The sequence below is a fragment of the Brienomyrus brachyistius genome, unplaced genomic scaffold (assembly GCF_023856365.1).
Source record: "Brienomyrus brachyistius isolate T26 unplaced genomic scaffold, BBRACH_0.4 scaffold113, whole genome shotgun sequence".
NCBI classification, from domain to species: domain Eukaryota; kingdom Metazoa; phylum Chordata; class Actinopteri; order Osteoglossiformes; family Mormyridae; genus Brienomyrus; species Brienomyrus brachyistius.
In genome coordinates, this window is record NW_026042388.1 from 437,687 (window position 1) to 504,629 (window position 66,943).

The 66,943-nt window shown below is 38.5% G+C and overlaps 2 protein-coding genes across 3 annotated transcripts in view; both read left to right on the forward strand.

Moving 5' to 3' along the window:
* Positions 1 to 7,044, forward strand: part of LOC125727713 (adhesion G protein-coupled receptor F5-like) — an 81,766-nt gene extending 74,722 nt beyond the window's left edge. The window contains exons 16-26 of one of the 2 annotated variants that reach the window (XM_049004619.1): positions 170 to 315; positions 1,285 to 1,485; positions 1,921 to 2,151; positions 2,374 to 2,523; positions 2,712 to 2,887; positions 3,139 to 3,312; positions 3,978 to 5,306; positions 5,611 to 5,652; positions 5,759 to 5,818; positions 5,995 to 6,055; positions 6,325 to 7,044. In XM_049004619.1, the coding sequence (XP_048860576.1) occupies positions 170 to 315; positions 1,285 to 1,485; positions 1,921 to 2,151; positions 2,374 to 2,523; positions 2,712 to 2,887; positions 3,139 to 3,312; positions 3,978 to 5,306; positions 5,611 to 5,652; positions 5,759 to 5,818; positions 5,995 to 6,055; positions 6,325 to 6,413 (2,659 nt within the window). In that variant the 3' untranslated portion in view covers positions 6,414 to 7,044. The remainder of the gene's footprint in view (positions 1 to 169; positions 316 to 1,284; positions 1,486 to 1,920; positions 2,152 to 2,373; positions 2,524 to 2,711; positions 2,888 to 3,138; positions 3,313 to 3,977; positions 5,307 to 5,610; positions 5,653 to 5,758; positions 5,819 to 5,994; positions 6,056 to 6,324) is intronic. The other variant, XM_049004618.1, reaches the window with a different exon arrangement.
* A 24,408-nt stretch (positions 7,045 to 31,452) lies between these two features.
* LOC125727711 (uncharacterized) lies at positions 31,453 to 43,478 on the forward strand. The gene is made up of 10 exons (XM_049004613.1): positions 31,453 to 31,546; positions 35,331 to 35,483; positions 35,722 to 35,736; positions 36,708 to 36,872; positions 37,301 to 37,453; positions 37,692 to 37,856; positions 38,285 to 38,437; positions 38,676 to 38,840; positions 40,253 to 40,290; positions 43,245 to 43,478. The coding sequence occupies exons 1-10, from the start codon at positions 31,453 to 31,455 to the stop codon at positions 43,476 to 43,478; spliced, it is 1,335 nt and encodes a 444-aa protein (XP_048860570.1).
* Positions 43,479 to 66,943: the final 23,465 nt, after the last annotated feature.

A 66,943-nucleotide genomic window follows, 5' to 3' on the forward strand; every position in this document is an offset into this window, starting at 1 on the left:
TAGTGGTAATAGTGTAGTAGTAGTGGTGGTGGTGCAGTAATGAAAATATTGTAGTAGCAATTAATTTTTTTGAATGCACTTTTGCAAACACATATTTCCTTTTAAATCCCAGAACACATTACTCAATATTTCTGTAATTAAGATTATGCTTCTGTGTTGTGGTTGTCAGGAGTGGCAGTGTGATTACAGACTTTGTAATGGCGACAAACAGTGTGAATTCCACTGAGATTGCAACACTGGACAGTAACATTGCAGCTGATCTTCAGGCCCTGGGTTACAATACTGATCCACGTTCTTTCAGTGGAGTTATTTATGGTAAGATAAAAATCACTGGCGCTAAATGGTTTCTCCCTGCAAAATGATATACAGGATTTATCTGATGTGCACTTGAAGAAATCACAGCCATGAGGACTAAGGTGAAGAATTATCTGCAAGCTTTAGTCACTCTTTTTCCATAGCTATTGGTGGTGATCTGGGCCAGTGCTGCCCAGTCTTGCTCGTGGAGATCTACCACCCTGCAGAGTTTAGGCACATTGCTAATTTAACACCTAATACAGATTATCAGGTCCTTCAGTAAAACCTCAGTACTGGAGCCATCGTAGCTTCAACATAGCTGGCTTTAGTACAGAGATGCTACTGAAACCCCCGATTATCTGTGTCAGCTGTGTGTCATTAGCACTGCGCCTAAGTTCTGCACGGTGGAAGATCTCCAGGAGCAGGAATTAGCAGCCTGGTTCTATTGTAGGTATTAGTTATACCTTAATGTCAAAAAATATTTCCAACAACGTAAATAAATCATGAATCTGATTCGTAATCTGGGATGATCTGCTTCATTCATTCACTGAAGTTACAATTGCTTTATATATTCAACTATAGGAATAATGTACTTTCACTATGTGCAAGATTAGGAATCTCCTCTCCCTCCCTTTGTATGAATTGTCTAAGATAACGCAGCATTTATTTGATTATTTTAATAATACAGTCAAAGTAAAAAGTATGTGAACCCCTTGGAATTTTGTGGTTTTCTGCATGAATTGGTTATAAAAAGTGTTGGGTACTGATAAACACAATGAGCTTAAGCCAATAACACACAAAAAGTTCTATTCTTTCGTGTCTTTATTATGCAAACATATCCAGCTTTCACAGTGGCAGTGTAAAAAGTAATAATAATAATAATAATAATAATAATAAATATGGAACTTAATTCAAGGCTAAATGAATTTGTTCTTGTGATGGTATATTAAATTTATGTATTTTTGTCTTTTTACATCTGACGTCTTTAAGCAAATGTGCCTTTTACAAAGAACTTTGATATTATATATCCTGGATACACCATTGAGTTGACGTGTGAGGTTCCAGAATCACTACAAACAGGAAATGGGTCGTGGTTTGTGAATGGTGTTCCTGTTTCAAATAATACAAAATACACAATCACCAATTCACCTCCCACACTAACTGTTAAGGACATGAGTATTGCTGACAATGGTAAGTAGAATATTCTTCTATTTATTTTCCCACTGCTTGTCCTGGTCAGGGCGCCATGAATATGCTGATTATGAAATGTTCAGAAATGGTGCGATGGTAATTATTGACTTTCTGACAGGAGGATGCAGTTATAACTGCAGCCTCGGAGTTAGTTTCCCAGAGTAGGTCTTAAAGCTATTGTAAATAGCAGTGTTACACTTTGCTTTTTATATTATGGCTATTATATTTAGTAATTATATTTGCTGTTTGTAAGGAAAGGTGTGTCTGGAAAAAGAATACTTTCATGCTAAATAATTATTGCTATACAGCAGTAAAAACAGAACAACATAATTTGTCATTATACTTTTTCCTGTCTGTCAACTTTTTTTATAGGGAGAAAAATGTCGATATATTTTAAAATTAATTAATGCTAATATTTTTCTCCCTAAAACCAAGGGTTGTACAACTTTACCTTGACAAATTATTTCTTGACATTCACCCATGAGGAAAACCTTTCAGTGACTGAAGACATTCCTCCCATAATCCAGCTAAACCAGTCATCCATTAATGCACAATGTGACAATGGAAATGTCCCACTGAGGTGCTGTGTTACGTACTACAACATCAATGCGATTATAACAGAATGGGTGGACAATTCCACTGGAAAAACTGTAAATAGTTCCATAGGTATTTTTTTTTATTTACTTGTATTTTGTATTGTGTCTAGTTTCACTACTCTGGTGTACTCTGTAAACACTGAATTCACATAGGTTTGAATATACCTTTTACCTGTTACATTACTGTAAGTTAAATAATGACAACGTAACAAAAACGTATATTGTCTTGAATATTGCAGCTGTGTAAATTTGGATTGATATTCGTTCATTTGTGATATTTTGTGTTTTTCAGAATCAAACGGCACAATGACTGAGAAATGCACCAGTGCTCGTGTTACTCCAGAATGTGGAGTAACAGTAACAAAAACATTCACATGCCGAGCAAAACTTGGGGGCACCGTTGCAGCTCAACAGGAAGTAAAAGTGACATTTTTCAGTGGAGGTGTGACGGTCTTATGTATTACAAGACAACCAGCCCTATTCAGAATTACAATTCCTTCCTTTTTCCGTTCATTAAAAACCAGCAAAGGAATATACTTTGTCACACATTATCTAATTGCAGTGGAAGCATGTGTTTGCTCTTCATAGCAGCTTAAAGCATTAATCCAACTTCACTTTTATTTATTCCAGCTCCTGATTGTAATGACACAACATATGGTGTCGGTACAAATGGAAGTGTGTCTATTCTTGGCTGTGCAGCTAATTTTATGGGCAACATGACTGCGGTTTGTGTAAAGCCAAATTGGACATTTCCGGAGGACAACTGTGTCTTCAGCCCAATAGTGACACTATTGCAGTATTCTCAGGTAGCACCGTTTGAATACTAATCGTCTGTCCACCCCCTTGTACTGCTCACTCAGTGTGGTTATATACTGATTATGTATAAATTGTGTCATTCTGAAGAATTACAATATGTTTCCACACATCATGCATAATGATAAAGTAATAAGGAGAACTCCAAAGTATTGTTACTTGATATGGATATTCATTTGAGAAAGGTTGTCCTATCTAAAATTCTTCTGTTCATTTTTTTTCTTACTTATTTCTCTGTTCACAGAAATTAGCTGAACTGGGTTCAGATCATGTGCCATTGTTTGTGCATGACCTTAACACAACCACTACCAGTTTTCAACTAGACATAGAACAGTCACCGGCTACAATTTCCACCATTGTGACCATACTGAACAACGTAGCAGATGTTTCAGGAAATACAAGCATAAGTATGATGGAAGTATGTTGAAATGCCTACATTTCTGACAGAATGAATTGGACTGATCTGGTTTGTAATTACTTAGAAGCAATTCAAGATAATTGCCACTTAACACGCTACTTGAAAATTGTGCTCTATGGTGTACAGTTTTTACGAAATTGTACTTCTTTAATACAAATTAGAGTTTTATTGATTAAATATACTGTTTATATTTCAGGCCAACAAAATAGAATTCTCAGGAAAACAGCAGTTGTTAAATGCTAAGAGCACAATATTAAAACACAATATAAATTACACTTAAAACAATGACTAGCTTTAGATTTGTTTCCAAATCTTCTTTAGAATCATGAATTTTGATTTCATATTATGTGTCATGCCCGGCTCGTCCGCTCCTCCTGTGTGCCACGCCCCCTGATTACCCACGTGTTTTCTCCCGATTGTACCCAGCTGTATCTAGTTTATTTGCTCAGTCCTGTGTATTTCAGTCCGTGTCTTACCCGAGTCCTTTGTCCGTCATTGATGTTGTCAATGTCTGTTTCCCGTCCTGCTCCGGTTTCCCCGAATAAACCCCCGTTTTCCCATATCCCGCTTGCCTGCCTGCTCCTTCCGCACGATCGCCGCCGCGCTCGCTTACCACGATCGTGACATGATGTAACAATGTTTACATTTCTCTTTACTCTTTGCAGGATATTTTGGAAACAGTATCGGTTTTAGTGTCAAATGACACGAGGAACTCATGGACTCAATTGAACGGCAATAACACAGATACAAGCTCTCTTCTCCTGGAGTCAGTAGAAAACTTTACAAAGAGTCTTTCAAGTGATTCTGTTAATATAACTAAACCAAACATTCAGTTAAACAAAACAACATTAACATTCCCTTTCAAGGAAAGCTTGAACTTGTCTCAGATATTAATCCCAAGTCAAGGTCTTCCCAACAACACAAGTATCACAACCGTCGTCTTTACGACTCTTGATTTTGTCTTACCTAACAGGACCAATGGAAAAATTACAAATAATTTTATCAATGGAATCGTCATGTTGGTTTATGTAAATCAAACCATTAAAAACGTTTCAATGACGTTTGATAAAAGAAACAAAACAAAGGGAAGCAACCAGTGTGTGTTTTGGAACTTCAAAGTTTTTAATGACATCGGGGGATGGGACTCAACTGGATGTCAACTGGATTCTGAAACGGATGACAATGTCACCTGTTCCTGTAACCATCTGACTTCCTTTTCGATATTAATGTCACCTTTCGTACCCAACTCCCCTTTTCTGGATTACATCACGTACATTGGAGTTGGCATATCAGTGGGGTGCCTGGTCTTATGCCTTATAATTGAAGCATCTGTGTGGAACATTGTCACTAAGAACAGTACGGCACACATGCGACACGTCGCTATAGTGAACATTGCTCTGTCTCTGCTGATTGCTGACATATGGTTCATCATTGGAGCGGCTGTGTCAGGCCAGAACACACCGAAGAATGCATGCAGTGCTGCAACCTTCTTCATTCACTTCTTTTATCTTGCCTTGTTCTTCTGGATGCTGATCTCGGCTCTCTTCCTCTTCTACCGTACCATGATGGTTTTCTCCCACATGTCAAAGCGCACTATGATGGCCATTTCCTTCACAGTGGGCTACGGGGCACCACTCATCATTGCCATAATCACCATTGCAGTCACTGCCCCCAAAAATGGCTACTTCGGGCAAGATGGCGTATGTTGGTTGAACTGGTACCAGACTAAAGCCCTCCTGGCATTTGTGATTCCAGCCTTGATCATTGTCTTTGTGAACCTGCTCATTCTAATTGTGATTCTGGTTAAATTACTGATGAGGGGAGTTGGTGAGAACCGTCAGTCTGAGGAGAAGAATGCTCTGGTGGTCATCGCAAGGTGTGTCGCTGTTTTGACTCCCATCTTTGGCATCACCTGGGGATTTGGCATAGGGACCATGGTGGAACCTACAAATCTTGGAATCCAGATTGTATTTACACTCTTCAATGCCTTTCAGGTATGTAGAAATATTTTATTTTTATATTTAATTTTTTTTTTAAAATAAATTATTAAATAAATTTAATTAAATTAAAATATTTTTATATTTTATATTTAATTCCTGTTCTTATTGTTTTATGACATTAAATTTTTATTTAAATGGTGTGAACTTTCCAAAAATCTGTAAAAATAAACAATACTGGAGTTCTAGAATTCTATTATGTTATTCGAATACCAGAACATACTTTTCAAATATTTTTCAGAATCATTCTTTCATATGCATCCTGTAAATACTAACAATTATTTTTAAAACTCCTTTTAAGGGCTGCTTCATTTTAGTGTTTGGGACGCTCATAGACAGCAGAGTAAGTGCTTATATTTCTGTACCTGTAATATTATTGGAAATTTTTATTTTATTATACATTGGCATGTATGACACACACATGATAGAGCCCTTTTCTTTATGGACAGATTCGATCAGCAATCGCTGGAAGATTTGCATTTTTGCCTTTGCTCTCAACCGGAACAAAGGTAATGGCATCATTGCTATTCACTTCATATAGCTAGAGGAGATATACTCAGAAAAAAATCAAGTGCTCTATTATGCTTTATTTAGAAATTGGATTACCGTAAGTAAATGTGACAAAAATTGCAATTTCAAGTATCAGAGAGAAGATAAATGATGTTTGCTATGTTCTGTCTAACAGAGCACAAATGCTGGTCCATCTTTGTCCTCTTTGGCTGACCGTATTAGACGAAGAGGAAAGAGTAAGTTAAATTGTTACATATTAATAATTTATTTATTAATGTTACTGAGATTAACTCCAAGAGCTGATTTGGATGCTTTGTATCTGTATGATAATGATATGGAAGATTTCCCTTCTTATATCCAGTTTATGTCAGAGTCTAATAAAAGAAAATCGCACAGTTTGAGTGGTTTCTAGAGGATGGCATATTCGTTATGTTAGTTGTCATAAGTAAATTTTAATCTCTGTGATTTGCAATGTGGAGTAAAACATCCAATGTTTATTTTTCAGACGTGTACAATGTTTCCAGCGCTACAGCAAGTCAGGGTTCTTACGAAGCATTCGTCAATAGTGATGAACCTATTCTTCAAAAATTTTAGTTAAAAAGACAAAAGTCATTAACATATAAGGATTTTTTGGATTTGCATCACCACAATTTACAAATTTAATTCCATATAGATTCTTGAGATGTTTTTCATATCTGACACCCTCCTATCACTGTATATTGACAGATTTATCACATTATATTAACATTCACATTATGACACTGTATTAAATCACTTTTCCTTTATTTTTGTTTTTTACTTGAAACAAGCATTAGCAACAATATAAACCTGTGAAATGTGAGAAGGTTTATGCAAGGAATGCTCACATAAATATATGTTGTATATACAGGGAACAATAGACCTAACAAATAAAAATATTTACCAATCATCTGGAATCCAATTATGTGTATGAATAAGAAGAAAGACCTGAAATCTGAAAGTGTTCAGAATATGATTAATTTCTAAAAATTCACACTTGCTCAATGCTCCAGTTAATTACTTGAGCTTGGTACTCTGCTATACTGACCGGTTGGTACAGAGTTCTGTCATGAGGCAGAAAGACTCAGAGACATTAGGTGCAGACAAGGGCCCCAGAAAGTGTAAAGTCCATTAGATAAGACGATGGAGCACTGTATCAAAATGTGAGCTTGCGATGAGGTGAAGGACTGTTTGGGCCGGTTATCCTCCTGGGCCCCCAGCAGGTAGGAGGTGGCCTGCAAATGCCCAGGCACACACATCTGGCTCCGCTCTGTCTCCTCTGTCGGCCTCTTCTCAGCCGAGGACTTAAGCCTGGCCAGGGAGCCTGTCCCCCCCCCCCCCCCCCGATGGTAGTAATAGTCATCTTGGCACTTCTTTAGGCTGGAGGTGAGGAAACCACAGGCACTGCCAGCCTGCATGGTGCTGATTGCTTTGTCCTGGTGCACAGCGGCCTGCCAACAGGGCTCTTTGCAGGGCTTTGCAGTATCCTGGCAGCACCATGCAGCTGACATGCCTGGGTTCAGACACACTGCCAAGGGCAGCTACAGCTGGTTCATTAAAAATCTGTTTCAAAAATGAAAAAAGTATGAGTGGCAATTCACCTACAATATTTACTGTTCAGCACATGAGCAGTGATGACAGCAGTAAGTAAATCATTGAGGGATGGTACAGAGGGAGAGGAGCGAAATGTGATTTACTGAACAAAGGACTCGATTATAACTACAGCATGAAAATCAGTGGCCCCACGTCCCCACGCCCTGCCTGTCCCTGTAGCATACTTACAGCATCTTGACAAAATATTTGCCCCCTTCCTCATTCACTCAATATTTTTTTGAATCATAAATTCTTAATTATTTCTGATCTTCAGATAAATTGTGGGTAATATAAAGGACAAAATGGTATCTCTCTTCGGTGTGAAAAAAATATTCAAACAAACAAAAGAACCAAATAAATTTAAATGTTAATCGTACAGAAAGTGCATGCAGGCGTACAACTGCAGGGGCCCATGAACAGATGGTTCTAAAGGGGTTTCAACCTTTAATGAACCAGGAAAAGAAACAAAATATTACTTGTTTTTTTCTTGAAAATTATCACACAGGAAGAGTCATAAACAAATGGAGGCAAAGGGCAAATGTGACTCGATTTCATGTTTCAGTAGCGCAATCTGCCTGTTGATGTGGTTGAAACAGTGACATCTGGTGGATTGCAGTTATTATAACATGCAGCCTGGATAAAGAGCACCAGCACCACCTACTGTAAGTGAGTTACAATACAATTGTTTGGGTTGATAAGACACCGATGCACCACTTTTGTCCAAGTCTGAAAATGGTAAAAAAATGAATTGCCCTAGATTTTGTATTTTCGTGTCCTCTATTTAAATAATTACACATTTAGGGATTGTTTCTTTCCATTTATTTCAGATCAAGCTGAGACAGGCAGTAGTGATATTCCACCTTCAGCTAGACAGAACGGTTTAGAGCCGGTCCCTCAGAGCCAGGCACCTGCAGGCTGTGAGCGAGAGCACATGCCCTCCCGCCCCTGTACTCACACTCCACAACCCCGGGTCCCGCAGCAGAGGTCCTAGAAAAACAAACCAAAATTAGTCGGCCTAATGGCAGAGGAATTGTTCACTATTAGCAATCAATGACACTTTAAAAGATCATTGAAAACCATTGCATAATAATGATTAGGTAAACCACTGCTATTTAGGATAATGAAGGAATTGTGCGTTCTTCTGGGTTACCAGGCTACCACCTTTAGCAGAGAGAGAACGGCATCGCAAATGACTCGAACATTTATGGAATGATAGTTTTTGCGATTTATGAATGCGTACAGTGATCATTCATGGATGCTGGCTTCAGATGCATATGGATACAGTCAATCTCACTAATTACGTTAGCAAACCCAGGGATCTCATAAAATTCTCTCTTAATCACAGTTTGCTGGGCATCATTGTGGGGAAATTGGATGTACTAATTTCAAATGGAACTTTATTGCCTCCAGTACTGCTGACATTGCTATACTGACTGTGGGCTGTGATATACCAGACATATTACTGATCTACAAGAGCCAGATCTGGCATTGCTGATTGCATGATTTCATCAGTAAAGATCAGGGGAGTAACCAGGTTCTGAAAAATAGTAAGGTGCTGGACCCGAGGTTGGGGGGGAGGGGGTCCTCATAAATCACACATTACATACAGGAGGCCTATTTGCAAAAAACACATTTTCATTGGTGTTGAAAGTCTGAAAAACGCAAATTCTAAAAAATACACCATGCATCATGTACGTGCCAAGAGTAAGAGCAATTTTAAACTTAAATGGGTAACTCTGGGTAACCTCGCCAGAGCAGAGAGTAAAAACATGCTCCACTAACCCTCCCTGCAGCGTGCCTACCTGAATAAATTTAGGTCTATGTCATAAGAACATTATAGAGTGGTAAAATATTATAGAGCAGTAAAATATTATGGGTACGAAGCATGTAATTTAAGGTTATTTGTAACATAGTGTATCGGCGGGCAGCGCGGCAGGTTGGACTGATGCCAGTAAATATTTCTCCGTAGTCACTTGTGTTGTAATGTAAAGGTGCAGTGTTGTTATGTCATGCATAGTGTTGAATGTTTATTGTTGCACATGTGTGTGCATGTGCCCCCTTTGCGTATTAGGAGTAAGCGGGGCGATGTACACGGTGGGCAATGCGAGTGCGTTGTTAGTATGAGTGGAACGGGTGCAATAAACGCCACCAAGTGGTTAAACCCGGAACTGTCTCCGTCTGATTTCTACCTACAACATGACTCGGCAACCCACTTTTACACTGGAGTCAGAAGTGGGACTGGAGTCGTCTTATGAAGATACCCAAAAAACTGGAGCTATTATTCTGGCGGTAGTGGTGGGGAGCACTAGAAGACCTGATGGAAACCCTCGGAACCGAACAGCGTGCCTTTCCGGGGAGACCTGATGGTTCCATCAGGGTCTGCCGGCTCTGCCCGCTCTGCCCTCAGGCAGGTCTGTAAGCCTGGGTCCCATGTTAGAAGATCTCTTTAGTGTAATGTCCCAGTTACGATGGGCTTATTCGGCTAATCTGAATTGTGCTTTGGTACTAATACAATCACAAAATGTTTTAGGAAGATTTTTTTGGTGCAGTTTTGTTGATTTTCTGAAACTTTATGAAACAGTCACTTCCTATATATCGCCAACAATGTTCAGTTAACTCGTCATCTCTAGATCTCCAGACATTTTAATTATCATAAGAAATGCACAAACATCCCTGCTGCCTTTTCTTAAATTCTATCTGCATTCCTTGTCCTTTCAAGTCAAAATAAATTGATTTTTAAGATAATACCTTATCACATTTACATACATCACAGCATGTAAGTGTCTTTTTACAGTCATAGGAAACAATTATTAATTATGGGAATATGAACTTGTGATGGACAGCTAACAATTCAGGACTTAGGTCAGTTGGCACTTTTAAATTGCATTTTTTTTTTGCAACATAAGGAACAAAACATCTATTACAAACAGATAAAATGGTCAAATGTACCTTTACATTTATTTAGCAGATGCCATTGTCTAAAGTGTCATACAAGTCAGACAAAGCCACACATCTGTCTAGGCTGAGCTTCCGATGCGTGTCCAGTTACAGGTGCAAGAGCAATGCAGTGCATTTCAAACACTGACCTGGCAATCATCCATCCATCCATCCATTTTCCAAACCGCTTATCCTATTGGGTCGCGGGGGGTCCGGAGCCTATCCCGGAAGCAATGGGCACGAGGCAGGGAACAACCCAGGATGGGGGGCCAGCCCATCACAGGGCACACTCACACACCAGGCACTCACACATGCACACCTATGGGCAATTTAGCGACTCCAATTAGCCTCAGCATGTTTTTGGACTGTGGGGGGAAACCGGAGTACCCGGAGGAAACCCCACGACGACATGGGGAGAACATACAAACTCCACACACATGTGACCCAGGCGGAGACTCGAACCCGGGTCCCAGAGGTGTGAGGCAACAGTGCTAACCACTGCACCACCAGACCTGGCAATCAGTGGAATATTTTTTTTCTGAATTCAGTATTGTATTTCCATTTGTAAGTAGTTACTGTAAACCATTATAATGAGGATTTCAATATTAAATTCAATTCAAATCTAATTCACTCATGAAAATGGAACAACTGAAACCGGTTTGGGTGGCGACTTGTCTTACAATAGTATTTCTCAATGCTGTTCCTGGAACCCCCCAGGGCTTATATGGTCCTAAACAGGTTAATGATGAATGTGGGAGATTAAAAGCAGTGTGGGTTGGAATGAAAACATTCTGGCTGGGGGGGGTACCAGGCACAGTATTGAAAACTACAGCCTGACAATAATATAGATTGGGTTTTATTCAGTTTTTATATATACAGCTCTGGGGGGAAAAAGCACAGCAAAATTTTCACTTTCACTCATTTCTCAGTTTATGGTCATGTGTCTATGTAAAATATTTTGTTTTTCCAAATTCCAGCCTGTCTCTTCCCTGTTTCTCATTAATGAAGGTCTTGCTTCTAGGAGCCTGTTATGAACACTTCATTCCACTTAATGTTTCCCCATTCTTTTTGAAGGTCATCTTTACAAAATCACTTCAGCCGTCTACCTGATTGGTTTTGTCAGGAATCTGGGTGGGTTTGGAGCGGAGACGAGGTATAGTGCAGGTTGGAGCAGAAATGGACGACCCACTGGCGGCTCATAGGACAAATGGGGATTTATTATGCAAAACAGAAAACGCTAAGAACACTCCAAAAAACCAAAAGGACCACAAGGGGTCAAAAATACTAAAGGGGATAAACAAAGACTAAATTTACAAAGGGGGTCAAGTAACGAGGCACGAGGCACGAGGCACGAGGCACGAGGCACGAGGCACGAGGCACGAGGCACGAGGCAAAAATCATTGCAAACAATGCGGGTGAGGTGCAGTACAAGGATAATGAACCACTACAGACTATACCTCAGGCAGGAACTTAAATACAAAAACTAAACAGGGTAATGACAAGCAGGAGTGAAACAGACGATTAACCAATAGGGGAAGGTGCAGGACAACGAGCAATCGGGAACACACACACAAGGGCAGGCACAAGAACGGGCAACAGGTGGAACTAATTAACTCAGGGAACTGAACAGGAAAACTAAGAACTAACCAAGGAAACAGGGAAACAGGAACTAAGACTGGGGAATAACAGACAGGTAGAAACACAGGCACAAAGAATTTAACCAAAACCAAATACAAATCAGAACACACAGGAACTACGAAAACTCATGAAATGAAACACTAGGGAACAAAATCTACAAAAATAGAGGAAGTGGGATTCGATCATAAGACGGAGGGGATCACATGCATGTTGAATGCATCAAGCCATGCAGCTGACAAGGAGCAAGAGAAGACACAAAGACTGACAAGACGAGGGACGGGATGACCAGCAACACCTGCTGGCCAAAACGGGGAATGAACACGGAGTGGAACCGGAGCTGACGCTGACAGGTTTTTGGTTATAGCCAGTGTCTCCAGTGATTCACTTGTTCCTGTTTACTGAACTCTTAGATATTTTGTGTGGAAGCATCCTGCCATATTCTGTAGCCTGCTGCCAGCAGCAACAACCAGGATTTAAATATGCAGATTTAATAATAAGGCAGATGTTAGCCCTGAATGTATGAATATCTACCTTTATTAGTGTTATACCTTATCACTATGTTGAACGACAAATATCAACCCTCTAATTAGTCAATGTGCAACAGGCTGAAGCTGTCAAGGTTTACTAATGAAGGAAGTGATTCGCCTGAGTTCATGGCTGGGCATTTTTAACAAACCAAGTGGTGATGGTCGCGCTACCATTATGGACCAAGTAGTAAAAGTAATGACTGATAAACTTATCAACCAGGGGTGTGGATTAAGGGAAAAAACAATGATTGTGAATGGTTGAAGGAATGATGGTGCTCAAGTGACGAGATATTGTTAAATGATAAGAAGTTATATAAAAATTGGCGTAAAACAGCCTGCAGGGTGTCCAGTCTTGGTTGTAACCTCATTGTTGCAATAAAGACTGAATTTGGATCTACACAAATGGCTTCCGACTTCTGATTTGATGTGGAAGGAAAAACCACAACAGCCGCTATTATTTTATCATATGCCAATAATAAAACAAAGGGTGTTTGAATAAAAGAAGTGATTAAAACAGTAGACTAGTGTGTAATTTCAATGCCAAAATTTGTTTAAAAATTTTATTTCTAAAATATATAAAAACATGAAGCGGCATAGCTATTATGGTTACAGTCTAAAGAGTTTGAGTAATGAAAATGAAAGACTAAAATAGATATTGACGGAGTTATTGAATAATTATAAATAATACACGCACACTAATGTACTAAAAATGTGTAGCCATTACAATGTGGGAAGTATTTCAAACTTGATTTCATTGTCAGATTGAGTTTCTTTGATTTGTCCTCTTACTTAACATATGAATCTTCTAAATACATTTATGTAGGACCTGGAGTGAAGAGTCTGGGTCTTTTCTAGGTGGACTGCATGACAATTTAAGTAAGTAAATAGGACATCATACCTTTTCACAGTGTTCCTTCCTCCATTACTCAACACCGAAATCCAACAACTAGCGAAGCTCTCTCAACACAGCTCTGACACGCAAGGGCACATGAAGTTTCACTTCAAATGGCACCTCAGTTGTATCGGTTATGTGATTCTCCTTGAAACAATATGTGCTTCACCAAAGGCTGTCATCTGTACTCTACACATGCTTCAGAGTGTTGATACTGAATGGACAATCACTAGTTGAGACCTGCATGAAAGTAAAACAGTCTTAATATTTAATAGATTTTTTTTAAGAATCTGAATAACTTAATTAAATAAACAGAGGGGAAACATTGTAGAAATTAGCAGAACCCGAAAGTAATTTTTGTAGTCGTATCTATTCTCTTGAAAATCGAATTCAGCAGGTGAGCTGGAAATATGCAGCATTTGTACATACCAATTTGTTCTTTTATTACAGCAATGCATTCGTTGCACAATAAGCACATTAGTCTATTGCTTATTTCAGCTGCCAAAGTAAATAAATATTTGCGCCATGGGAAGAAGGCAAACCGGCAGAGTCAGTGTGATGCCCCAGGCAATGTTCTGCTGGGTCTTGGAATTCATTCATTCAGTGGCCTCTTTCAGCAGGATAATGCACCCTGTCACACGGCAGAAATTGTTCAGGAATGGTTTGAGGCAGGGGCGTTTCTAGCTATTGAAAAGATCAGCGGTTAAGTCAAGTTTGCCTGGTTTGGTTGTTCTCTCATCAGCTGTTCAGTGATCATTTTCTTCAACTTCTTCCAAAGCAAACACCCAATCATGGGATTCAAAGTGACCAATCAACGAAATGGAGATTTCAGCCACTGCTCCCATCTCAAAACTCTCTGTCTAGCGAGTGAGTTTTGTGTAGACGTGAACCATGTGGAGAGGATGGATTTCCTGCTCACGAGAGCAAAATCACGCAGTTTTCATGTCTGTGAGTTTCGAGATTAATTCAACGCCATACAGATACCACAGGACACCTTTGTGGAGTCCATGCCACAATGGGTCAGAGCAGTTTTGGCAGCACGATGATGACCTACGCAATATTCGGCAGGTGGTTTTAATGTCATGACTGATCTGTGTAATCACAGTTGAGAGAGAAGCTAGTGCAGACTTTGGCTATTTTTTGCTTCCTCTCCTCTGTTACCATCATCTGACTTTCTTTCATTTCTTAGTCTCCCATATTTGTGTTGCTTCGTATGTCATCTGTGACTTTTGCAAAACTCGATGGGGTAACTCAGGAGGCGGAAGAGCCAACCGTATTACATTCATAATTCATCAAACGCAGGTTAAGAGCGGAATGCCGCAGTACTGACTCAGGAGTCCTGTTGAGTTTTAAATGGAATGTTGATTTTCTGGGTTTTTTCAACCTGCCAATACAGTAAATAACAGCCAACTAAAGATGCGGTTGGATTTAACTTTTGACTCGGCAAGGATTCGATTTAACATGCATTACTAATAGCTGCAAATTATTTGGTGTAATTTTCCTGGAAACTGCCAATGTTCAGGTAAGAAGAATGATTATAACAATAAGGCGAAGAAGCAAAAATAAACCAGTCTGGATGATTTTTTTTTGACATACACTTATTGTGTTTCAGGAAGTTCTACGTTTTTTTAACGCCATTCACATCCCTCTGTTACAAAGTTACTTGTCTCTTTATTGTGTTCTTCACAGCCTGCGCTTTTATGCAAAGTGAGATTACAGAGCAGTACGGTGCACCAAGAGCACAGGAAAGGTAAGACAAGCTTATTAACATTATTAGACTTCATCAGCATACCATGTCATCTGAGGTCAACTCGTGCCACCAATTCAGTTTCCAGTCAAAAGGAGAAACATTTAATGCTGCACATGTTCTGGTTTCTGTTACTGACGTAATAAATAAATGAAAACATTCTGTTTCCTCTAAAGAATATTCACATTTTCCTTCAGATTTTAAGTCATGGTACGGTCTGCTAATTTAGAATTTTTATTACAATAATCGGTAACATTTTACATTAAACTCACCTTTATAATGCATTCAGTTATGCCAGCAATAAAATAGTAATGATAATAAAAAGTTGTGTCAAAGAAAGTCAAGAACAAGGAAAAAATCTGACTAGTAACTTATGAATTTATGGTTAGCGTAAGGAAAAAAATTTTAAATATGCAAAAAGGCAGCAAAGCAAAGCTGTTAAAATAATATATTTAATATAATTAAAATGAATGATCTAAACTGATAGAGGGAGTTAAGTAATTATAGCTGATGACACTTGTACCAGTGGTTGGTGAGTGCATACTGTTGTAGTAGATGGGTAGTAATGATTTTAAACCATTTTAGCTGGGGGGCAGACTGGGCCACTTGTTCTGTTAGGGGGACAGATACATTTAACGTTAAAGTCCTCCAAGTGTTACTTACAATTTCTTGTTTAGACTGTCTTGCTTCCACAAGCTTGTTTGTTTTTTTCTGTTAACTCCACGCGCTTTTCACCAACTGAAGCGACTCGACCACCCAGTGGTCCATCAAAAAAACGTGCTGACGTTTATGTAAGGAATAATTGACGACGGGCCGTTGAATTATTAGAAAATAATGCACACCCGAGGTGGTAATGCGGCCACGATGCGAAGCGGAGCCAATGACATTTTGTAGTAGCTAGCTACGCATCCCTAGAAATAAAATTATGAAAACCTGAACTAAGATACACAATGTTCACGGAAAGTCTTTGGTCGCTTCCTTAATTCTGAAAAATGAAACTTTATTGGTTTCATAACAAAAGTCCATTGACAAGCAATGTTGAATATATCTGTACATGTCCTCCATACAGACATTTTCTTTTTATTAAGTGCAATAATTACTTTGATTGATTCATTCAGTTCTGTTCTTTGTGGTTATGGGCTTCCAAAGGGATACACAAATTGGTGTCTCATTTTATTGGTGGTACTAATGAAAAGCGCCAAATAAGACGGTCAATGAAGTTTTAAAAGTCTTTAAATTCATTAACTTTTTTAAAATAAAAACTAATGGAACCACACCTAAAACTAAGCTAGATTTCAAATGAAAATAAAAAGTACAGTGGTGCCTATGATTCAAGAACGCTGTGGTCAATGGACAATTTGGTTCACAACCAAAAAGTTTGTGAAAGAAATGCATTGGTTCGTGTACAAAATTTCGTTGACGAACAGATTCCTCGACTAGATTCCTTTTTTTATACTGGTGCAGTACCGGTGGGACGCATGCCCCAGCATGTCCCATGTGCAATTGTAAATAGAAGGAGCACAACAGTCACCGAACGAGCATCGAACCCAAATACACAGATGAGAAACACAAGGTTGTAAGACGCCGAACTGCAAGATGCACACACGGTGGAAGATTTACACACACTAAATACATGTGAGGATCGGACCGGGTACACACAAGACACAAGCAAACACACGTGCGACAGTAGGGTTAATGGTTAATGCAACCATTAACATTAACAACAATAACAACAATACAAGGGTTAAGGACTGTTAATAAAGAGCGTGATTTCCCCGGTCTCCATGTCAATCTCTGCTCCCTCGATGCCTCGGTCCGCCTGTCGCCACATTATATTCTGATTTACTTTAAAGTTTTTACTATAAAAACCAGAAAATTAATTAACAAAAATTGTTAATTGATAATCTTGTGAACGAATAAATCGAATTTCTGTGCTTTCTTATGCGAAAAACTGCCTTGGTTCGCGTATAAATTGGTTCACGACCACTTTCCTGGAACGGATTGTGTTCATGAACTACAGACACCACCATAATATGAAAAACTAACCTAAAATATGAAACCGATAATCACACTGATGCAAATACATACGCAAGTATATTGCCTTGCAGTATAAACATGTTTCATTTTAGTTTGTAGCAAACTGGGAGTCTTTATATTCCGGTAGCAAGGAATCATGTAAATTTCAGTATTTCTAGGCTTTCCCAGTCAACCATTCTTCAAATCCATTACCCATTTTGTTACTATTCTGGGGCCTGCATCACAAAGTTGGATTCCTTGATGAGCCGGATAACTGAGGATAAGTAGCAGTGACTCTGGATTTTCGATATTATGATGGTGGTTCTCTTTTTAGTGTAACACATCACCACGGCACGTCATGCCACACGGCAAACCCGCTCCAGAGCAGGTTAGATTTCAGGATCACATATAGTTCTCAGACCAGTCAAGAACCCGGTATATTACCTGACATAACGAATGGGCTTTTCCAAAGCCTCGAATATGTTGTCCATGAGAATCCTGTGACTGCGGTAAAGTTAGCTCTGTTTTTGATATTCAGACTTCTGGCAGTGATATCTTTCTACAAGCAATCCAGATAATCAGCATTCCATTTAAAAATGGCAACACACGGTCTGCTTGTTATTATGAATGACAGCCAACTACAGTCAGGTCCATAAATACTGGGACATCGGCACAATTCTAATCTTTTTGGCTCTATACACCACCACAATGGATTTGAAATTAAACCAAGAAGATGTGTTTTCAGCTTTAATTTGAGGGTATTTGCATACAAATCAGGTGAACGGTGTAGGAATTACAACGGTCTATATATGTGTCTCCCAATTTTTACGGGACTAAAACTAATGGGGCAAATTAACAATCTTAAATCAAATTTCACTTTTTAATACTTGGTTGCAAATCCTTTGCAGTTAATTGTTTGACAATCTGGCCTTCCTGTTTTTGAGGCTCACCAATGGTTTACATCTGTTTTCACTCTGGTAAAGTCTTCTCTTGATTGTTGACTTTGACACATATACACCTACCTCCTGGAGAGTGTTTTTGATCTGGCCAACTGTTCTGAAGGGGTTGGCCTTCACCAGGGAAAGAATTCTTCGGTCATTCACCACACTTGTTTTCCATGGTCTTCTGGGTCTTTCGGTGTTGCTGAGCTCACCGGGGCAGTATTTCTTTTTAAGAATGTTCCAAACAGTTGATTTGGCTACACCTAATGTATTTGCTATCTCTCTGATGGGTCTGTTTTTATTTTTCAGCCTAATGATGGCTTGCTTCACTGATAGTGACAGCTCTTTGGATCTCATATTGAGAGTTGACAACAGCAGATCCCAAATGCAAATAGCACACTTGAAATGAACTCTAGACCTTTTATCTGCTCCTTGTAAGTAGGATAATGAGGGAATAACACACACCTGGCCATGGAACAGCTGAGCAGCCAATTGTCCCATTACTTTTGGTCCCTTATAAAGTGGGAGGCACATATACAAATATGTAATTCCTACACCGTTCACCTGATTTGTACATAAATACCCTCAAAGTAAAGCTGACTTGCCAGCCACTTTCACCTGGCCTCAGATAGGTGGCGCCAGCAGTGATGCTCACCTAAGGCATCATATTGGCTCGGTCCTGTACTGATATCACCTCACTCATTGTTGGAAACAGCTTCCATAAGATCCTGGATGTTTTCTTAGGGGCTTTCAAATTAAAACTGAAAACCTCCCCTGTTTCTTGCATTTCTGATCGAGCACAATTAAGTTGCACTTCATTCATTTTATGTACCTTTTATTTTTTTCACTTTCAGTTTTATTATACTTTATACGTTTTTTCTTCTGTGCCTTATTTTTCATTATAAGTTATTTTTTGAGCAATGTATCTTTCAGTCTCTTCTAATGCGAAGAACTTTAAATTGCATGAGAGATGTCATACAAATAAACCTGAATTTCTTTCAATCATTCTGGGCATTGTCTGCTGAACTCTCATTAACAACGGTGTTTTCAGTTACATATTTGTCACTGAACAAACTAATTGTTTGTTTATTGCACCATTCTCTGCAAAGTGCACTAATATGAAGTTAGCTAACCCTTAGTTGCTGTAATAGCCTGTACTCTTCTGGGAAGGCTTTCCATTAGATGCTGGAACATTGCTGGTGGAATTTGCTGCCATTCAGGTTTGGTATTGATGTTGGGCGACCAGGTCCCTCTCTGTGAGCTTGTGTGGCTGCTGCTTTGCAGCTGAACTTGCTCCCAGATGTTTCTACTTCACAGTCACTTCACTTGACCAGAGCAGCTTTAGCAGGACAGAAATGTGAAGATGCGACTTGTTTGAAAGGTGTCCAATGGCGTCCAGTGACGGTGCCAAGTTGACTAACTTCTTCTGTATGACCATCCATTCTTTTGTCCATATAGTCTATAATGAATGGCACAAATATATATAAAAAATGTGGATTAGTTGAAGACAATCTGTGTAAATTAAATCACATAGTAGATATTAAGGACTGCCTGACAATTAAACTCAAGCTGATATTTATTCAAATTCTATCTGTCTCATTACATTTCAGACAGCTACATTTTACATTATTCACACATTTAGAATTTTTGTCATATTTTTCCTTATGTACTATTGTAACACACCTTCATGATAGGTACAACATGCCTATGCCTGCATATGACCTGTTCTGCCACAGTCCACTTCCTGATCCACTGTATCATCTGCTTCCTGTTGTTCAGTGAAAACAGAAAGGACAGCTATGTAAGAAACATTCAGGAAGCAGCTGTCAAGACAAATACCTTGTTAAATATTTATCATGGGTGCAATGACCTTATCATTCATTTTATGATAGTGAAAATACTTCAGCAAAGATTAATACAGATAAACATTTAAAAAATGTTTTGTGAATTTTAATTGCTGAAAATTTAACGTAAAAATTACTACCTATTTGAAAAAAAAATTTTAAACTCTTTGTTCTTATTTTTATCTAGAGATGGCAATACAAAACCTGTCATTAATCACCATCTTGATGGTAATATGCAACATTTTGGGAACTGAGGCATTCACGGAAACCCCAGATTATCTTTCCCGGGTAAGTGATCTTTACACTAAAGAATTCTCTTTATCCCTGTCGCTTAGCCGCATCATTTTACATAGTATGGTACATGTGATCAATTAGAATGAGTTATTGTAGTACCGGGCTGGCTGAGGCATAGACAGGCACTGAACTTTAAGATGCACACACAATACATACGGGAGAGTTATACAAGATAAGAACATGCGAGGATCGGACAAGTTACACACAAGACACGGGAAAACAAACACGCTGCGATCTGGAAGGCAACTATAACCATAACAACAATACAAGAGCTATTTACAATTACAGAGTGGCTATTTCCAATGCCCATGAGCATGCCGGCATGTGCTGACCCCCATCAACGCTACATTAATTTTAGTGAAGATATTGTGTGTTACGGCTCAGTGATACTGGAAAAAGTTCACATTGCAATTTTTCAAATATTTCTGATATTTAGGAGTTGAAAATTAACTACATAGGCAAATATAACTTTTCTACTAACAGAGTACAGTATATCAAATAAGTTGGGGGTGCCATGAGTTCGCAGAAATAGTGCACGCCTTGCTGTAAACACCAAATCCAAATCTCCGATTGTTCTGAGGTAGACAGTCTGCAAAGGATGATACATTTAGGGAAAAAAACATGTAGTGTTTTACAGTTCTTCAGTAAACTTTCTGTGTCACAATTTAACAAAACAAAGAATTATAGTTAATGAAATTTATTTTGTAAATGAGATTTATTTGTATTCATTCATTGTATTCAGGTATTTTTTTATCATTGTGCATATTTGAGTTAAGTAAGCAACATAAAGACAAAAAAAAAAAACTGAAAAATTATGATACAAAATATCTCCTTTCCTGCTCCCCGCCCCATGGTGCCCCAGCATGAGACAGATTTTTTTTTACAGCATATAATAGATAATTTTGTAAAGGAACCATCATTAATATTGCAAAGCTTGTCAAGTTTTGCTTCCTCTGATTGAGTATAAATATTTTAGCTCAATGTCTTGATGGTTTGAACCCAGCAGACTATCGCTGTCCTTGCGATGTGAAGCAATGTGAATGTTAACATTGCTCGTTGTGCATCTCTAAAGAATGAGATCGGCACAGTGGGTAGTTTGTGTTAGCGGAGTTTGCATGTTCACCCCGTGTGTGTGGATTCTCTGGTTTCTTTACACTGTCCAAAAACATTCTACTTAAGTGGAGTGTCTAAATTGACTGTATATGACTTGATTGAGTATATACCATATCATATAAAATTATATTGTATTAATAATTATTGCTGGATGGATCAATAAATTACTAAATTATTGATATAAGTGATAGAGACATACATATATACACACACAGACACACACACACATATACGCTTAGACCTGTACTCATATCTTTCTTGGGACCGTCCATTTACTTCTATGGGCAAAACCCTAATCCCAGTGACAACAAATCGTCCCCGCAACAGGTTCCCACAGTGTAATGTATATGTGACCCACACACCCACATACAAACAAACACATGATATTGCATTATCATTAAGGCAGGATCTTCTGTGTTTAAATATATTTCTATGAATGTATACATTTTAGGTAACAAACATGGACAGCAGCATTCCAACGGATGAAAGTAGGCAAAAAAGCGACGGTAAGGAAATGTGTATCTTTGAAAAAAGCATGATTTATGTAATACTTCAAAATGTATTGCATGTATTACAAGGCAGGATGCATTTTGTACCCAATAGTCACCACTGAGTCAGATATTAGCTGGTGACTTAAAAGAAGAGATAATGAAATTGCTAAATAGTTTTTTTTTCTTTCAGCTATGGAAATTGAAGTGGACTATATCATAGACATAGAAGTGACAGTTTCAGATATCGCAGTTATAAATGATCTGAGGAACCTGCTTGCAACAACATCATTCCCATACCCACTGACTAACACCATTGAAGTAACTGGGGTGAACTTAACAACAGGTAAAAGCAATCGCTTGCAGATTGTTTCCTCAGCATTTCTTTCACGTTATCTAACAGATATTTTCATCTATGCCGTTACCCTGGAGGAAAGCTATTCTTTTAGCTGCATTTATCAATAATTTTGATGGGATAGCAATATGTGAAAAATGTCTTCTTTATATTACCTAAGGAAAAGGGTAATTTTGCTGATATGGATAACTTGAAAACACCGATTACATCTAATTATCTCATTCTTGCTTCCTCAGTTTGTTACCCGAATGGTGATGGATTCCAGTGCAGGTGTGAAGAGCGGTTTGCCTTGTCGAATGACAACTGTGTTCTGTACACCCCTTGTGATGACATCATTCAAGGCACATGCAGATGCATCAACGCAATACCGGCCGATGGACAGTTTTGCCAACCACAACTATGTGAGAACACTTCTTGCTTATTCCTAATATCTTTCTTTCCAAATGTCAGATCAGAGGGTATTGCTGATAATACTTTAATTTCTAATTAAATTTAAAAGTATATATGTAGATATCTCCCGTAACATTTAGGATCTTTTATGTTTTCTACATTGCATTCCCTTATATTAAGAAGAAGATTGGAAATGAGTAGGCCTACTAGATGTTCCTTAATGAAATATGAGATGTGACGGCAAACTTAGACTAAAGAGAATTTCAGACCTGAACTATCTTCCTGTCATCTGTAGCGTGGCACATCAAAAACAAGCCTTCATGTCTTCTGCTGTTTAGAATCCCTCATGACATAATAGAGAATGTTACTTATTGGCTTCTGTCTTCAAGTATGATCGACTTTCTGTATGTAGAACCTTTTCGTCTCACCTATCATACAGCTCCCAAAACTGAATTGGACTATGACATTGACATTGAGGTGACCGTGTCAGATATCGCAATGATAAATGATCTGAGGAACCTGCTTGCAACAACATCATTCCCATACCCAATGACTAACACCATTGAAGTAACTGGAGTGAACTTAACAACAGGTAAAAGCAATCGCTTGCGGATTGTTTCCTCAGCATTTCTTTCACGTTATCTAACGGAGATTTTCATCTATGCTGTTACGCTGGAGGAAAGCTATTCTTCTAGATGCATTTATCAATAATTTTGATGGGATAGCAATATTTGAAAAACTTCTTTTCATTACCTAAGGAAAAGGGTAATTTTGCTGACATGAACAACTTGAAAACACATCTGACTATCTCATTCTTGCTTCCTCAGTTTGTTACCCGAATGGTAATGGATTCCAGTGCAGGTGTGAAGAGCGGTTTGCCTTGTCGTATGACAGCTGTGTTCTGTACACCCATTGTGATGACATCATTCAAGGCACATGCAGATGCATCAACGCAATACCGGCCGATGGACAGTTTTGCCAACCACAACTACGTGAGAACACTTCTTGCTTATTCCTAATATCTTTCTTTCCAAATGTCAGATCAGAGGGAATTGCTGATAATACTTTAATTTCTAATTACATTTAAAAGTATATATATGTAGATATCTCCCGTAACATTTAGGATCTTTTATGTTTTCTACATTGCATTCCCTTATATTAAAAAGAAGATTGGAAATGAGTAGGCCTACTAGATGTTCCTTGATGAAATATGAGATGTGACAGCAAACTTAGACTAAAGAGAATTTCAGACCTGAACTATCTTCCTGTCATCTGTAGCGTGGCACATCAAAAACAAGCCTTCATGTCCTCTGCTGTTTAGAATCCCTCATGACATAGAATAGAATAGAATAGAATAGAATAAACCTTTATTATCCCACGAATGAGAAATTTAGGTGTTACAGAGCTCTTGCACAAAAACGTAATATAGAACAATAGGAGCAGGTAGATACACAAAGATATAAATACAAATGTACAAAAGTTTTGGAAATAAATAAAGATGTACAGAGATATGTACAAAATGTACAGAGATATGTACACAAGTGCGGGGGTGGGGTGGGGTGTGAATGATCCTGGTTACAGCATGTGATATGTCAGTTAAACATATATGAGTAAAAAATACTCACGCTAAACTGTTATAATGTCTGACAGCCGCTGGTAAGAATGACCTGCGGTAGCGCTCCTTCCTACACTGTGGGTGTAGAAGTCTATTGCTGAATGAGCTGCTCAGAGCTCGTACAGTCTCATGCAGGGGGTGGGAGGTGTTGTCCATAATGGATGTTAGCTTAGACCGCATCCTCTCATCCCCAACCTGCTCGATGGATTTCAGTGGGCAGCCCAGGACAGAGCTGGCCCTCTTCACCAGTTTGTCCAATTTCCCCCTGTTCCTCTCTGCAATTCCACCACACCAGCAGACCACAGCATAAAAGATAGCAGATGCTACCACAGTGTCATAGAAGGACCTTAAGAGAGTCCTGTTCACCCCAAAGGATCTTAGCCGCCTAAGAAGGTGAAGACGACTTAGACCCTTTTTGTAAACTGCCTCAGTGTTTGTAGACCAGTCCAGTTTGTTGTTTAGGTGAACACCCAGGAATTTGTACTCCTTCACCGTTTCAATGTCCAGACCCTGGATGTTCACCGGTGTAGTAGGAGAAGACTTCTTGCTGAAGTCAATCACCAGTTCCTTCGTCTTGCTGGCATTAATATGAAGATGGTTCAGTTCACACCAGCTGACAAAGCGATCGATGACCCCCCTGTATTCCAGCTCGTTCCCCTCTGACACCCGACCAACAATGGCAGTGTCGTCTGAAAACTTCTGTAGATGGCAAGTGTCCGTGTTGTAATTGAAGTCCGCAGTATATAGGGTGAAGAGAAAAGGGGCGAGTACTGTTCCTTGTGGGGCCCCCGTGCTACAGACTACCACCTCAGACACACAGTCCCGGAGTCTCACATACTGGGGTCTCCTGGTGAGGTAGTCCGTAATCCACGCAGACAACTGATGGTCCACTCCCGCTCCCTCTAACTTCCCCCTCAGCACTGAGGGCCGGATTGTATTGAAGGCACTTGAGAAGTCAAAGAACATGACTCTCACAGTGCTCCTAGCCGTCTCTAGGTGAGAGAAGGCCCGATGCAGCAGGTAGATGACAGCGTCATCCACCCCGATGTTCGGCTGGTAGGCAAATTGCAGCGGGTCCAGATCCCTCCTGACTAGCGGGCGAAGGTGGTGAAGTACAATCCTCTCCATGGTCTTCATCAGGTGTGAAGTCAGGGCAACAGGTCTGAATAGACATAATAGAGAATGTTACTTATTGGCTTCTGTCTTCAAGTATGATCGACTTTCTGTATGTAGAACCTTTTCGTCTCACCTATCATACAGCTCCCAAAACTGAATTGGACTATGACATTGACATTGAGGTGACCGTGTCAGATATCGCAATGATAAATGATCTGAGGAACCTGCTTGCAACAACATCATTCCCATACCCAATGACTAATGCCATTGAAGTAACTGGAGTGAACTTAACAACAGGTAAAAGCAATCGCTTGCGGATTGTTTCCTCAGCATTTCTTTCACGTTATCTAACGGAGATTTTCATCTATGCTGTTACGCTGGAGGAAAGCTATTCTTCTAGCTGCATTTATCAATAATTTTGATGGGATAGCAATATTTGAAAAACTTCTTCTTTTCATTACTTAAGGAAATGGGTAATTTTGCTGATATGAATAACTTGAAAACACATCTGACTATCTCATTCTTGCTTCCTCAGTTTGTTACCCGAATGGTAATGGATTCCAGTGCAGGTGTGAAGAGCGGTTTGCCTTGTCGTATGACAGCTGTGTTCTGTACACCCATTGTGATGACATCATTCAAGGCACATGCAAATGCATCAACGCAATACCGGCCGATGGACAGTTTTGCCAACCACAACTATGTGAGAACACTTCTTGCTTATTCCTAATATCTTTCTTTCCAAATGTCAGATCAGAGGGAATTGCTGATAATACTTTAATTTCTAATTACATTTAAAAGTATATATGTAGATATCTCCCGTAACATTTAGGATCTTTTATATTTTCTACATTGCATTCCCTTATATTAAGAAGAAGATTGGAAATGAGTAGGCCTACTAGATGTTCCTTGATGAAATATGAGATGTGACGGCAAACTTAGACTAAAGAGAATTTCAGACCTGAACTATCTTCCTGTCATCTGTAGCGTGGCACATCAAAAACAAGCCTTCATGTCCTCTGCTGTTTAGAATCCCTCATGACATAATAGAGAATGTTACTTATTGGCTTCTGTCTTCAAGTATGATCGACTTTCTGTATGTAGAACCTTTTCGTCTCACCTATCATACAGCTCCCAAAACTGAATTGGACTATGACATTGACATTGAGGTGACCGTGTCAGATATCGCAATGATAAATGATCTGAGGAACCTGCTTGCAACAACATCATTCCCATACCCAATGACTAACACCATTGAAGTAACTGGGGTGAACTTAACAACAGGTAAAAGCAATCGCTTGCGGATTGATTCCTCAGCATTTCTTTCACGTTATCTAACGGAGATTTTCATCTATGCTGTTACGCTGGAGGAAAGCTATTCTTCTAGCTGCATTTATCAATAATTTTGATGGGATAGCAATATTTGAAAAACTTCTTCTTTTCATTACCTAAGGAAAAGGGTAATTTTGCTGATATGAATAACTTGAAAACACATCTGACTATCTCATTCTTGCTTCCTCAGTTTGTTACCCGAATGGTAATGGATTCCAGTGCAGGTGTGAAGAGCGGTTTGCCTTGTCGTATGACAGCTGTGTTCTGTACACCCATTGTGATGACATCATTCAAGGCACATGCAGATGCATCAACGCAATACCGGCCGATGGACAGTTTTGCCAACCACAACTACGTGAGAACACTTCTTGCTTATTCCTAATATCTTTATTTCCAAATGTCAGATCAGAGGGAATTGCTGATAATACTTTAATTTCTAATTACATTTAAAAGTATATATATGTAGATATCTCCCGTAACATTTAGGATCTTTTATGTTTTCTACATTGCATTCCCTTATATTAAAAAGAAGATTGGAAATGAGTAGGCCTACTAGATGTTCCTTGATGAAATATGAGATGTGACGGCAAACTTAGACTAAAGAGAATTTCAGACCTGAACTATCTTCCTGTCATCTGTAGCGTGGCACATCAAAAACAAGCCTTCATGTCCTCTGCTGTTTAGAATCCCTCATGACATAATAGAGAATGTTACTTATTGGCTTCTGTCTTCAAGTATGATCGACTTTCTGTATGTAGAACCTTTTCGTCTCACCTATCATACAGCTCCCAAAACTGAATTGGACTATGACATTGACATTGAGGTGACCGTGTCAGATATCGCAATGATAAATGATCTGAGGAACCTGCTTGCAACAACATCATTCCCATACCCAATGACTAATGCCATTGAAGTAACTGGAGTGAACTTAACAACAGGTAAAAGCAATCGCTTGCGGATTGTTTCCTCAGCATTTCTTTCACGTTATCTAACGGAGATTTTCATCTATGCTGTTACGCTGGAGGAAAGCTATTCTTCTAGCTGCATTTATCAATAATTTTGATGGGATAGCAATATTTGAAAAACTTCTTCTTTTCATTACTTAAGGAAATGGGTAATTTTGCTGATATGAATAACTTGAAAACACATCTGACTATCTCATTCTCGCTTCCTCAGTTTGTTACCCGAATGGTAATGGATTCCAGTGCAGGTGTGAAGAGCGGTTTGCCTTGTCGTATGACAGCTGTGTTCTGTACACCCATTGTGATGACATCATTCAAGGCACATGCAAATGCATCAACGCAATACCGGCCGATGGACAGTTTTGCCAACCACAACTATGTGAGAACACTTCTTGCTTATTCCTAATATCTTTCTTTCCAAATGTCAGATCAGAGGGAATTGCTGATAATACTTTAATTTCTAATTACATTTAAAAGTATATATGTAGATATCTCCCGTAACATTTAGGATCTTTTATATTTTCTACATTGCATTCCCTTATATTAAGAAGAAGATTGGAAATGAGTAGGCCTACTAGATGTTCCTTGATGAAATATGAGATGTGACGGCAAACTTAGACTAAAGAGAATTTCAGACCTGAACTATCTTCCTGTCATCTGTAGCGTGGCACATCAAAAACAAGCCTTCATGTCCTCTGCTGTTTAGAATCCCTCATGACATAATAGAGAATGTTACTTATTGGCTTCTGTCTTCAAGTATGATCGACTTTCTGTATGTAGAACCTTTTCGTCTCACCTATCATACAGCTCCCAAAACTGAATTGGACTATGACATTGACATTGAGGTGACCGTGTCAGATATCGCAATGATAAATGATCTGAGGAACCTGCTTGCAACAACATCATTCCCATACCCAATGACTAACACCATTGAAGTAACTGGGGTGAACTTAACAACAGGTAAAAGCAATCGCTTGCGGATTGATTCCTCAGCATTTCTTTCACGTTATCTAACGGAGATTTTCATCTATGCTGTTACGCTGGAGGAAAGCTATTCTTCTAGCTGCATTTATCAATAATTTTGATGGGATAGCAATATTTGAAAAACTTCTTCTTTTCATTACCTAAGGAAAAGGGTAATTTTGCTGATATGAATAACTTGAAAACACATCTGACTATCTCATTCTTGCTTCCTCAGTTTGTTACCCGAATGGTAATGGATTCCAGTGCAGGTGTGAAGAGCGGTTTGCCTTGTCGTATGACAGCTGTGTTCTGTACACCCATTGTGATGACATCATTCAAGGCACATGCAAATGCATCAACGCAATACCGGCCGATGGACAGTTTTGCCAACCACAACTATGTGAGAACACTTCTTGCTTATTCCTAATATCTTTCTTTCCAAATGTCAGATCAGAGGGAATTGCTGATAATACTTTAATTTCTAATTACATTTAAAAGTATATATGTAGATATCTCCCGTAACATTTAGGATCTTTTATGTTTTCTACATTGCATTCCCTTATATTAAAAAGAAGATTGGAAATGAGTAGGCCTACTAGATGTTCCTTGATGAAATATGAGATGTGACGGCAAACTTAGACTAAAGAGAATTTCAGACCTGAACTATCTTCCTGTCATCTGTAGCGTGGCACATCAAAAACAAGCCTTCATGTCCTCTGCTGTTTAGAATCCCTCATGACATAATAGAGAATGTTACTTATTGGCTTCTGTCTTCAAGTATGATCGACTTTCTGTATGTAGAACCTTTTCGTCTCACCTATCATACAGCTCCCAAAACTGAATTGGACTATGACATTGACATTGAGGTGACCGTGTCAGATATCGCAATGATAAATGATCTGAGGAACCTGCTTGCAACAACATCATTCCCATACCCAATGACTAATGCCATTGAAGTAACTGGAGTGAACTTAACAACAGGTAAAAGCAATCGCTTGCGGATTGTTTCCTCAGCATTTCTTTCACGTTATCTAACGGAGATTTTCATCTATGCTGTTACGCTGGAGGAAAGCTATTCTTCTAGCTGCATTAATCAATAATTTTGATGGGATAGCAATATTTGAAAAACTTCTTCTTTTCATTACTTAAGGAAATGGGTAATTTTGCTGATATGAATAACTTGAAAACACATCTGACTATCTCATTCTTGCTTCCTCAGTTTGTTACCCGAATGGTAATGGATTCCAGTGCAGGTGTGAAGAGCGGTTTGCCTTGTCGTATGACAGCTGTGTTCTGTACACCCATTGTGATGACATCATTCAAGGCACATGCAGATGCATCAACGCAATACCGGCCGATGGACAGTTTTGCCAACCACAACTACGTGAGAACACTTCTTGCTTATTCCTAATATCTTTCTTTCCAAATGTCAGATCAGAGGGAATTGCTGATAATACTTTAATTTCTAATTACATTTAAAAGTATATATGTAGATATCTCCCGTAACATTTAGGATCTTTTATGTTTTCTACATTGCATTCCCTTATATTAAAAAGAAGATTGGAAATGAGTAGGCCTACTAGATGTTCCTTGATGAAATATGAGATGTGACGGCAAACTTAGACTAAAGAGAATTTCAGACCTGAACTATCTTCCTGTCATCTGTAGCGTGGCACATCAAAAACAAGCCTTCATGTCCTCTGCTGTTTAGAATCCCTCATGACATAATAGAGAATGTTACTTATTGGCTTCTGTCTTCAAGTATGATCGACTTTCTGTATGTAGAACCTTTTCGTCTCACCTATCATACAGCTCCCAAAACTGAATTGGACTATGACATTGACATTGAGGTGACCGTGTCAGATATCGCAATGATAAATGATCTGAGGAACCTGCTTGCAACAACATCATTCCCATACCCAATGACTAATGCCATTGAAGTAACTGGAGTGAACTTAACAACAGGTAAAAGCAATCGCTTGCGGATTGTTTCCTCAGCATTTCTTTCACGTTATCTAACGGAGATTTTCATCTATGCTGTTACGCTGGAGGAAAGCTATTCTTCTAGCTGCATTAATCAATAATTTTGATGGGATAGCAATATTTGAAAAACTTCTTCTTTTCATTACTTAAGGAAATGGGTAATTTTGCTGATATGAATAACTTGAAAACACATCTGACTATCTCATTCTTGCTTCCTCAGTTTGTTACCCGAATGGTAATGGATTCCAGTGCAGGTGTGAAGAGCGGTTTGCCTTGTCGTATGACAGCTGTGTTCTGTACACCCATTGTGATGACATCATTCAAGGCACATGCAGATGCATCAACGCAATACCGGCCGATGGACAGTTTTGCCAACCACAACTACGTGAGAACACTTCTTGCTTATTCCTAATATCTTTCTTTCCAAATGTCAGATCAGAGGGAATTGCTGATAATACTTTAATTTCTAATTACATTTAAAAGTATATATGTAGATATCTCCCGTAACATTTAGGATCTTTTATGTTTTCTACATTGCATTCCCTTATATTAAAAAGAAGATTGGAAATGAGTAGGCCTACTAGATGTTCCTTGATGAAATATGAGATGTGACGGCAAACTTAGACTAAAGAGAATTTCAGACCTGAACTATCTTCCTGTCATCTGTAGCGTGGCACATCAAAAACAAGCCTTCATGTCCTCTGCTGTTTAGAATCCCTCATGACATAATAGAGAATGTTACTTATTGGCTTCTGTCTTCAAGTATGATCGACTTTCTGTATGTAGAACCTTTTCGTCTCACCTATCATACAGCTCCCAAAACTGAATTGGACTATGACATTGACATTGAGGTGACCGTGTCAGATATCGCAATGATAAATGATCTGAGGAACCTGCTTGCAACAACATCATTCCCATACCCAATGACTAACACCATTGAAGTAACTGGGGTGAACTTAACAACAGGTAAAAGCAATCGCTTGCGGATTGATTCCTCAGCATTTCTTTCACGTTATCTAACGGAGATTTTCATCTATGCTGTTACGCTGGAGGAAAGCTATTCTTCTAGCTGCATTTATCAATAATTTTGATGGGATAGCAATATTTGAAAAACTTCTTCTTTTCATTACCTAAGGAAAAGGGTAATTTTGCTGATATGAATAACTTGAAAACACATCTGACTATCTCATTCTTGCTTCCTCAGTTTGTTACCCGAATGGTAATGGATTCCAGTGCAGGTGTGAAGAGCGGTTTGCCTTGTCGTATGACAGCTGTGTTCTGTACACCCATTGTGATGACATCATTCAAGGCACATGCAAATGCATCAACGCAATACCGGCCGATGGACAGTTTTGCCAACCACAACTATGTGAGAACACTTCTTGCTTATTCCTAATATCTTTCTTTCCAAATGTCAGATCAGAGGGAATTGCTGATAATACTTTAATTTCTAATTACATTTAAAAGTATATATGTAGATATCTCCCGTAACATTTAGGATCTTTTATGTTTTCTACATTGCATTCCCTTATATTAAAAAGAAGATTGGAAATGAGTAGGCCTACTAGATGATCCTTGATGAAATATGAGATGTGACGGCAAACTTAGACTAAAGAGAATTTCAGACCTGAACTATCTTCCTGTCATCTGTAGCGTGGCACATCAAAAACAAGCCTTCATGTCCTCTGCTGTTTAGAATCCCTCATGACATAATAGAGAATGTTACTTATTGGCTTCTGTCTTCAAGTATGATCGACTTTCTGTATGTAGAACCTTTTCGTCTCACCTATCATACAGCTCCCAAAACTGAATTGGACTATGACATTGACATTGAGGTGACCGTGTCAGATATCGCAATGATAAATGATCTGAGGAACCTGCTTGCAACAACATCATTCCCATATCCAATGACTAATGCCATTGAAGTAACTGGAGTGAACTTAACAACAGGTAAAAGCAATCGCTTGCGGATTGTTTCCTCAGCATTTCTTTCACGTTATCTAACGGAGATTTTCATCTATGCTGTTACGCTGGAGGAAAGCTATTCTTCTAGCTGCATTTATCAATAATTTTGATGGGATAGCAATATTTGAAAAACTTCTTCTTTTCATTACTTAAGGAAATGGGTAATTTTGCTGATATGAATAACTTGAAAACACATCTGACTATCTCATTCTTGCTTCCTCAGTTTGTTACCCGAATGGTAATGGATTCCAGTGCAGGTGTGAAGAGCGGTTTGCCTTGTCGTATGACAGCTGTGTTCTGTACACCCATTGTGATGACATCATTCAAGGCACATGCAAATGCATCAACGCAATACCGGCCGATGGACAGTTTTGCCAACCACAACTACGTGAGAACACTTCTTGCTTATTCCTAATATCTTTCTTTCCAAATGTCAGATCAGAGGGAATTGCTGATAATACTTTAATTTCTAATTACATTTAAAAGTATATATGTAGATATCTCCCGTAACATTTAGGATCTTTTATGTTTTCTACATTGCATTCCCTTATATTAAAAAGAAGATTGGAAATGAGTAGGCCTACTAGATGTTCCTTGATGAAATATGAGATGTGACGGCAAACTTAGACTAAAGAGAATTTCAGACCTGAACTATCTTCCTGTCATCTGTAGCGTGGCACATCAAAAACAAGCCTTCATGTCCTCTGCTGTTTAGAATCCCTCATGACATAATAGAGAATGTTACTTATTGGCTTCTGTCTTCAAGTATGATCGACTTTCTGTATGTAGAACCTTTTCGTCTCACCTATCATACAGCTCCCAAAACTGAATTGGACTATGACATTGACATTGAGGTGACCGTGTCAGATATCGCAATGATAAATGATCTGAGGAACCTGCTTGCAACAACATCATTCCCATACCCAATGACTAATGCCATTGAAGTAACTGGAGTGAACTTAACAACAGGTAAAAGCAATCGCTTGCGGATTGTTTCCTCAGCATTTCTTTCACGTTATCTAACGGAGATTTTCATCTATGCTGTTACGCTGGAGGAAAGCTATTCTTCTAGCTGCATTTATCAATAATTTTGATGGGATAGCAATATTTGAAAAACTTCTTCTTTTCATTACTTAAGGAAATGGGTAATTTTGCTGATATGAATAACTTGAAAACACATCTGACTATCTCATTCTTGCTTCCTCAGTTTGTTACCCGAATGGTAATGGATTCCAGTGCAGGTGTGAAGAGCGGTTTGCCTTGTCGTATGACAGCTGTGTTCTGTACACCCATTGTGATGACATCATTCAAGGCACATGCAGATGCATCAACGCAATACCGGCCGATGGACAGTTTTGCCAACCACAACTACGTGAGAACACTTCTTGCTTATTCCTAATATCTTTCTTTCCAAATGTCAGATCAGAGGGAATTGCTGATAATACTTTAATTTCTAATTACATTTAAAAGTATATATGTAGATATCTCCCGTAACATTTAGGATCTTTTATGTTTTCTACATTGCATTCCCTTATATTAAAAAGAAGATTGGAAATGAGTAGGCCTACTAGATGTTCCTTGATGAAATATGAGATGTGACGGCAAACTTAGACTAAAGAGAATTTCAGACCTGAACTATCTTCCTGTCATCTGTAGCGTGGCACATCAAAAACAAGCCTTCATGTCCTCTGCTGTTTAGAATCCCTCATGACATAATAGAGAATGTTACTTATTGGCTTCTGTCTTCAAGTATGATCGACTTTCTGTATGTAGAACCTTTTCGTCTCACCTATCATACAGCTCCCAAAACTGAATTGGACTATGACATTGACATTGAGGTGACCGTGTCAGATATCGCAATGATAAATGATCTGAGGAACCTGCTTGCAACAACATCATTCCCATACCCAATGACTAATGCCATTGAAGTAACTGGAGTGAACTTAACAACAGGTAAAAGCAATCGCTTGCGGATTGTTTCCTCAGCATTTCTTTCACGTTATCTAACGGAGATTTTCATCTATGCTGTTACGCTGGAGGAAAGCTATTCTTCTAGCTGCATTTATCAATAATTTTGATGGGATAGCAATATTTGAAAAACTTCTTCTTTTCATACTTAAGGAAATGGGTAATTTTGCTGATATGAATAACTTGAAAACACATCTGACTATCTCATTCTTGCTTCCTCAGTTTGTTACCCGAATGGTAATGGATTCCAGTGCAGGTGTGAAGAGCGGTTTGCCTTGTCGTATGACAGCTGTGTTCTGTACACCCATTGTGATGACATCATTCAAGGCACATGCAGATGCATCAACGCAATACCGGCCGATGGACAGTTTTGCCAACCACAACTATGTGAGAACACTTCTTGCTTATTCCTAATATCTTTCTTTCCAAATGTCAGATCAGAGGGAATTGCTGATAATACTTTAATTTCTAATTACATTTAAAAGTATATATATGTAGATATCTCCCGTAACATTTAGGATCTTTTATGTTTTCTACATTGCATTCCCTTATATTAAGAAGAAGATTGGAAATGCGTAGGCCTACTAGATGTTCCTTGATGAAATATGAGATGTGACGGCAAACTTAGACTAAAGAGAATTTCAGACCTGAACTATCTTCCTGTCATCTGTAGCGTGGCACATCAAAAACAAGCCTTCATGTCCTCTGCTGTTTAGAATCCCTCATGACATAATAGAGAATGTTACTTATTGGCTTCTGTCTTCAAGTATGATCGACTTTCTGTATGTAGAACCTTTTCGTCTCACCTATCATACAGCTCCCAAAACTGAATTGGACTACGACATTGACATGGAGGTGACCGTGTCAGATATCGCAATGATAAATGATCTGAGAAACCTGCTTGCAACAACATCATTCCCATACCCAATGAGTAATACCATTGAAGTAACTGGGGTGAACTTAACAACAGGTAAAAGCAATCGCTTGCGGATTGATTCCTCAGCATTTCTTTCACGTTATCTAACGGAGATTTTCATCTATGCTGTTACGCTGGAGGAAAGCTATTCTTCTAGCTGCATTTATCAATAATTTTGATGGGATAGCAATATTTGAAAAACTTCTTCTTTTCATTACCTAAGGAAAAGGGTAATTTTGCTGACATGAACAACTTGAAAACACATCTGACTATCTCATTCTTGCTTCCTCAGTTTGTTACCCGAATGGTAATGGATTCCAGTGCAGGTGTGAAGAGCGGTTTGCCTTGTCGTATGACAGCTGTGTTCTGTACACCCATTGTGATGACATCATTCAAGGCACATGCAGATGCATCAACGCAATACCGGCCGATGGACAGTTTTGCCAACCACAACTACGTGAGAACACTTCTTGCTTATTCCTAATATCTTTCTTTCCAAATGTCAGATCAGAGGGAATTGCTGATAATACTTTAATTTCTAATTACATTTAAAAGTATATATATGTAGATATCTCCCGTAACATTTAGGATCTTTTATGTTTTCTACATTGCATTCCCTTATATTAAGAAGAAGATTGGAAATGCGTAGGCCTACTAGATGTTCCTTGATGAAATATGAGATGTGACGGCAAACTTAGACTAAAGAGAATTTCAGACCTGAACTATCTTCCTGTCATCTGTAGCGTGGCACATCAAAAACAAGCCTTCATGTCCTCTGCTGTTTAGAATCCCTCATGACATAATAGAGAATGTTACTTATTGGCTTCTGTCTTCAAGTATGATCGACTTTCTGTATGTAGAACCTTTTCGTCTCACCTATCATACAGCTCCCAAAACTGAATTGGACTACGACATTGACATTGAGGTGACCGTGTCAGATATCGCAATGATAAATGATCTGAGAAACCTGCTTGCAACAACATCATTCCCATACCCAATGACTAATACTATTGAAGTAACTGGGGTGAACTTAACAACAGGTAAAAGCAATCGCTTGCGGATTGTTTCCTCAGCATTTCTTTCACGTTATCTAACGGAGATTTTCATCTATGCTGTTACGCTGGAGGAAAGTTATTCTTCTAGCTGCATTTATCAATAATTTTGATGGGATAGCAATATTTGAAAAACTTCTTCTTTTCATTACCTAAGGAAAAGGGTAATTTTGCTGACATGAACAACTTGAAAACACATCTGACTATCTCATTCTTGCTTCCTCAGTTTGTTACCCGAATGGTAATGGATTCCAGTGCAGGTGTGAAGAGCGGTTTGCCTTGTCGTATGACAGCTGTGTTCTGTACACCCATTGTGATGACATCATTCAAGGCACATGCAGATGCATCAACGCAATACCGGCCGATGGACAGTTTTGCCAACCACAACTACGTGAGAACACTTCTTGCTTATTCCTAATATCTTTCTTTCCAAATGTCAGATCAGAGGGAATTGCTGATAATACTTTAATTTCTAATTACATTTAAAAGTATATATGTAGATATCTCCCGTAACATTTAGGATCTTTTATGTTTTCTACATTGCATTCCCTACTATTAAGAATAAGATTGGAAATGAGTAGGCCTACTAGATGTTCCTTAATGAAATATGAGATGTGATGGCAAACTTAGACTAAAGAGAATTTCAGACCTGAACTATCTTCTTGTCATCTGTAGCGTGGCACATCAAAAACAAGCCTTCATGTCCTCTGCTGTTTAGAATCCCTCATGACATAATAGAGAATGTTACTTATTGGCTTCTGTCTTCAAGTATGATCGACTCTCTGTATGTAGAACCTTTTCGTCTCACCTATCATACAGCTCCCAAAACTGAATTGGACTATGACATTGACATTGAGGTGACCGTGTCAGATATCGCAATGATAAATGATCTGAGAAACCTGCTTGCAACAACATCATTCCCATACCCAATGACTAATGCCATTGAAGTAACTGGGGTGAACTTAACAACAGGTAAAAGCAATCGCTTGGGGATTTTTTCCTCAGCATTTCTTTCACGTTATCTAACGGAGATTTTCATCTATGCTGTTACGCTGGAGGAAAGTTATTCTTCTAGCTGCATTTATCAATAATTTTGATGGGATAGCAATATTTGAAAAACTTCTTCTTTTCATTACCTAAGGAAAAGGGTAATTTTGCTGACATGAACAACTTGAAAACACATCTGACTATCTCATTCTTGCTTTCTCAGTTTGTTACCCGAATGGTAATGGATTCCAGTGCAGGTGTGACGAGCGGTTTGCCTTGTCGTATGACAGCTGTGTTCTGTACACCCATTGTGATGACATCATTCAAGGCACATGCAGATGCATCAACGCAATACCGGCCGATGGACAGTTTTGCCAACCACAACTACGTGAGAACACTTCTTGCTTATTCCTAATATCTTTCTTTCCAAATGTCAGATCAGAGGGAATTGCTGATAATACTTTAATTTCTAATTACATTTAAAAGTATATATGTAGATATCTCCCGTAACATTTAGGATCTTTTATGTTTTCTACATTGCATTCCCTTATATTAAGAATAAGATTGGAAATGAGTAGGCCTACTAAATGTTCCTTAATGAAATATGAGATGTGACGGCAAACTTAGACTAAAGAGAATTTCAGACCTGAACTATCTTCTTGTCATCTGTAGCGTGGCACATCAAAAACAAGCCTTCATGTCCTCTGCTGTTTAGAATCCCTCATGACATAATAGAGAATGTTACTCATTGGCTTCTGTCTTCAAGTATGATCGACTTTCTGTATGTAGAACCTTTTCGTCTCACCTATCATACAGCTCCCAAAACTGAATTGGACTACGACATTGACATTGAGGTGACCGTGTCAGATATCGCAATGATAAATGATCTGAGGAACCTGCTTGCAACAACATCATTCCCATACCCAATGAGTAATACCATTGAAGTAACTGGGGTGAACTTAACAACAGGTAAAAGCAATCGCTTGCGGATTGATTCCTCAGCATTTCTTTCACGTTATCTAACGGAGATTTTCATCTATGCTGTTACGCTGGAGGAAAGCTATTCTTCTAGCTGCATTTATCAATAATTTTGATGGGATAGCAATATTTGAAAAACTTCTTCTTTTCATTACCTAAGGAAAAGGGTAATTTTGCTGACATGAACAACTTGAAAACACATCTGACTATCTCATTCTTGCTTTCTCAGTTTGTTACCCGAATGGTAATGGATTCCAGTGCAGGTGTGACGAGCGGTTTGCCTTGTCGTATGACAGCTGTGTTCTGTACACCCATTGTGATGACATCATTCAAGGCACATGCAGATGCATCAACGCAATACCGGCCGATGGACAGTTTTGCCAACCACAACTACGTGAGAACACTTCTTGCTTATTCCTAATATCTTTCTTTCCAAATGTCAGATCAGAGGGAATTGCTGATAATACTTTAATTTCTAATTACATTTAAAAGTATATATGTAGATATCTCCCGTAACATTTAGGATCTTTTATGTTTTCTACATTGCATTCCCTTATATTAAGAATAAGATTGGAAATGAGTAGGCCTACTAAATGTTCCTTAATGAAATATGAGATGTGACGGCAAACTTAGACTAAAGAGAATTTCAGACCTGAACTATCATCTTGTCATCTGTAGCGTGGCACATCAAAAACAAGCCTTCATGTCCTCTGCTGTTTAGAATCCCTCATGACATAATAGAGAATGTTACTCATTGGCTTCTGTCTTCAAGTATGATCGACTTTCTGTATGTAGAACCTTTTCGTCTTACCTATCATACAGCTCCCAAAACTGAATTGGACTATGACATTGACATTGAGGTGACCGTGTCAGATATCGCAATGATAAATGATCTGAGGAACCTGCTTGCAACAACATCATTCCCATACCCAATGAGTAATACCATTGAAGTAACTGGGGTGAACTTAACAACAGGTAAAAGCAATCGCTTGCGGATTGATTCCTCAGCATTTCTTTCACGTTATCTAACGGAGATTTTCATCTATGCTGTTACGCTGGAGGAAAGCTATTCTTCTAGCTGCATTTATCAATAATTTTGATGGGATAGCAATATTTGAAAAACTTCTTCTTTTCATTACCTAAGGAAAAGGGTAATTTTGCTGACATGAACAACTTGAAAACACATCTGACTATCTCATTCTTGCTTCCTCAGTTTGTTACCCGAATGGTAATGGATTCCAGTGCAGGTGTGAAGAGCGGTTTGCCTTGTCGTATGACAGCTGTGTTCTGTACACCCATTGTGATGACATCATTCAAGGCACATGCAGATGCATCAACGCAATACCGGCCGATGGACAGTTTTGCCAACCACAACTACGTGAGAACACTTCTTGCTTATTCCTAATATCTTTCTTTCCAAATGTCAGATCAGAGGGAATTGCTGATGATACTTTAATTTCTAATTACATTTAAAAGTATATATGTAGATATCTCCCGTAACATTTAGGATCTTTTATGTTTTCTACATTGCATTCCCTTATATTAAGAAGAAGATTGGAAATGCGTAGGCCTACTAGATGTTCCTTGATGAAATATGAGATGTGACGGCAAACTTAGACTAAAGAGAATTTCAGACCTGAACTATCTTCCTGTCATCTGTAGCGTGGCACATCAAAAACAAGCCTTCATGTCCTCTGCTGTTTAGAATCCCTCATGACATAATAGAGAATGTTACTTATTGGCTTCTGTCTTCAAGTATGATCGACTTTCTGTATGTAGAACCTTTTCGTCTCACCTATCATACAGCTCCCAAAACTGAATTGGACTACGACATTGACATTGAGGTGACCGTGTCAGATATCGCAATAATAAATGATCTGAGAAACCTGCTTGCAACAACATCATTCCCATACCCAATGACTAATACTATTGAAGTAACTGGGGTGAACTTAACAACAGGTAAAAGCAATCGCTTGCGGATTGTTTCCTCAGCATTTCTTTCACGTTATCTAACGGAGATTTTCATCTATGCTGTTACGCTGGAGGAAAGTTATTCTTCTAGCTGCATTTATCAATAATTTTGATGGGATAGCAATATTTGAAAAACTTCTTCTTTTCATTACCTAAGGAAAAGGGTAATTTTGCTGACATGAACAACTTGAAAACACATCTGACTATCTCATTCTTGCTTCCTCAGTTTGTTACCCGAATGGTAATGGATTCCAGTGCAGGTGTGAAGAGCGGTTTGCCTTGTCGTATGACAGCTGTGTTCTGTACACCCATTGTGATGACATCATTCAAGGCACATGCAGATGCATCAACGCAATACCGGCCGATGGACAGTTTTGCCAACTACAACTACGTGAGAACACTTCTTGCTTATTCCTAATATCTTTCTTTCCAAATGTCAGATCAGAGGGAATTGCTGATAATACTTTAATTTCTAATTACATTTAAAAGTATATATGTAGATATCTCCCGTAACATTTAGGATCTTTTATGTTTTCTACATTGCATTCCCTACTATTAAGAATAAGATTGGAAATGAGTAGGCCTACTAGATGTTCCTTAATGAAATATGAGATGTGATGGCAAACTTAGACTAAAGAGAATTTCAGACCTGAACTATCTTCTTGTCATCTGTAGCGTGGCACATCAAAAACAAGCCTTCATGTCCTCTGCTGTTTAGAATCCCTCATGACATAATAGAGAATGTTACTTATTGGCTTCTGTCTTCAAGTATGATCGACTCTCTGTATGTAGAACCTTTTCATCTCACCTATCATACAGCTCCCAAAACTGAATTGGACTATGACATTGACATTGAGGTGACCGTGTCAGATATCGCAATGATAAATGATCTTAGGAACCTGCTTGCAACAACATCATTCCCATACCCAATGAGTAATACCATTGAAGTAACTGGGGTGAACTTAACAACAGGTAAAAGCAATCGCTTGCGGATTGATTCCTCAGCATTTCTTTCACGTTATCTAACGGAGATTTTCATCTATGCTGTTACGCTGGAGGAAAGCTATTCTTCTAGCTGCATTTATCAATAATTTTGATGGGATAGCAATATTTGAAAAACTTCTTCTTTTCATTACCTAAGGAAAAGGGTAATTTTGCTGACATGAACAACTTGAAAACACATCTGAGTATCTCATTCTTGCTTCCTCAGTTTGTTACCCGAATGGTAATGGATTCCAGTGCAGGTGTGAAGAGCGGTTTGCCTTGTCGTATGACAGCTGTGTTCTTTACACCCATTGTGATGACATCATTCAAGGCACATGCAGATGCATCAACGCAATACCGGCCGATGGACAGTTTTGCCAACCACAACTACGTGAGAACACTTCTTGCTTATTCCTAATATCTTTCTTTCCAAATGTCAGATCAGAGGGAATTGCTGATAATACTTTAATTTCTAATTACATTTAAAAGTATATATGTAGATATCTCCCGTAACATTTAGGATCTTTTATGTTTTCTACATTGCATTCCCTTATATTAAGAATAAGATTGGAAATGAGTAGGCCTACTAAATGTTCCTTAATGAAATATGAGATGTGACGGCAAACTTAGACTAAAGAGAATTTCAGACCTGAACTATCTTCTTGTCATCTGTAGCGTGGCACATCAAAAACAAGCCTTCATGTCCTCTGCTGTTTAGAATCCCTCATGACATAATAGAGAATGTTACTCATTGGCTTCTGTCTTCAAGTATGATCGACTTTCTGTATGTAGAACCTTTTCGTCTTACCTATCATACAGCTCCCAAAACTGAATTGGACTATGACATTGACATTGAGGTGACCGTGTCAGATATCGCAATGATAAATGATCTGAGGAACCTGCTTGCAACAACATCATTCCCATACCCAATGAGTAATACCATTGAAGTAACTGGGGTGAACTTAACAACAGGTAAAAGCAATCGCTTGCGGATTGATTCCTCAGCATTTCTTTCACGTTATCTAACGGAGATTTTCATCTATGCTGTTACGCTGGAGGAAAGCTATTCTTCTAGCTGCATTTATCAATAATTTTGATGGGATAGCAATATTTGAAAAACTTCTTCTTTTCATTACCTAAGGAAAAGGGTAATTTTGCTGACATGAACAACTTGAAAACACATCTGACTATCTCATTCTTGCTTCCTCAGTTTGTTACCCGAATGGTAATGGATTCCAGTGCAGGTGTGAAGAGCGGTTTGCCTTGTCGTATGACAGCTGTGTTCTGTACACCCATTGTGATGACATCATTCAAGGCACATGCAGATGCATCAACGCAATACCGGCCGATGGACAGTTTTGCCAACCACAACTACGTGAGAACACTTCTTGCTTATTCCTAATATCTTTCTTTCCAAATGTCAGATCAGAGGGAATTGCTGATAATACTTTAATTTCTAATTACATTTAAAAGTATATATATGTAGATATCTCCCGTAACATTTAGGATCTTTTATGTTTTCTACATTGCATTCCCTTATATTAAGAAGAAGATTGGAAATGCGTAGGCCTACTAGATGTTCCTTGATGAAATATGAGATGTGACGGCAAACTTAGACTAAAGAGAATTTCAGACCTGAACTATCTTCTTGTCATCTGTAGCGTGGCACATCAAAAACAAGCCTTCATGTCCTCTGCTGTTTAGAATCCCTCATGACATAATAGAGAATGTTACTTATTGGCTTCTGTCTTCAAGTATGATCGACTTTCTGTATGTAGAACCTTTCCGTCTCACCTATCATACAGCTCCCAAAACTGAATTGGACTATGACATTGACATTGAGGTGACCGTGTCAGATATCGCAATGATAAATGATCTGAGAAACCTGCTTGCAACAACATCATTCCCATACCCAATGACTAATGCCATTGAAGTAACTGGGGTGAACTTAACAACAGGTAAAAGCAATCGCTTGGGGATTTTTTCCTCAGCATTTCTTTCACGTTATCTAACGGAGATTTTCATCTATGCTGTTACGCTGGAGGAAAGCTATTCTTCTAGCTGCATTTATCAATAATTTTGATGGGATAGCAATATTTGAAAAACTTCTTCTTTTCATTACCTAAGGAAAAGGGTAATTTTGCTGACATGAACAACTTGAAAACACATCTGACTATCTCATTCTTGCTTCCTCAGTTTGTTACCCGAATGGTAATGGATTCCAGTGCAGGTGTGAAGAGCGGTTTGCCTTGTCGTATGACAGCTGTGTTCTTTACACCCATTGTGATGACATCATTCAAGGCACATGCAGATGCATCAACGCAATACCGGCCGATGGACAGTTTTGCCAACCACAACTACGTGAGAACACTTCTTGCTTATTCCTAATATCTTTCTTTCCAAATGTCAGATCAGAGGGAATTGCTGATAATACTTTAATTTCTAATTACATTTAAAAGTATATATATGTAGATATCTCCCGTAACATTTAGGATCTTTTATGTTTTCTACATTGCATTCCCTTATATTAAAAAGAAGATTGGAAATGAGTAGGCCTACTAGATGTTCCTTGATGAAATATGAGATGTGACGGCAAACTTAGACTAAAGAGAATTTCAGACCTGAACTATCTTCCTGTCATCTGTAGCGTGGCACATCAAAAACAAGCCTTCATGTCCTCTGCTGTTTAGAATCCCTCATGACATAATAGAGAATGTTACTTATTGGCTTCTGTCTTCAAGTATGATCGACTTTCTGTATGTAGAACCTTTTCGTCTCACCTATCATACAGCTCCCAAAACTGAATTGGACTATGACATTGACATTGAGGTGACCGTGTCAGATATCGCAATGATAAATGATCTGAGGAACCTGCTTGCAACAACATCATTCCCATACCCAATGACTAATGCCATTGAAGTAACTGGAGTGAACTTAACAACAGGTAAAAGCAATCGCTTGCGGATTGTTTCCTCAGCATTTCTTTCACGTTATCTAACGGAGATTTTCATCTATGCTGTTACGCTGGAGGAAAGCTATTCTTCTAGCTGCATTTATCAATAATTTTGATGGGATAGCAATATTTGAAAAACTTCTTCTTTTCATTACTTAAGGAAATGGGTAATTTTGCTGATATGAATAACTTGAAAACACATCTGACTATCTCATTCTTGCTTCCTCAGTTTGTTACCCGAATGGTAATGGATTCCAGTGCAGGTGTGAAGAGCGGTTTGCCTTGTCGTATGACAGCTGTGTTCTGTACACCCATTGTGATGACATCATTCAAGGCACATGCAAATGCATCAACGCAATACCGGCCGATGGACAGTTTTGCCAACCACAACTATGTGAGAACACTTCTTGCTTATTCCTAATATCTTTCTTTCCAAATGTCAGATCAGAGGGAATTGCTGATAATACTTTAATTTCTAATTACATTTAAAAGTATATATGTAGATATCTCCCGTAACATTTAGGATCTTTTATGTTTTCTACATTGCATTCCCTTATATTAAAAAGAAGATTGGAAATGAGTAGGCCTACTAGATGTTCCTTGATGAAATATGAGATGTGACGGCAAACTTAGACTAAAGAGAATTTCAGACCTGAACTATCTTCCTGTCATCTGTAGCGTGGCACATCAAAAACAAGCCTTCATGTCCTCTGCTGTTTAGAATCCCTCATGACATAATAGAGAATGTTACTTATTGGCTTCTGTCTTCAAGTATGATCGACTTTCTGTATGTAGAACCTTTTCGTCTCACCTATCATACAGCTCCCAAAACTGAATTGGACTATGACATTGACATTGAGGTTACCGTGTCAGATATCGCAATGATAAATGATCTGAGGAACCTGCTTGCAACAACATCATTCCCATACCCAATGACTAATGCCATTGAAGTAACTGGAGTGAACTTAACAACAGGTAAAAGCAATCGCTTGCGGATTGTTTCCTCAGCATTTCTTTCACGTTATCTAACGGAGATTTTCATCTATGCTGTTACGCTGGAGGAAAGCTATTCTTCTAGCTGCATTTATCAATAATTTTGATGGGATAGCAATATTTGAAAAACTTCTTCTTTTCATTACTTAAGGAAATGGGTAATTTTGCTGATATGAATAACTTGAAAACACATCTGACTATCTCATTCTTGCTTCCTCAGTTTGTTACCCGAATGGTAATGGATTCCAGTGCAGGTGTGAAGAGCGGTTTGCCTTGTCGTATGACAGCTGTGTTCTGTACACCCATTGTGATGACATCATTCAAGGCACATGCAAATGCATCAACGCAATACCGGCCGATGGACAGTTTTGCCAACCACAACTATGTGAGAACACTTCTTGCTTATTCCTAATATCTTTCTTTCCAAATGTCAGATCAGAGGGAATTGCTGATAATACTTTAATTTCTAATTACATTTAAAAGTATATATGTAGATATCTCCCGTAACATTTAGGATCTTTTATATTTTCTACATTGCATTCCCTTATATTAAGAAGAAGATTGGAAATGAGTAGGCCTACTAGATGTTCCTTGATGAAATATGAGATGTGACGGCAAACTTAGACTAAAGAGAATTTCAGACCTGAACTATCTTCCTGTCATCTGTAGCGTGGCACATCAAAAACAAGCCTTCATGTCCTCTGCTGTTTAGAATCCCTCATGACATAATAGAGAATGTTACTTATTGGCTTCTGTCTTCAAGTATGATCGACTTTCTGTATGTAGAACCTTTTCGTCTCACCTATCATACAGCTCCCAAAACTGAATTGGACTATGACATTGACATTGAGGTGACCGTGTCAGATATCGCAATGATAAATGATCTGAGGAACCTGCTTGCAACAACATCATTCCCATACCCAATGACTAATGCCATTGAAGTAACTGGAGTGAACTTAACAACAGGTAAAAGCAATCGCTTGCGGATTGTTTCCTCAGCATTTCTTTCACGTTATCTAACAGAGATTTTCATCTATGCTGTTACGCTGGAGGAAAGCTATTCTTCTAGCTGCATTTATCAATAATTTTGATGGGATAGCAATATTTGAAAAACTTCTTCTTTTCATTACTTAAGGAAATGGGTAATTTTGCTGATATGAATAACTTGAAAACACATCTGACTATCTCATTCTTGCTTCCTCAGTTTGTTACCCGAATGGTAATGGATTCCAGTGCAGGTGTGAAGAGCGGTTTGCCTTGTCGTATGACAGCTGTGTTCTGTACACCCATTGTGATGACATCATTCAAGGCACATGCAGATGCATCAACGCAATACCGGCCGATGGACAGTTTTGCCAACCACAACTACGTGAGAACACTTCTTTCTTATTCCTAATATCTTTCTTTCCAAATGTCAGATCAGAAGGAATTGCTGATAATACTTTAATTTCTAATTACATTTAAAAGTATATATGTAGATATCTCCCGTAACATTTAGGATCTTTTATGTTTTCTACATTGCATTCCCTACTATTAAGAATAAGATTGGAAATGAGTAGGCCTACTAGATGTTCCTTGATGAAATATGAGATGTGACGGCAAACTTAGACTAAAGAGAATTTCAGACCTGAACTATCTTCTTGTCATCTGTAGCGTGGCACATCAAAAACAAGCCTTCATGTCCTCTGCTGTTTAGAATCCCTCATGACATAATAGAGAATGTTACTTATTGGCTTCTGTCTTCAAGTATGATCGACTTTCTGTATGTAGAACCTTTTCGTCTCACCTATCATACAGCTCCCAAAACTGAATTGGACTATGACATTGACATTGAGGTGACCGTGTCAGATATCGCAATGATAAATGATCTGAGGAACCTGCTTGCAACAACATCATTCCCATACCCAATGACTAATGCCATCGAAGTAACTGGAGTGAACTTAACAACAGGTAAAAGCAATCGCTTGCGGATTGTTTCCTCAGCATTTCTTTCACGTTATCTAACGGAGATTTTCATCTATGCTGTTACGCTGGAGGAAAGCTATTCTTCTAGCTGCATTTATCAATAATTTTGATGGGATAGCAATATTTGAAAAACTTCTTCTTTTCATTACTTAAGGAAATGGGTAATTTTGCTGATATGAATAACTTGAAAACACATCTGACTATCTCATTCTTGCTTCCTCAGTTTGTTACCCGAATGGTAATGGATTCCAGTGCAGGTGTGAAGAGCGGTTTGCCTTGTCGTATGACAGCTGTGTTCTGTACACCCATTGTGATGACATCATTCAAGGCACATGCAAATGCATCAACGCAATACCGGCCGATGGACAGTTTTGCCAACCACAACTATGTGAGAACACTTCTTGCTTATTCCTAATATCTTTCTTTCCAAATGTCAGATCAGAGGGAATTGCTGATAATACTTTAATTTCTAATTACATTTAAAAGTATGTATGTAGATATCTCCCGTAACATTTAGGATCTTTTATATTTTCTACATTGCATTCCCTTATATTAAGAAGAAGATTGGAAATGAGTAGGCCTACTAGATGTTCCTTGATGAAATATGAGATGTGACGGCAAACTTAGACTAAAGAGAATTTCAGACCTGAACTATCTTCCTGTCATCTGTAGCGTGGCACATCAAAAACAAGCCTTCATGTCCTCTGCTGTTTAGAATCCCTCATGACATAATAGAGAATGTTACTTATTGGCTTCTGTCTTCAAGTATGATCGACTTTCTGTATGTAGAACCTTTTCGTCTCACCTATCATACAGCTCCCAAAACTGAATTGGACTATGACATTGACATTGAGGTGACCGTGTCAGATATCGCAATGATAAATGATCTGAGGAACCTGCTTGCAACAACATCATTCCCATACCCAATGACTAATGCCATTGAAGTAACTGGAGTGAACTTAACAACAGGTAAAAGCAATCGCTTGCGGATTGTTTCCTCAGCATTTCTTTCATGTTATCTAACAGAGATTTTCATCTATGCTGTTACGCTGGAGGAAAGCTATTCTTCTACCTGCATTTATCAATAACTTTGATGGGATAGCAATATTTGAAAAACTTCTTCTTTTCATTACTTAAGGAAATGGGTAATTTTGCTGATATGAATAACTTGAAAACACATCTGACTATCTCATTCTTGCTTCCTCAGTTTGTTACCCGAATGGTAATGGATTCCAGTGCAGGTGTGAAGAGCGGTTTGCCTTGTCGTATGACAGCTGTGTTCTGTACACCCATTGTGATGACATCATTCAAGGCACATGCAGATGCATCAACGCAATACCGGCCGATGGACAGTTTTGCCAACCACAACTACGTGAGAACACTTCTTTCTTATTCCTAATATCTTTCTTTCCAAATGTCAGATCAGAAGGAATTGCTGATAATACTTTAATTTCTAATTACATTTAAAAGTATATATGTAGATATCTCCCGTAACATTTAGGATCTTTTATGTTTTCTACATTGCATTCCCTTATATTAAAAAGAAGATTGGAAATGAGTAGGCCTACTAGATGTTCCTTGATGAAATATGAGATGTGACGGCAAACTTAGACTAAAGAGAATTTCAGACCTGAACTATCTTCCTGTCATCTGTAGCGTGGCACATCAAAAACAAGCCTTCATGTCCTCTGCTGTTTAGAATCCCTCATGACATAATAGAGAATGTTACTTATTGGCTTCTGTCTTCAAGTATGATCGACTTTCTGTATGTAGAACCTTTTCGTCTCACCTATCATACAGCTCCCAAAACTGAATTGGACTATGACATTGACATTGAGGTGACCGTGTCAGATATCGCAATGATAAATGATCTGAGGAACCTGCTTGCAACAACATCATTCCCATACCCAATGACTAATGCCATTGAAGTAACTGGAGTGAACTTAACAACAGGTAAAAGCAATCGCTTGCGGATTGTTTCCTCAGCATTTCTTTCACGTTATCTAACGGAGATTTTCATCTATGCTGTTACGCTGGAGGAAAGCTATTCTTCTAGCTGCATTTATCAATAATTTTGATGGGATAGCAATATTTGAAAAACTTCTTCTTTTCATTACTTAAGGAAATGGGTAATTTTGCTGATATGAATAACTTGAAAACACATCTGACTATCTCATTCTTGCTTCCTCAGTTTGTTACCCGAATGGTAATGGATTCCAGTGCAGGTGTGAAGAGCGGTTTGCCTTGTCGTATGACAGCTGTGTTCTGTACACCCATTGTGATGACATCATTCAAGGCACATGCAAATGCATCAACGCAATACCGGCCGATGGACAGTTTTGCCAACCACAACTATGTGAGAACACTTCTTGCTTATTCCTAATATCTTTATTTCCAAATGTCAGATCAGAGGGAATTGCTGATAATACTTTAATTTCAAATTACATTTAAAAGTATATATGTAGATATCTCCCGTAACATTTAGGATCTTTTATATTTTCTACATTGCATTCCCTTATATTAAGAAGAAGATTGGAAATGAGTAGGCCTACTAGATGTTCCTTGATGAAATATGAGATGTGACGGCAAACTTAGACTAAAGAGAATTTCAGACCTGAACTATCTTCCTGTCATCTGTAGCGTGGCACATCAAAAACAAGCCTTCATGTCCTCTGCTGTTTAGAATCCCTCATGACATAATAGAGAATGTTACTTATTGGCTTCTGTCTTCAAGTATGATCGACTCTCTGTATGTAGAACCTTTTCGTCTCACCTATCATACAGCTCCCAAAACTGAATTGGACTATGACATTGACATTGAGGTGACCGTGTCAGATATCGCAATGATAAATGATCTGAGGAACCTGCTTGCAACAACATCATTCCCATACCCAATGACTAATGCCATTGAAGTAACTGGAGTGAACTTAACAACAGGTAAAAGCAATCGCTTGCGGATTGTTTCCTCAGCATTTCTTTCACGTTATCTAACGGAGATTTTCATCTATGCTGTTACGCTGGAGGAAAGCTATTCTTCTAGCTGCATTTATCAATAATTTTGATGGGATAGCAATATTTGAAAAACTTCTTCTTTTCATTACTTAAGGAAATGGGTAATTTTGCTGATATGAATAACTTGAAAACACATCTGACTATCTCATTCTTGCTTCCTCAGTTTGTTACCCGAATGGTAATGGATTCCAGTGCAGGTGTGAAGAGCGGTTTGCCTTGTCGTATGACAGCTGTGTTCTGTACACCCATTGTGATGACATCATTCAAGGCACATGCAAATGCATCAACGCAATACCGGCCGATGGACAGTTTTGCCAACCACAACTATGTGAGAACACTTCTTGCTTATTCCTAATATCTTTCTTTCCAAATGTCAGATCAGAGGGAATTGCTGATAATACTTTAATTTCTAATTACATTTAAAAGTATATATGTAGATATCTCCCGTAACATTTAGGATCTTTTATATTTTCTACATTGCATTCCCTTATATTAAGAAGAAGATTGGAAATGAGTAGGCCTACTAGATGTTCCTTGATGAAATATGAGATGTGACGGCAAACTTAGACTAAAGAGAATTTCAGACCTGAACTATCTTCCTGTCATCTGTAGCGTGGCACATCAAAAACAAGCCTTCATGTCCTCTGCTGTTTAGAATCCCTCATGACATAATAGAGAATGTTACTTATTGGCTTCTGTCTTCAAGTATGATCGACTTTCTGTATGTAGAACCTTTTCGTCTCACCTATCATACAGCTCCCAAAACTGAATTGGACTATGACATTGACATTGAGGTGACCGTGTCAGATATCGCAATGATAAATGATCTGAGGAACCTGCTTGCAACAACATCATTCCCATACCCAATGACTAATGCCATTGAAGTAACTGGAGTGAACTTAACAACAGGTAAAAGCAATCGCTTGCGGATTGTTTCCTCAGCATTTCTTTCACGTTATCTAACAGAGATTTTCATCTATGCTGTTACGCTGGAGGAAAGCTATTCTTCTAGCTGCATTTATCAATAATTTTGATGGGATAGCAATATTTGAAAAACTTCTTCTTTTCATTACTTAAGGAAATGGGTAATTTTGCTGATATGAATAACTTGAAAACACATCTGACTATCTCATTCTTGCTTCCTCAGTTTGTTACCCGAATGGTAATGGATTCCAGTGCAGGTGTGAAGAGCGGTTTGCCTTGTCGTATGACAGCTGTGTTCTGTACACCCATTGTGATGACATCATTCAAGGCACATGCAGATGCATCAACGCAATACCGGCCGATGGACAGTTTTGCCAACCACAACTACGTGAGAACACTTCTTTCTTATTCCTAATATCTTTCTTTCCAAATGTCAGATCAGAAGGAATTGCTGATAATACTTTAATTTCTTATTACATTTAAAAGTATATATGTAGATATCTCCCGTAACATTTAGGATCTTTTATATTTTCTACATTGCATTCCCTTATATTAAGAAGAAGATTGGAAATGAGTAGGCCTACTAGATGTTCCTTGATGAAATATGAGATGTGACGGCAAACTTAGACTAAAGAGAATTTCAGACCTGAACTATCTTCCTGTCATCTGTAGCGTGGCACATCAAAAACAAGCCTTCATGTCCTCTGCTGTTTAGAATCCCTCATGACATAATAGAGAATGTTACTTATTGGCTTCTGTCTTCAAGTATGATCGACTTTCTGTATGTAGAACCTTTTCGTCTCACCTATCATACAGCTCCCAAAACTGAATTGGACTATGACATTGACATTGAGGTGACCGTGTCAGATATCGCAATGATAAATGATCTGAGGAACCTGCTTGCAACAACATCATTCCCATACCCAATGACTAATGCCATTGAAGTAACTGGAGTGAACTTAACAACAGGTAAAAGCAATCGCTTGCGGATTGTTTCCTCAGCATTTCTTTCACGTTATCTAACGGAGATTTCCATCTATGCTGTTACGCTGGAGGAAAGCTATTCTTCTAGCTGCATTTATCAATAATTTTGATGGGATAGCAATATTTGAAAAACTTCTTCTTTTCATTACTTAAGGAAATGGGTAATTTTGCTGATATGAATAACTTGAAAACACATCTGACTATCTCATTCTTGCTTCCTCAGTTTGTTACCCGAATGGTAATGGATTCCAGTGCAGGTGTGAAGAGCGGTTTGCCTTGTCGTATGACAGCTGTGTTCTGTACACCCATTGTGATGACATCATTCAAGGCACATGCAGATGCATCAACGCAATACCGGCCGATGGACAGTTTTGCCAACCACAACTATGTGAGAACACTTCTTGCTTATTCCTAATATCTTTCTTTCCAAATGTCAGATCAGAGGGAATTGCTGATAATACTTTAATTTCTAATTACATTTAAAAGTATATATGTAGATATCTCCCGTAACATTTAGGATCTTTTATATTTTCTACATTGCATTCCCTTATATTAAGAAGAAGATTGGAAATGAGTAGGCCTACTAGATGTTCCTTGATGAAATATGAGATGTGACGGCAAACTTAGACTAAAGAGAATTTCAGACCTGAACTATCTTCCTGTCATCTGTAGCGTGGCACATCAAAAACAAGCCTTCATGTCCTCTGCTGTTTAGAATCCCTCATGACATAATAGAGAATGTTACTTATTGGCTTCTGTCTTCAAGTATGATCGACTTTCTGTATGTAGAACCTTTTCGTCTCACCTATCATACAGCTCCCAAAACTGAATTGGACTATGACATTGACATTGAGGTGACCGTGTCAGATATCGCAATGATAAATGATCTGAGGAACCTGCTTGCAGCAACATCATTCCCATACCCAATGACTAATGCCATTGAAGTAACTGGAGTGAACTTAACAACAGGTAAAAGCAATCGCTTGCGGATTCTTTCCTCAGCATTTCTTTCACGTTATCTAACAGAGATTTTCATCTATGCTGTTACGCTGGAGGAAAGCTATTCTTCTAGCTGCATTTATCAATAATTTTGATGGGATAGCAATATTTGAAAAACTTCTTCTTTTCATTACTTAAGGAAATGGGTAATTTTGCTGATATGAATAACTTGAAAACACATCTGACTATCTCATTCTTGCTTCCTCAGTTTGTTACCCGAATGGTAATGGATTCCAGTGCAGGTGTGAAGAGCGGTTTGCCTTGTCGTATGACAGCTGTGTTCTGTACACCCATTGTGATGACATCATTCAAGGCACATGCAGATGCATCAACGCAATACCGGCCGATGGACAGTTTTGCCAACCACAACTACGTGAGAACACTTCTTTCTTATTCCTAATATCTTTCTTTCCAAATGTCAGATCAGAAGGAATTGCTGATAATACTTTAATTTCTAATTACATTTAAAAGTATATATGTAGATATCTCCCGTAACATTTAGGATCTTTTATATTTTCTACATTGCATTCCCTTATATTAAGAAGAAGATTGGAAATGAGTAGGCCTACTAGATGTTCCTTGATGAAATATGAGATGTGACGGCAAACTTAGACTAAAGAGAATTTCAGACCTGAACTATCTTCCTGTCATCTGTAGCGTGGCACATCAAAAACAAGCCTTCATGTCCTCTGCTGTTTAGAATCCCTCATGACATAATAGAGAATGTTACTTATTGGCTTCTGTCTTCAAGTATGATCGACTTTCTGTATGTAGAACCTTTTCGTCTCACCTATCATACAGCTCCCAAAACTGAATTGGACTATGACATTGACATTGAGGTGACCGTGTCAGATATCGCAATGATAAATGATCTGAGGAACCTGCTTGCAACAACATCATTCCCATACCCAATGACTAATGCCATTGAAGTAACTGGAGTGAACTTAACAACAGGTAAAAGCAATCGCTTGCGGATTGTTTCCTCAGCATTTCTTTCACGTTATCTAACGGAGATTTTCATCTATGCTGTTACGCTGGAGGAAAGCTATTCTTCTAGCTGCATTTATCAATAATTTTGATGGGATAGCAATATTTGAAAAACTTCTTCTTTTCATTACTTAAGGAAATGGGTAATTTTGCTGATATGAATAACTTGAAAACACATCTGACTATCTCATTCTTGCTTCCTCAGTTTGTTACCCGAATGGTAATGGATTCCAGTGCAGGTGTGAAGAGCGGTTTGCCTTGTCGTATGACAGCTGTGTTCTGTACACCCATTGTGATGACATCATTCAAGGCACATGCAGATGCATCAACGCAATACCGGCCGATGGACAGTTTTGCCAACCACAACTACGTGAGAACACTTCTTGCTTATTCCTAATATCTTTCTTTCCAAATGTCAGATCAGAGGGAATTGCTGATAATACTTTAATTTCTAATTACATTTAAAAGTATATATGTAGATATCTCCCGTAACATTTAGGATCTTTTATATTTTCTACATTGCATTCCCTTATATTAAGAAGAAGATTGGAAATGAGTAGGCCTGCTAGATGTTCCTTGATGAAATATGAGATGTGACGGCAAACTTAGACTAAAGAGAATTTCAGACCTGAACTCTCTTCCTGTCATCTGTAGCGTGGCACATCAAAAACAAGCCTTCATGTCCTCTGCTGTTTAGAATCCCTCATGACATAATAGAGAATGTTACTTATTGGCTTCTGTCTTCAAGTATGATCGACTCTCTGTATGTAGAACCTTTTCGTCTCACCTATCATACAGCTCCCAAAACTGAATTGGACTATGACATTGACATTGAGGTGACCGTGTCAGATATCGCAATGATAAATGATCTGAGGAACCTGCTTGCAACAACATCATTCCCATACCCAATGACTAATGCCATTGAAGTAACTGGAGTGAACTTAACAACAGGTAAAAGCAATCGCTTGCGGATTGTTTCCTCAGCATTTCTTTCACGTTATCTAATGGAGATTTTCATCTATGCTGTTACGCTGGAGGAAAGCTATTCTTCTAGCTGCATTTATCAATAATTTTGATGGGATAGCAATATTTGAAAAACTTCTTCTTTTCATTACTTAAGGAAATGGGTAATTTTGCTGATATGAATAACTTGAAAACACATCTGACTATCTCATTCTTGCTTCCTCAGTTTGTTACCCGAATGGTAATGGATTCCAGTGCAGGTGTGAAGAGCGGTTTGCCTTGTCGTATGACAGCTGTGTTCTGTACACCCATTGTGATGACATCATTCAAGGCACATGCAAATGCATCAACGCAATACCGGCCGATGGACAGTTTTGCCAACCACAACTATGTGAGAACACTTCTTGCTTATTCCTAATATCTTTCTTTCCAAATGTCAGATCAGAGGGAATTGCTGATAATACTTTAATTTCTAATTACATTTAAAAGTATATATGTAGATATCTCCCGTAACATTTAGGATCTTTTATATTTTCTACATTGCATTCCCTTATATTAAGAAGAAGATTGGAAATGAGTAGGCCTACTAGATGTTCCTTGATGAAATATGAGATGTGACGGCAAACTTAGACTAAAGAGAATTTCAGACCTGAACTATCTTCCTGTCATCTGTAGCATGGCACATCAAAAACAAGCCTTCATGTCCTCTGCTGTTTAGAATCCCTCATGACATAATAGAGAATGTTACTTATTGGCTTCTGTCTTCAAGTATGATCGACTTTCTGTATGTAGAACCTTTTCGTCTCACCTATCATACAGCTCCCAAAACTGAATTGGACTATGACATTGACATTGAGGTGACCGTGTCAGATATCGCAATGATAAATGATCTGAGGAACCTGCTTGCAACAACATCATTCCCATACCCAATGACTAATGCCATTGAAGTAACTGGAGTGAACTTAACAACAGGTAAAAGCAATCGCTTGCGGATTGTTTCCTCAGCATTTCTTTCACGTTATCTAACGGAGATTTTCATCTATGCTGTTACGCTGGAGGAAAGCTATTCTTCTAGCTGCATTTATCAATAATTTTGATGGGATAGCAATATTTGAAAAACTTCTTCTTTTCATTACTTAAGGAAATGGGTAATTTTGCTGATATGAATAACTTGAAAACACATCTGACTATCTCATTCTTGCTTCCTCAGTTTGTTACCCGAATGGTAATGGATTCCAGTGCAGGTGTGAAGAGCGGTTTGCCTTGTCGTATGACAGCTGTGTTCTGTACACCCATTGTGATGACATCATTCAAGGCACATGCAAATGCATCAACGCAATACCGGCCGATGGACAGTTTTGCCAACCACAACTATGTGAGAACACTTCTTTCTTATTCCTAATATCTTTCTTTCCAAATGTCAGATCAGAAGGAATTGCTGATAATACTTTAATTTCTAATTACATTTAAAAGTATATATACTGAACAAAAATATAAACGCAACACTCTTGTTTCTGCTCCCATTTTTCATGAGATGGACTTAAAGACCTACAATTCATTCCAGATACACAATATTACCATTTCTCTCAAACATTTCTCACAAATCAGTCTAAATGTGTGATAGTGAGCACTTCTGCTTTGCTGAGATAATCCATCCCACCTCACAGGTGTGCCACATCAAGATGCTGATCTGACATCATGGGTAGTGCACAGGTGTACCTTATACTGCCCACAATAAAAGGCCACCCTGGAATGTGCAGTTTTTTGCTTTATTGGGGGTCTGGGGACTCAGAACCGGTCAGTATCTGGTGTGACCACCATTTGCCTCATACAATGCAACACATCTTCTTCGCATAGAGTTTATCAGATTGTCAATTGTGGCCTGTGGAATGTTGGTCCACTCCTCTTCAATGGCTGTGCGAAGTTGTTGGATATTAGTGGGAACTGGTACACGCTGTCGTATACGCCGGTCAAGCACATCCCAAACATGCTCAACGGGTGACATGTCCGGTGAGTATGCTGGCCATGCAAGAACTGGGACATTTTCAGCTTCCAAGAACTGTGTACAGATCCTTGCAACATGGGGCCGTGCATCATCTGTCTGAGTGGCTGGTCTCAGACGATCTTGGAGGTGAACCTGCTGGATGTGGAGGTCCTGGGCTGGTGTGGTTACACGTGGTCTGCGGTTGTGAGGCCGGTTGGATGTACTGCCATATTCTCTGAAACGCCTTTGGAGACGGCTTATGGTTGAGAAATGAACATTCAATGCACGAGCAACAGATCTGGTTGACATTCCTGCTGTCAGCATGCCAATTGCACGCTCCCTCAATGCTTGTGGCATCTGTGGCATTTTGCTGTGAGACAAAACTGCACATTCCAGGGTGGCCTTTTATTGTGGGCAGTATAAGGTACACCTGTGCACTACCCATGATGTCAGATCAGCATCTTGATGTGGCACACCTGTGAGGTGGGATGGATTATCTCAGCAAAGCAGAAGTGCTCACTATCACACATTTAGACTGATTTGTGAGAAATGTTTGAGAGAAATGGTAATATTGTGTATCTGGAATGAATTGTAGATCTTTAAGTCCATCTCATGAAAAATGGGAGCAAAAACAAAAGTGTTGCGTTTATATTTTTGTTCAGTGTATGTAGATATCTCCCGTAACATTTAGGATCTTTTATATTTTCTACATTGCATTCCCTTATATTAAGAAGAAGATTGGAAATGAGTAGGCCTACTAGATGTTCCTTGATGAAATATGAGATGTGACGGCAAACTTAGACTAAAGAGAATTTCAGACCTGAACTATCTTCCTGTCATCTGTAGCGTGGCACATCAAAAACAAGCCTTCATGTCCTCTGCTGTTTAGAATCCCTCATGACATAATAGAGAATGTTACTTATTGGCTTCTGTCTTCAAGTATGATCGACTTTCTGTATGTAGAACCTTTTCGTCTCACCTATCATACAGCTCCCAAAACTGAATTGGACTATGACATTGACATTGAGGTGACCGTGTCAGATATCGCAATGATAAATGATCTGAGGAACCTGCTTGCAACAACATCATTCCCATACCCAATGACTAATGCCATTGAAGTAACTGGAGTGAACTTAACAACAGGTAAAAGCAATCGCTTGCGGATTGTTTCCTCAGCATTTCTTTCACGTTATCTAACGGAGATTTTCATCTATGCTGTTACGCTGGAGGAAAGCTATTCTTCTAGCTGCATTTATCAATAATTTTGATGGGATAGCAATATTTGAAAAACTTCTTCTTTTCATTACTTAAGGAAATGGGTAATTTTGCTGATATGAATAACTTGAAAACACATCTGACTATCTCATTCTTGCTTCCTCAGTTTGTTACCCGAATGGTAATGGATTCCAGTGCAGGTGTGAAGAGCGGTTTGCCTTGTCGTATGACAGCTGTGTTCTGTACACCCATTGTGATGACATCATTCAAGGCACATGCAAATGCATCAACGCAATACCGGCCGATGGACAGTTTTGCCAACCACAACTATGTGAGAACACTTCTTGCTTATTCCTAATATCTTTCTTTCCAAATGTCAGATCAGAGGGAATTGCTGATAATACTTTAATTTCTAATTACATTTAAAAGTATATATGTAGATATCTCCCGTAACATTTAGGATCTTTTATGTTTTCTACATTGCATTCCCTTATATTAAAAAGAAGATTGGAAATGAGTAGGCCTACTAGATGTTCCTTGATGAAATATGAGATGTGACGGCAAACTTAGACTAAAGAGAATTTCAGACCTGAACTATCTTCCTGTCATCTGTAGCGTGGCACATCAAAAACAAGCCTTCATGTCCTCTGCTGTTTAGAATCCCTCATGACATAATAGAGAATGTTACTTATTGGCTTCTGTCTTCAAGTATGATCGACTCTCTGTATGTAGAACCTTTTCGTCTCACCTATCATACAGCTCCCAAAACTGAATTGGACTATGACATTGACATTGAGGTGACCGTGTCAGATATCGCAATGATAAATGATCTGAGGAACCTGCTTGCAACAACATCATTCCCATACCCAATGACTAATGCCATTGAAGTAACTGGAGTGAACTTAACAACAGGTAAAAGCAATCGCTTGCGGATTGTTTCCTCAGCATTTCTTTCACGTTATCTAACGGAGATTTTCATCTATGCTGTTACGCTGGAGGAAAGCTATTCTTCTAGCTGCATTTATCAATAATTTTGATGGGATAGCAATATTTGAAAAACTTCTTCTTTTCATTACTTAAGGAAATGGGTAATTTTGCTGATATGAATAACTTGAAAACACATCTGACTATCTCATTCTTGCTTCCTCAGTTTGTTACCCGAATGGTAATGGATTCCAGTGCAGGTGTGAAGAGCGGTTTGCCTTGTCGTATGACAGCTGTGTTCTGTACACCCATTGTGATGACATCATTCAAGGCACATGCAAATGCATCAACGCAATACCGGCCGATGGACAGTTTTGCCAACCACAACTATGTGAGAACACTTCTTGCTTATTCCTAATATCTTTCTTTCCAAATGTCAGATCAGAGGGAATTGCTGATAATACTTTAATTTCTAATTACATTTAAAAGTTTATATGTAGATATCTCCCGTAACATTTAGGATCTTTTATATTTTCTACATTGCATTCCCTTATATTAAGAAGAAGATTGGAAATGAGTAGGCCTACTAGATGTTCCTTGATGAAATATGAGATGTGACGGCAAACTTAGACTAAAGAGAATTTCAGACCTGAACTATCTTCCTGTCATCTGTAGCGTGGCACATCAAAAACAAGCCTTCATGTCCTCTGCTGTTTAGAATCCCTCATGACATAATAGAGAATGTTACTTATTGGCTTCTGTCTTCAAGTATGATCGACTCTCTGTATGTAGAACCTTTTCGTCTCACCTATCATACAGCTCCCAAAACTGAATTGGACTATGACATTGACATTGAGGTGACCGTGTCAGATATCGCAATGATAAATGATCTGAGGAACCTGCTTGCAACAACATCATTCCCATACCCAATGACTAATGCCATTGAAGTAACTGGAGTGAACTTAACAACAGGTAAAAGCAATCGCTTGCGGATTGTTTCCTCAGCATTTCTTTCACGTTATCTAACGGAGATTTTCATCTATGCTGTTACGCTGGAGGAAAGCTATTCTTCTAGCTGCATTTATCAATAATTTTGATGGGATAGCAATATTTGAAAAACTTCTTCTTTTCATTACTTAAGGAAATGGGTAATTTTGCTGATATGAATAACTTGAAAACACATCTGACTATCTCATTCTTGCTTCCTCAGTTTGTTACCCGAATGGTAATGGATTCCAGTGCAGGTGTGAAGAGCGGTTTGCCTTGTCGTATGACAGCTGTGTTCTGTACACCCATTGTGATGACATCATTCAAGGCACATGCAGATGCATCAACGCAATACCGGCCGATGGACAGTTTTGCCAACCACAACTACGTGAGAACACTTCTTTCTTATTCCTAATATCTTTCTTTCCAAATGTCAGATCAGAAGGAATTGCTGATAATACTTTAATTTCTAATTACATTTAAAAGTATATATGTAGATATCTCCCGTAACATTTAGGATCTTTTATGTTTTCTACATTGCATTCCCTTATATTAAAAAGAAGATTGGAAATGAGTAGGCCTACTAGATGTTCCTTGATGAAATATGAGATGTGACGGCAAACTTAGACTAAAGAGAATTTCAGACCTGAACTATCTTCCTGTCATCTGTAGCGTGACACATCAAAAACAAGCCTTCATGTCCTCTGCTGTTTAGAATCCCTCATGACATAATAGAGAATGTTACTTATTGGCTTCTGTCTTCAAGTATGATCGACTCTCTGTATGTAGAACCTTTTCGTCTCACCTATCATACAGCTCCCAAAACTGAATTGGACTATGACATTGACATTGAGGTGACCGTGTCAGATATCGCAATGATAAATGATCTGAGGAACCTGCTTGCAACAACATCATTCCCATACCCAATGACTAATGCCATTGAAGTAACTGGAGTGAACTTAACAACAGGTAAAAGCAATCGCTTGCGGATTGTTTCCTCAGCATTTCTTTCACGTTATCTAACGGAGATTTTCATCTATGCTGTTACGCTGGAGGAAAGCTATTCTTCTAGCTGCATTTATCAATAATTTTGATGGGATAGCAATATTTGAAAAACTTCTTCTTTTCATTACTTAAGGAAATGGGTAATTTTGCTGATATGAATAACTTGAAAACACATCTGACTATCTCATTCTTGCTTCCTCAGTTTGTTACCCGAATGGTAATGGATTCCAGTGCAGGTGTGAAGAGCGGTTTGCCTTGTCGTATGACAGCTGTGTTCTGTACACCCATTGTGATGACATCATTCAAGGCACATGCAAATGCATCAACGCAATACCGGCCGATGGACAGTTTTGCCAACCACAACTATGTGAGAACACTTCTTGCTTATTCCTAATATCTTTCTTTCCAAATGTCAGATCAGAGGGAATTGCTGATAATACTTTAATTTCTAATTACATTTAAAATATATATGTAGATATCTCCCGTAACATTTAGGATCTTTTATGTTTTCTACATTGCATTCCCTTATATTAAAAAGAAGATTGGAAATGAGTAGGCCTACTAGATGTTCCTTGATGAAATATGAGATGTGACGGCAAACTTAGACTAAAGAGAATTTCAGACCTGAACTATCTTCCTGTCATCTGTAGCGTGGCACATCAAAAACAAGCCTTCATGTCCTCTGCTGTTTAGAATCCCTCATGACATAATAGAGAATGTTACTTATTGGCTTCTGTCTTCAAGTATGATCGACTTTCTGTATGTAGAACCTTTTCGTCTCACCTATCATACAGCTCCCAAAACTGAATTGGACTATGACATTGACATTGAGGTGACCGTGTCAGATATCGCAATGATAAATGATCTGAGGAACCTGCTTGCAACAACATCATTCCCATACCCAATGACTAATGCCATCGAAGTAACTGGAGTGAACTTAACAACAGGTAAAAGCAATCGCTTGCGGATTGTTTCCTCAGCATTTCTTTCACGTTATCTAACGGAGATTTTCATCTATGCTGTTACGCTGGAGGAAAGCTATTCTTCTAGCTGCATTTATCAATAATTTTGATGGGATAGCAATATTTGAAAAACTTCTTCTTTTCATTACTTAAGGAAATGGGTAATTTTGCTGATATGAATAACTTGAAAACACATCTGACTATCTCATTCTTGCTTCCTCAGTTTGTTACCCGAATGGTAATGGATTCCAGTGCAGGTGTGAAGAGCGGTTTGCCTTGTCGTATGACAGCTGTGTTCTGTACACCCATTGTGATGACATCATTCAAGGCACATGCAAATGCATCAACGCAATACCGGCCGATGGACAGTTTTGCCAACCACAACTATGTGAGAACACTTCTTGCTTATTCCTAATATCTTTCTTTCCAAATGTCAGTTCAGAGGGAATTGCTGATAATACTTTAATTTCTAATTACATTTAAAAGTATATATGTAGATATCTCCCGTAACATTTAGGATCTTTTATATTTTCTACATTGCATTCCCTTATATTAAGAAGAAGATTGGAAATGAGTAGGCCTACTAGATGTTCCTTGATGAAATATGAGATGTGACGGCAAACTTAGACTAAAGAGAATTTCAGACCTGAACTATCTTCCTGTCATCTGTAGCGTGGCACATCAAAAACAAGCCTTCATGTCCTCTGCTGTTTAGAATCCCTCATGACATAATAGAGAATGTTACTTATTGGCTTCTGTCTTCAAGTATGATCGACTTTCTGTATGTAGAACCTTTTCGTCTCACCTATCATACAGCTCCCAAAACTGAATTGGACTATGACATTGACATTGAGGTGACCGTGTCAGATATCGCAATGATAAATGATCTGAGGAACCTGCTTGCAACAACATCATTCCCATACCCAATGACTAATGCCATTGAAGTAACTGGAGTGAACTTAACAACAGGTAAAAGCAATCGCTTGCGGATTGTTTCCTCAGCATTTTTTTCACGTTATCTAACGGAGATTTTCATCTATGCTGTTACGCTGGAGGAAAGCTATTCTTCTAGCTGCATTTATCAATAATTTTGATGGGATAGCAATATTTGAAAAACTTCTTCTTTTCATTACTTAAGGAAATGGATAATTTTGCTGATATGAATAACTTGAAAACACATCTGACTATCTCATTCTTGCTTCCTCAGTTTGTTACCCGAATGGTAATGGATTCCAGTGCAGGTGTGAAGAGCGGTTTGCCTTGTCGTATGACAGCTGTGTTCTGTACACCCATTGTGATGACATCATTCAAGGCACATGCAGATGCATCAACGCAATACCGGCCGATGGACAGTTTTGCCAACCACAACTACGTGAGAACACTTCTTGCTTATTCCTAATATCTTTCTTTCCAAATGTCAGATCAGAGGGAATTGCTGATAATACTTTAATTTCTAATTACATTTAAAAGTATATATATGTAGATATCTCCCGTAACATTTAGGATCTTTTATGTTTTCTACATTGCATTCCCTTATATTAAGAAGAAGATTGGAAATGCGTAGGCCTACTAGATGTTCCTTGATGAAATATGAGATGTGACGGCAAACTTAGACTAAAGAGAATTTCAGACCTGAACTATCTTCCTGTCATCTGTAGCGTGGCACATCAAAAACAAGCCTTCATGTCCTCTGCTGTTTAGAATCCCTCATGACATAATAGAGAATGTTACTTATTGGCTTCTGTCTTCAAGTATGATCGACTTTCTGTATGTAGAACCTTTTCGTCTCACCTATCATACAGCTCCCAAAACTGAATTGGACTATGACATTGACATTGAGGTGACCGTGTCAGATATCGCAATGATAAATGATCTGAGGAACCTGCTTGCAACAACATCATTCCCATACCCAATGACTAATGCCATCGAAGTAACTGGAGTGAACTTAACAACAGGTAAAAGCAATCGCTTGCGGATTGTTTCCTCAGCATTTCTTTCACGTTATCTAACGGAGATTTTCATCTATGCTGTTACGCTGGAGGAAAGCTATTCTTCTAGCTGCATTTATCAATAATTTTGATGGGATAGCAATATTTGAAAAACTTCTTCTTTTCATTACTTAAGGAAATGGGTAATTTTGCTGATATGAATAACTTGAAAACACATCTGACTATCTCATTCTTGCTTCCTCAGTTTGTTACCCGAATGGTAATGGATTCCAGTGCAGGTGTGAAGAGCGGTTTGCCTTGTCGTATGACAGCTGTGTTCTGTACACCCATTGTGATGACATCATTCAAGGCACATGCAAATGCATCAACGCAATACCGGCCGATGGACAGTTTTGCCAACCACAACTATGTGAGAACACTTCTTGCTTATTCTTAATATCTTTCTTTCCAAATGTCAGATCAGAGGGAATTGCTGATAATACTTTAATTTCTAATTACATTTAAAAGTATATATGTAGATATCTCCCGTAACATTTAGGATCTTTTATATTTTCTACATTGCATTCCCTTATATTAAGAAGAAGATTGGAAATGAGTAGGCCTACTAGATGTTCCTTGATGAAATATGAGATGTGACGGCAAACTTAGACTAAAGAGAATTTCAGACCTGAACTATCTTCCTGTCATCTGTAGCGTGGCACATCAAAAACAAGCCTTCATGTCCTCTGCTGTTTAGAATCCCTCATGACATAATAGAGAATGTTACTTATTGGCTTCTGTCTTCAAGTATGATCGACTTTCTGTATGTAGAACCTTTTCGTCTCACCTATCATACAGCTCCCAAAACTGAATTGGACTATGACATTGACATTGAGGTGACCGTGTCAGATATCGCAATGATAAATGATCTGAGGAACCTGCTTGCAACAAGATCATTCCCATACCCAATGACTAATGCCATTGAAGTAACTGGAGTGAACTTAACAACAGGTAAAAGCAATCGCTTGCGGATTGTTTCCTCAGCATTTTTTTCACGTTATCTAACGGAGATTTTCATCTATGCTGTTACGCTGGAGGAAAGCTATTCTTCTAGCTGCATTTATCAATAATTTTGATGGGATAGCAATATTTGAAAAACTTCTTCTTTTCATTACTTAAGGAAATGGGTAATTTTGCTGATATGAATAACTTGAAAACACATCTGACTATCTCATTCTTGCTTCCTCAGTTTGTTACCCGAATGGTAATGGATTCCAGTGCAGGTGTGAAGAGCGGTTTGCCTTGTCGTATGACAGCTGTGTTCTGTACACCCATTGTGATGACATCATTCAAGGCACATGCAGATGCATCAACGCAATACCGGCCGATGGACAGTTTTGCCAACCACAACTACGTGAGAACACTTCTTGCTTATTCCTAATATCTTTCTTTCCAAATGTCAGATCAGAGGGAATTGCTGATAATACTTTAATTTCTAATTACATTTAAAAGTATATATATGTAGATATCTCCCGTAACATTTAGGATCTTTTATGTTTTCTACATTGCATTCCCTTATATTAAGAAGAAGATTGGAAATGCGTAGGCCTACTAGATGTTCCTTGATGAAATATGAGATGTGACGGCAAACTTAGACTAAAGAGAATTTCAGACCTGAACTATCTTCCTGTCATCTGTAGCGTGGCACATCAAAAACAAGCCTTCATGTCCTCTGCTGTTTAGAATCCCTCATGACATAATAGAGAATGTTACTTATTGGCTTCTGTCTTCAAGTATGATCGACTTTCTGTATGTAGAACCTTTTCGTCTCACCTATCATACAGCTCCCAAAACTGAATTGGACTATGACATTGACATTGAGGTGACCGTGTCAGATATCGCAATGATAAATGATCTGAGGAACCTGCTTGCAACAACATCATTCCCATACCCAATGACTAATGCCATTGAAGTAACTGGAGTGAACTTAACAACAGGTAAAAGCAATCGCTTGCGGATTGTTTCCTCAGCATTTTTTTCACGTTATCTAACGGAGATTTTCATCTATGCTGTTACGCTGGAGGAAAGCTATTCTTCTAGCTGCATTTATCAATAATTTTGATGGGATAGCAATATTTGAAAAACTTCTTCTTTTCATTACTTAAGGAAATGGGTAATTTTGCTGATATGAATAACTTGAAAACACATCTGACTATCTCATTCTTGCTTCCTCAGTTTGTTACCCGAATGGTAATGGATTCCAGTGCAGGTGTGAAGAGCGGTTTGCCTTGTCGTATGACAGCTGTGTTCTGTACACCCATTGTGATGACATCATTCAAGGCACATGCAGATGCATCAACGCAATACCGGCCGATGGACAGTTTTGCCAACCACAACTACGTGAGAACACTTCTTGCTTATTCCTAATATCTTTCTTTCCAAATGTCAGATCAGAGGGAATTGCTGATAATACTTTAATTTCTAATTACATTTAAAAGTATATATATGTAGATATCTCCCGTAACATTTAGGATCTTTTATGTTTTCTACATTGCATTCCCTTATATTAAGAAGAAGATTGGAAATGAGTAGGCCTACTAGATGTTCCTTGATGAAATATGAGATGTGACGGCAAACTTAGACTAAAGAGAATTTCAGACCTGAACTATCTTCCTGTCATCTGTAGCGTGGCACATCAAAAACAAGCCTTCATGTCCTCTGCTGTTTAGAATCCCTCATGACATAATAGAGAATGTT

What these genes read in the sequence shown, in the direction of transcription:
- LOC125727711 (XM_049004613.1), top strand. Translation starts at nt 31,453, where the DNA reads ATGATAAATGATCTGAGGAACCTGCTTGCAACAACATCATTCCCATAC. An exon ending in GTTTTGCCAACCACAACTAC is followed by an intron (nt 37,857 to 38,284) that starts GTGAGAACACTT and finishes CCTATCATACAG; the next exon opens with CTCCCAAAACTGAATTGGAC. An exon ending in GTTTTGCCAACCACAACTAC is followed by an intron (nt 38,841 to 40,252) that starts GTGAGAACACTT and finishes CCTATCATACAG; the next exon opens with CTCCCAAAACTGAATTGGAC.